The 72,089-nt window shown below is 36.9% G+C and overlaps 1 protein-coding gene across 1 annotated transcript; it reads right to left on the bottom strand.

Annotated features, from left to right (window-relative positions):
- Positions 1 to 19,831: 19,831 nt before the first annotated feature.
- Positions 19,832 to 49,989, bottom strand: LOC134744728 (uncharacterized). The gene is made up of 7 exons (XM_063678648.1): positions 48,885 to 49,989; positions 47,513 to 47,616; positions 39,476 to 39,659; positions 38,050 to 38,109; positions 29,138 to 29,327; positions 21,740 to 21,920; positions 19,832 to 20,745 (listed from the first exon to the last, which is right to left on the bottom strand). The coding sequence occupies exons 1-7, from the start codon at positions 49,714 to 49,716 to the stop codon at positions 20,704 to 20,706; spliced, it is 1,593 nt and encodes a 530-aa protein (XP_063534718.1). The 5' UTR covers positions 49,717 to 49,989; the 3' UTR covers positions 19,832 to 20,703.
- Between the last annotated feature and the right edge of the window lie 22,100 nt (positions 49,990 to 72,089).

Genomic DNA, 72,089 nt, shown 5'->3' with positions numbered 1-72,089 from the left:
AAACACTATCCTAAATGCAACACAGTTACATGTTTTCTCTCGAATATTTTTTTCTCCAAGATAATTCAAAATAAAAAATAATTACCACAAAATAACAAATTACTAGAAAAGCAAATTATATATATGACACAAAACAAAATGTAAGATTTACATCTTAACAAAGTATTCATAAGCGAAAACAGAATTGACTTTAATATTTTTATAACCTAGGGGTCAAAATATAGCCAGCGGTACAGGTCTATCTAGCGCGACTTCAAGTATGGACTCGCGCGCGAGAACGCTACTCATGCTAAACGGTCAGCGGGCGCAGAATCAGAATCAGAAATAATTTATTACCTATTAGTGTTTACATCTTTCGGTTCCCGCAGGATTGTGTCAGCTAACTTGTGTCTAGAAAAGATCTGTGTAAGCTGAAGGTGTTGTGTCACACTGATGAGTTGAAGATGTTAGTATTAGTGCCTATTTGTGTTTCATATGTTACACTTTTACATTTTATTTTATTCTAAGAGGACGTCTTCAACGTCAACGTCTCATGTCTTTATTAATAGTATACTCTATTTCACCGATTCTTTTATTTTTCAGTAATGGGTTAAATTCTCCGTGCGCCATGTAAGCGTCCCCAGGTGTGTTCAGGTCTTCTATTCCCAGCGATGCGAACTTTATGCGATGCCAGCATTTTGTAATTCAGGTCGGCAGCTCGGAGGTGCCATGCTTCTAGATCTGTCATTTCCCAGAGCGCAGCCTGGTTCCATGTTTATAGCCTGTCTCTATGCCACTTACATACTTGTTAGAACGTGACAGGCATGGTGACAAGCGATAAAAATGCGACCGTGCTACCGCCGCAGATCTAGAATATACACGATTGCCTGACAAATATCAAAAGTGTCATTGCTTTCAGAAATAATATGTGACTGCGCAAATTATTTGCTTTACGGTTCCAAGATATAATTACTATCGTGCATGCCAGTGTAGCTGCAATTTGCAAGTGCGTTGCCGGAATTTAAGATAGGGGTACGCTCTTTTCTTGGTTTGAAGGTCGTATCGGTCTGGAAATACCGCGGGGTGTTCAATCTCACAATACTGCCAACCATAATTACAGTAAGCCAACTAACACAAACAAGCCACCTCGGAATTTGATCACAATAATGACTCTCCCTTGATGCGAGCTTGCTCTAATTCCGTTTGTCTTGAGAACTGTCTGTGAACGCAAATCACAGCACTAACAAAACTTGGATTTAATGAGATTTGATAACTGTTAATATATTGTACACACACTATTCAGCGTGCGCTGTACACACACTACGGTTGTACCTTGTTTTGCAGAAAATAGTTCCATAGAACCTAATGTTTCGCAGAATTTTCATTCTATGAAACAATTTTCTGTGAAAGAAGCGGACACCGTCCACTTTTGATCCATAGTCTGTAACGCAACTTTTGACGCTAACTATCATAATTATAAACCTATAACTCAGATCAGGGGCCCACTTCTCGAACGGTATTAGTCTAATATTATTAGTGTGTTGCCATGGTAACCCATACGATCTGACAGGTCGTGGACTAATAATATCAGCCCCAGGGGCCCATTTCTCGAACGGTATTAGACTAATCAATTAATCATATTAGTCCACGAACTATCAAATCGTATGGGTTACCATGGCAACACATTAATAATATTAGTCTAATACCGTTATTAGACTAATCAATTTTATTTTTTTATTATAAACTGATCGGCGATTGGCCCTAGTCACACCTGATGGAAAGTGAAGACAGGGCCTATGATGGAGCTCACCGGTTCAGTAACAGCCTATTAACTCTAATAATCATATTAGTCCACGAACGATCATATCGTATGGGTTGCCATGGCAACACACTAATAATTTATTAGACTAATATCGTTCGAGAAATGGGCCCCTGAGCACACCATTTGTCTTTATAATAAATCAGTTTTATAATAAATTAAGAAATGTTCGAAAGAGGCCGTTGTTCATAAAATATGAACATTTATTTCGAAGTTTCTGAGAACAAACTTTAAATTGTAATTTATAGAGAACTAGGCTAATGGAGTTTTCTACTTTTATTCAGTACTTTTAGCCTTTTAGTATACCTATCTAGGTATTGATTAGGGAAATATTTTCACAAACACAAACAGGTAATTTAAAAAATAGAGGGAAAGTATTTAAGAATAATAAAGCAGTTAATAAAAGACATTTATTTATTTTCTCCATCACAATAATGACATCGTAATATTTTTAAATAATTATACTATGATAATGTTTTTACTTATAAATAAAATTGTCTATAAATCATATAGTTACTAATACTTACTTACTATACTACGGATATAAGGTTACGGTGAATAAAATTCAGATGTAATATAAAAAGATTAAGGTTAAAGCATATAAATTTTTAATAAGCTACCTAACCATGTTAAAAATGAGCTAAATGATAATAAGTTTCTAAAGAATTTAAAGGCATTCCTCGTAGACAAAGCATTCTACTCTGCATAGAGTAACTTATACTAGAGCGGTACTGTCATAATTAATTTTGTAACCCCAGTAAATTCCCTGCCATCTGTCGACACACTTTAAAACTAAAAATAAATATTTATAAAAATACGATAAAATGTATTTAAATATGGATAAATGATTTTTTAATTTGCATTAATTATTTTTATATGATTTTGACCCATGTTCTCTCACTGGTATGCGTTAAAATTATAAATAACAAACGAAACAGTCAACGCCCTCTATACGAGTGTAGGCCAAAACCAGTGTATACGGCAGGCCATTACATGTAAACATAAGTATTTAATAATTTAAGTAGTTGATTAGTTTGTAATTTTATTGCAGTGCCCTTACAGGGTTGTGTTGAAACATAATAATAATCTTAAGATATTTTTGTACACACAAAGCAATGATTAAATGAGTATGAATATGAGTAAATCAATCAATCAACGTAATAGGTAAATGTCATTGTCATGGGTTACAAATATGATAATGTATATTTTCTAAGAGTATGTATATCGTCGCCTATTAGATGTAGTACCTTAGATTGTCTCCAATATAATTATTAATTTATTGTTAAATGGATATAAACTACATCAAAAGAGCCATTATTAAATGCCACGCCTTGAGAACAATTAACCCTTTGAAAGCTTTAAGTCATAAATAAAAACGTCACTTACACGCCAAGGACACGGGCGCAAGCGAGCTAACCATGGAGACTATATAAAGGAGCCAAATCTCTATGTATGAAAAGTGTCCATCAAAAAACAGTAATTAGGCGGCGCCACCATACACCGAAATACTACCAAAAACAACCTACGTAATTTGGTCGGGTTATTTGTTGGTTCATGTTATACTCATGTCCCAGAGCCTAACTAGCGCCACCGGAGAAATTAGGAACCATTATTTAAAGCTGAAAGCGGTCACTTTTGCAACAATTCTGCCATAAGAGATTGTCATCCTTTCTATACCATCCATAGAGCTAACGTAAAATTTACTTGAAAGTGCCACTTGCTTGCACTTTGCACGTGCTTGTACTTTAACAGCGTCCGCCATAACACTTATAGGTATGTGCGCTGCACGCTGTGGACACGATTCGGTACGACGCCTTTGTGTTTTTGGCGTTCATAACGTTAATAATCACTTGTTTAGGCATACGAGCAGACGAATCGCCTGCTGGTAAGTTATTACCGCCGCCCATGGGCACCCGCAACATCAGAGGGGTTGAACGTGCGCATTGTCGGCCTTTTTAGACGGGAGTACGCTCATTTCTTGAAGGTACCCCATGTCATAAGTGTAAGGCCTGAGTGGACGCTCGAAGCGGAGCGTGCAGCGTGGCGTCGAGCGTCAAACAGGTTTGAGCAGCGTGCACGGAGGCCGCTCGCATACGATAGCATTTGTTTAACATGCACGCCGCACGCTCCGCTCCGCTGCACGCCTCTCGAGCGTCCACTCAGGCCTTACACTAACGCAAAGGATATGTCATGTAATGGCGTCCGCTAGCTAGCGCGGGTGCACGGAGCTGACGCGGACGCGTGCGGCGGTTTTTTTTTTTTATACTACGTCGGTGGCAAACAAGCATACGGCCCGCCTGATGTTAAGCAGTCTCCGTAGCCTATGTACGCCTGCAACTCCAGAGGAGTTACATGCGCGTTGCCGACCTTAACCTCTCCCTCGAGCTCTGGCAACCTACACATTTTACCTACAACGGCACCCGCGTGCGTGCGCACCCGCGGCACCTAGCGGACGCCATTACTCATTTTAATACATATTTTCTAAAGATATCAGCACTTAATAAAGCCCTACTTACTGTTACTGTTGGTTCTGCAATTGTGAACATGTAAATAAATAATATGCAACACTTAAGTTATAAATTATATCAACTTAGTTATAAGATATTGACGTGTAAACTGTATTTAATGTATGTTTATAAATAAATAATCTGAATCTGAATCTGACTTCAACAGTCTCCCTTAAAATAGTTTTCATTAAAAATACACAACAAAACTTTAGAACAAAACTGAAAGACAAAAGAAAACGACTTTTTAATTATCCATGAAGACAGTGAAGTTAGTCCTCGATATCTCGATCTGACCTTTAGCCGCCGATGTCCTTTACGAAGGGTCAAGTTTTTTGAAGGTATCAGATGTCAGTTGAAGATTAGGGTTGAAAGATAAGATAAGTTATGGTAATACCTAAATCCTAAATATACATATAAAGCATAGGGCTGTTCTTAAGTCTTATATATGTTGTGGTCAGATTATAGAATCTGATCATTTTATGAAATGCCATTTTTAGACCTGTACCAATAACTTCTGAGGTTATAAGAATGTTAATGTTGCTTATTTTTTATATATAGTTTCCAGACCATATACTAAACCTAAAAATAATATTTTGTGTCATCCTAGGTATTTGCTTAGGTAGAAATTTAGGTATTTCTTTTTTCAATCAGCATTCTGTAAAAAAAATATTCGAGACGAAATTCTTTGTTTCCCTGTAAAGGCAAAGTGGCTTCCGACGTACACACGCATTTTGTGTCATTTTCATCCACGGCTATAATGGCATTTAATAAATACCTAATATTGATCCTAAAACGCCTAAAAAAATATTAGAGTCGATAAGTGAAGTGTTGTACTTTACAGAACATTGTTATATGTTATTCAAACAAATCTGTGTCAAATTCATCCACCGCTTTTATTTAAAAAAATTTTTTTTCTAATTAACACCCCGTATCTGCCACAAAAAAAAATTCATATTATTAAGTTTACGTCTACAATATTATAATACCACATTGAGACATCATTCATAATTTGGGTCATTTTGATCCACGGTTTTTTTACTATCTGGCAAAATAAAACTCAATTGAGCAAGAAGGGCGTGCGCGGGGAAGGGTACCTACGCGGGTGGGGTGCTCATTATACTTGCCGCAATATTAGCTGGCGACTGAGATCTTAATACTATCTCCTTTACCCTTGTTAAGACCAACCAAGAGTGAAAGAGATGGCATTATGAGCTGTCTCGCCACTTAGTTTTGCGATACAGTGTATTTATTTCATTCGGAGGCATAATTACATTGTCTTATCAATCTTACCGTAGTAGGTATATAAATATAATTAAAAATAAACTGTAGGCTGCACTCCTCATACTGACCAACATTTGTGACGTTCCTAATCAAAAGGTACCAATTTCTCTGACAGGTTATTTGTATAAAGATATAATCAAATTTCGTCTTTATGGTAAACGACAAAGTGGTACCTACCTTTTGATTGAGAATGTCAAATCAGCGACTTAAAAAATACTTTTGTTTCGATTTTTAGTAGACTTTTTAAGTTTATTTTAAGACGCAATTTATTGCGATTTTTGTTATGTTTAAGCGTGGCAAGCAACATTAATTACAATGATGATGATGTTCATTAAATACAATATTTTTTCATACTATACTGAACTGTCACCCTATACATGAGAATGAACAGCGCCCTCTTGACAAGGATCATATATTACTGGTCAGGCTTTAATATGTGTCATAATTTAGTAGTCCCCTTTGTGGATTGTAAGTTTCCGAGTTACAGCAGTTTAGTGAAAGCGTTTTTTTTTTAAATATAAATTAAGGGTTGAATAAAGAGGAAAGAAAATTTGATTATTTTTGCGCTACGACGTACGGTTTAGTAGATACAGCCCTATAAAGTTTTTTTTATTGTTTTTTTTTTCTTTTTTTCTTTTTTACATTGTGTTTTTTGTATATTACTTTGGGGTTATATAAAGGGGACCGAAAAGTTGATTATTTTTGCGCTACGACGCACGGTTTAGGAGATACAGCCCTATATAGATTTTTTTCTTTTTCTTTTTTAGGTTTTTAAATCTTAATTAAGGGCTTCTTAAGGGGAACGAAAATTTGATTATTTTTGCGCTACGATGCACGGTTTAGGAGATACAGCCCTATAAAGTTTTTTTGTTATTATTTTTTTCTTTTTTTTTCTTGTGTTTTTGTATATTATTTTGGGGCTTCATAAAGGGGAACGAAAATTTTATTATTTTTGCGCTACGACGCATGGTTTAGGAGATACAGCCCTATAAAGATTTTTTTTTTAAATTTTGCGTTTTTTTAAATATAAATTATGGGTTGCATAAAGGGGAACGAAAATTTTATTGTTTTTGCGGTACCACGCACGGTTTAGGAGATACAGCTCTATAAAGTTTTTTTTCCTGGTTTTTTTTGTTTTTTTTTTTTAAGTATTAATTACGGGTTTCTTAAAAGGGTTTTTTTAATTATTTTTGCGCTACGACGCATGGTTTAAGAGATACAGCCCTATAATGTTTTTTTTTTAATTTTGCGTTTTTTTTAAATATAAATTATGGGTTGCATAAAGGGGAACGAAAATTTTATTTTTTTTGCGCTACAAGGCATGGTTTAGGAGATACAGCCCTATAGATTTTTTTTTAAATTTTGCGTTTTTTTAAATATAAATTATGGGTTGCATAAAGGGGAACGAAAATTTTATTGTTTTTGCGGTAGCACGCACGGTTTAGGAGATACAGCTCTATAAAGTTTTTTTTCCTGTTTTTTTTTTGTTTTTTTTTTTTAAGTATTAATTACGGGTTTCTTAAAGGGTTTTTTTTAATTATTTTTGCGCTACGACGCATGGTTTAAGAGATACAGCCCTATAATGTTTTTTTTTTAATTTTGCGTTTTTTTTAAATATAAATTATGGGTTGCATAAAGGGGAACAAAAATTTTATTATTTTTGCGCTACGACGCATGGTTTAGGAGATACAGCCCTATAAAGATTTTTTTTTTAAATTTTGCGTTTTTTTTTAAATATAAATTATGGGTTGCATAAAGGAGAACGAAAATTTTATTGTTTTTGCGGTACCACGCACGGTTTAGGAGATACAGCTCTATAAAGTTTTTTTTTCCTGTTTTTTTTTGTTTTTTTTTAAGTATTAATTACGGGTTTCTTAAAGGGTTTTTTTTTATTATTATTGCGCTACGATGCACGGTTTAGGAGATGCAACCCTATAAAGATTTTTTTGTTGTTTTTTTTCATTGTGTTTTTTGTATATTATTTTGGGGTTCCGTAAAGGGGAACAAAAATTTTGTTATTTTTGCGCTACCCCGCACGGTTTAGGAGATATAGCTCTATAAAGATTTTTTCCTGTTTTTTTTTTGTTTTTTTTTTAAGTATTAATTAAGGGTTTCTTAAAGGGGAACGAAAAATTGATTATTTTTGCGCTACGATGCACGATTTAGGAGATGCAGCCCTATAAAGATTTTTTTTTTGTTTTTTTTTTTCATTGTGTTTTTTGTATATTAGTTTGGGGTTCCACAAAGGGGAACGAAAATGTGATTATTTTTGCGCTACGACTTTTAGGAGATACAGCCCTATAAAGTTTTTTTTGTTTTTTTTTTTTTTTTTTCATTGTGTTTTTTGTATATTACTTTGGGGTTCCGTAAAGGGGAACGAAAATTTTATTATTTTTGCGCTACGACGCACGGTTTAGGAGATACAGCCCTAAAATGATTTTTTCCCTCTTTTTCTTTTTTGCGTTTTTCAATCTTAATTAGGGGTTTCTTAAAGGGGTTTTTTTAATTATTTTTGAGCTACGACGCATGGTTTAAGAGATACAGCCCTATAATGTTTTTTTTTAAAATTTTGCGTTTTTTTTTTAAATATAAATTATGGGTTGCATAAAGGGGAACAAAAATTTTATTATTTTTGCGCTACGACGCATGGGTTAGGAAATACAGCCCTATAAAGATTTTGTTTTTAAATTTTGCGTTTTTTTTTAAATATAAATTATGGGTTGCATAAAGGAGAACGAAAATTTTATTGTTTTTGCGGTACCACGCACGGTTTAGGAGATACAGCTCTATAAAGTTTTTTTTCCTGGTTTTTTTTGTTTTTTTTTTTTAAGTATTAATTACGGGTTTCTTAAAGGGTTTTTTTTTTATTATTTTTGCGCTACGATGCACGGTTTAGGAGATGCAACCCTATAAAGATTTTTTTTGTTGTTTTTTTTTTTTCATTGTGTTTTTTGTATATTATTTTGGGGTTCCGTAAAGGGGAACGAAAATTTTGTTATTTTTGCGCTACCACGCACGGTTTAGGAGATATAGCTCTATAAAGATTTTTTCCTGTTTTTTTTTTGTTTTTTTTTTTTTAAGTATTAATTAAGGGTTTCTTAAAGGGGAACGAAAAATTGATTATTTTTGCGCTACGATGCACGATTTAGGAGATGCAGCCCTATAAATTTTTTTTTTTTTTTTTCATTGTGTTTTTTGTATATTAGTTTGGGGTTCCACAAAGGGGAACGAAAATGTGATTATTTTTGCGCTACGACTTTTAGGAGATACAGCCCTATAAAGTTTTTTTTGTTTTTTTTTTTTTTTTTTCATTGTGTTTTTTGTATATTACTTTGGGGTTCCGTAAAGGGGAACGAAAATTTTATTATTTTTGCGCTACGACGCACGGTTTAGGAGATACAGCCCTAAAATGATTTTTTCCCTCTTTTTCTTTTTTGCGTTTTTCAATCTTAATTAGGGGTTTCTTAAAGGGTTTTTTTTTTATTTATTTTTTGCGCTATGATGCACGGTGTAGGAGATACAGCCCGATAAAGTTTTTTTATTTTTTTTCTTTTTTTTCATTGTGTTTTTAGTATATTACTTTGGGGCTTCATAAAGGGGAACGAAATTTTTATTATTTTTGCGCTACGACGCATGGTTTAAGAGATACAGCCCTATAATGATTTTTTTTTGCGTTTTTTTTTAAATATAAATTATGGGTTGCATAAAGGGGAACGAAACTTGTATTATTTTTGCGCCACCACGCACGGTTTAGGAGATATTATATCTATATATATAGCTATAATAGCTCTATAAAGTTTTTTTCCTGATTTTTTTTTTAAGTTTCAATTAAGGGTTTCTTAAGGGGAACGAAAATTTGATTATTTTTGTGCTACGATGCACGGTTTAGGAGATGCAGCCCTATAAAGATTTTTTTGTTGTTTTTTTTTCATTGTGTTTTTTGTATATTACTTTGGGGTTCCGTATAGGGGAACGAAAGTTTTGTTATTTTTGCGCTACCACGCACGGTTTAGGAGATATAGCTCTATAAAGATTTTTTCCTGTTTTTTTTTTAGTATTAATTAAGGGTTTCTTAAAGGGGAACGAAAAATTGATTATTTTTGCGCTACGATGCACGATTTAGATGTAGCCCTATAAAGATTTTTTTTTGTTTTTTTTTTTTTTTTCATTGTGTTTTTTGTATATTAGTTTGGGGTTCCATAAAGGGGAACGAAAATTTGATTATTTTTGCGCTACGATGGTTTAGGAGATACAGCCCTATAAAGTTTTTTTTTTGTTTTTTTTGTTGCGTTGTTTTTAAATATAAATTAATGGTTACATAAACGGGACCGAAACGTTTATTTTTGCGCTACGACGCACGGTTTAGGAGATACAGCCCTATAAAGATTTTTTCCTCTTTTTTTCTTTTTTGCGTTTTTAAATCTTAATTAGGGGCTTCTTAAAGGGGAGCGAAAATTTTATTATTTTTGCGCTACGACGCATGGTTTAGGAGATACAGTCCTATATTTTTTTTTACAATGCATGTGCTCGAAAAGTGCGTTTCCTACGGAGCCATATCGTGCGGAAAGTACTGCTTTTCCGCACTAGTGCTTTTTGTTTTAAATTTTTTTTACAGTACATATGGTGCTACTTTCTCGCACTAGTGCGGAAAAGAGCACTTACCGTGCATATGTCGAAAGTTTAAAGGGCCATATGTACTGTAAAACGTACGATACACGTGCGAATAGGTAATTCGCAACTCGTGTCGATTTAAAACACTCCTTATAATAATTAAACTTATTTGCCATGATATGTTTTTTTATTTACTCGCACAATGCATAGTAAAACATTGTATGATACACGTGCGTAAAGATGATTTCCGCACTTGTTGCATAAATAGCAATTTTTTTTATCAAAGAATGAAAGAAAGTCACGGTATTAATAACCAAATTTTACTTTAGTGGTACCTTTTCCCTATCACTGTCACAAATGTATGTGGCGTTCACGTAAACGCGATATTTTTAAGATTTCCCTGCGCAATGTTGCCAGCTCGCTCGCAAATCAAACATGTACTTACAGTTCTTTTGCATAATGGTGACATTGTACAATATCTATAAGTTTTAAATAGGTAAAAGATAATTCGACGCATTCTTTGCTTGCTTGTTGCTTGTTGTTGTGTTGTTTGCGTAACTTCTTTGAATAAGTTGCGTTAATTTGGCGCACAGGCGAAGTAAACATGCGTTGCGTACGGCAAGGTCACGCCGCAGCCCCACCCTGCACGGCCTCCGTTGCCCATTCAGACCGCCCGCTAGCTTCGTTCGAACGCAAATAATATTTTTGTAATATTTGTTTAAGCAGTGGATGCAAGTGACACAAATTCATACATCTTATTTATCCCGCATTTCAAATTAATAAGATGTAAACTCTAATATCTTTAATATTCTTTTGTAACGGTGACAGCCTGTTACATAAAAATCATCAAATATCTTATAAAGCTATGCCTTAATAAGACACAAAATCATTTAATGGACCTATTTAAACGATTAAATTCGACCTAAGTAATTTTTTTTAACTCTAATTTTTTTTTGTGTCATTTAGAATATTATGACATAGTATCAGATTGCAGTGGACGTAATTGACACAAACTATGTTTTCACACTAAAAACACTATCCTAAATGCAACACAGTTACATGTTTTCTCTCGAATATTTTTTTCTCCAAAATAATTCAAAATAAAAAATAATTACCACAAAATAACAAATTACTAGAAAAGCAAATTATATATATGACACAAAACAAAATGTAAGATTTACATCTTAACAAAGTATTCATAAGCGAAAACAGAATTGACTTTAATATTTTTATAACCTAGGGGTCAAAATATAGCCAGCGGTACAGGTCTATTTAGAATTGATCATTTCATGATATGGTTAGGTTAAGTGACTTTTTCATGATGTGGCCAATCGATCATTTCATGATATGATTCCCACAGATCTGGCCACACCATAACCATGGCCATGTATAACCTTAAATAAAAAAGGTTATACAAATTAAAAAAGGAAATTCCTCAAAAGTTAAATCAATTTTTCAAAAGTTGAATCATTTAATGTATTCAAAAGGACGATATTACTTAAGAGTTTAAAGGTGAATTAGCGTCCTAATTCCATGAATATGGATTAGTTTGTAACCTTGATTAATTAGGTTCAGTGATTAATGATAATTGTTGTGACGTCGCACTTTTAGCTCGTTGCTCGCTCAACACGACAGTACTGTTCTTACGAAAACAACTTTGTTTTATTTAGCGAAAACAAACAGTAATCTAGGGAAAAAATATTGTATTTGGTTCTTTCACACTGTCCTGCTTTCGCCCGTAAGATCATACGCAACTTGAAATACCTTTAACGTCATTGTTAGGGTTCCGTACCCAAAGGGTAAAAACGGGACCCTATTACTAAGACTCCGCTGTCCGTCTGTCTGTCCGTCTGTCACCAGGCTGTATCTTGTGATCTGTGATAGCTAGACAGCTGAAATTTTCACAGATGTATTTCGGTTGCCGCTATAACAACAAATACTAAAAACAGAATAAAATAGAGATTTAAGTGGGGCTCCCATACAACAAACATGATTTTTGACCGAAGTTAAGCAACGTCGGGCGGGCTCAGTACTTGGATGGGTGACCGTTTTTATAGTTAATGGTACGGAACCCTTCGTGTGTGAGTCCGACTCGCACTTGGGCGGTTTTTTACCATTACCACCGATGCAAAAAGAGGGGTTATTAGTTTGACCGCTGTGTGTATGTCTGTGTCTGTCTGAAGCACCGTAGCTTATAAACGTGTAAAGTGGTTTTTATTACTTGACAGCATGTTTTATTAAAATCGATTCATTGCGTTATTTTTTTTTAAATTAAAAAATGCTTTCTTAATGTAGTCTTTCTCTAAGGTGAAACGAAAGCCCACAGACTTCGCTGGTTCGGTTACCCACTGAGAATCATTCTTTCCATCCTCTCCCATTGTGCGAGAGGATTGGGCTATCAAAATACAAATACAAATAATTTATTAATAACACCAAAGATAGATATAACTCCGTAATAGATGGATACAATCTAAGGAAAAAACGTGCCTCGAAAATCACGAAAATTTGATTTTCGATCAGATGGCGCCACTAGTTTTGGCCTACACTCGTATAGAGGGCGTTGACTGTTTCGTTTGTTATTTATAATTTTAACGCATACCAGTGAAAGAACATGGGTCAAAATCATATAAAAATAATTAATGCAAATAAAAAAATCATTTATCCATATTTAAATACATTTTATCGTATTTTTATAAATATTTATTTTTAGTTTTAAAGTGTGTCGACAGATGGCAGTGAATTTACTGGGGTTACAAAATTTATTATGACAGTACCGCAGCGCTCTAGTATAAGTTACTCTATGATAACACCAAGTTACATGTCAGGTACGTACATTTCAAGTACGTACGTATCAAGAGAGCGTTTTTGGTACGACCGACTGGTAGCCGTCCGGTGGGTCGGCCCAGGTATCGCTGGGAAGACAGGTGTGCGCAGGATCAGGACAGGTGGCATGCTCTCGTTTCGGAGGTCAAGATTCTTTTTGGATCACTGAACCATAACAGTTACTCGTACACAACATTTGATGGATGTGTTTAAAAAACTTAGGCTAGTCTTCAATTATTTGGGTTGTGGGTTTTCTAAAGGGGCCCACTGGCTATCAGGGCGCCGGACGATATCGGCCTGTCGGTTGTTTAGAACTGTCAAATTTTTGTTCTAACTGACAGGCCGATATCGTCCGGCGGACTGATAGTCAGTGGGCCCCTTTAGTAACGGAAGATTTATTCACAATTTATAGACTTTTATAGTCTTCAATATAGCGCTTGAAAAGTCGAAATATTTCAAGTGTATCATGAGCAACCAAGGCTTGTTACGGTTAAAAATAATTTAATGTTATTTTCTTAGAATTGAATTACCCAAATATTATTTTCGGACGCCCATAAAACGCCCACAGACCCAATTAAGTTTAAATTCCGTACTAAGAAAAGCCGGCTGCTGACAAAATTAGAATAAATTAAATATGGAGAGATATCATCGACTTATTAAATTTAAATATACAAATACTCAGTGGAAAAATAAATTCCATTTCTTTAAATTGAAACACATTTTTTAGAAAATGAAAAATTGTTTGTTTTCTATTATTGAATCAGATCTGTCGAAAATTTAAAAAGCTAGTCAATCGTGAAAACAAGATAAGAACGAGCCTGAGAGGGATCAGAAAAGTATAAATGTATTTTTCTGATAAATACTTTACTCTATAAAGAGGTCCTTGATAAAAATGTTATTATTATTTATGTTATTTATTTATTCACTTAAATCACAATATAATTGTAAATCAAATTATTATCAAGGAAATAAAGAGGCTTAATTATTATACCTATAGTGCTGGTAGTCAAGCGGTAAGAGCGTGCGACTTACAATCTGGAGGTTGCGGGTTTAAAACACGCTCGTACCAATGACTTTTTCGATGTATATATGTGATATTTACCAGTCGCTTTTCGGTGAAGGAAAACATCGCGATGAAACCGGACTAATCCCAAGAAGGCCTAGTTTCCCCTCTGGGTTGGATAATATCTTATAATAGGTCTATTATTTTCCATATCACTGAAAATTTTTCAACAAATCAAGTTGTTGACAGTTCAAAAAACCGGCGACGTGATTGTCGTGAATCTGAATTAAATACGTTTTTATGTAAATGTATTATTTTAAACAGTTTTCACCGTGTAATTCGGGTAAAACAACTATGTAATATACTCCTTCGTGTGCCGAATTCCCGCAGCGGGAGGGAAATAAAATGGTCACGTCTGCCGGCCTCCATTTTGCACAATATATAAAATGTTATGTTTTAACCATAGCAGGGAATATTAGAATGCTGAAAATCATATTTTGTAAGTGTAAATATGCGTAATAATTTATTAAAAATAATTAAAATGCCCAGGATCACGTGACTGCAAACACAAATCGAAGCGCGTGACGTCACGGTGTGAGAAACACGCACAGACAAGTTGTCAAACCTGGCGGTCCTCTGGCACTGACAGCAGTTTGTTTATCGTTACGTCATCAAGATCACGTGACAGCTTGGAGCTATTTGCGCAAAATTTAAACACTAAACTAATTAACGTCGATGTTTTATTAAAAATTAATGAATTAATGTTTTTTTTTGCAATAATTACGTGTCTATCTATAAAATGAAAACAGTTCTAAAACATTGTCAACATCCCTATTTGCCGCGTCTGTCAGGGGTTGGGCGGGGTTATGAAGTTTTTATAAGCTTAAAAGTTTGTTGACGATAGTGACCAACTGTAGCCTATCCTTGTCTAACGATCTCGCATTGCTATATGTATGTGGGGTGCATGAAAAGAGCCTCCTCGCACGACGAACTCGAAGGTCTCGAAGTTACGGTATTACCACTGAGCGGCGAATCCTTTCGACACGATGGTTCCTCCAAGAAATACATGCCACTGTTTAGGGGAACCTCGACACGAGAGAAGATGAAGAATTGTTATATGTTAGAGCAGAGCAACTATTTTTGGCACTCAATTTTCTGTCAAGAGAGAGTACTTAAATATGTCCCGCAGCGGGACACCGGCAGAGGAGCTGATATTACTTCCTGGCAGCAGCGGGAGAACGGCATAAGTCCAGATATATATACGGCATATGTGCAAAATGGCGTCTGACACACGAAGGGGTATTTATGTACTAATTTCTAATAAAATTCTATTTGAAATGATCGTTTGGACAGTTCTTTTGATTTTCTTTTGAGTCCTTTAGATGGTCTAGATTAAATGTATACAAAAAAACTCGTTACAGTCACTTAAAAAAAAAGACAGGATAAAGTGGGGCTATTTCGAACCTCAGGGATAGTTAGGTCCAAGATTAAATATTATCCATACCCTTGCGGTGTTTAAGAACAAAGTTAAATGCCGAGAGACCCGGGTTACTACAGTTTCAAATGTAGGTATAGTTATAAAAAAACATTGCGAATGTAAAAAATATCTACATACTCGAAGCTTACGATTTTCGTAATTCCAAAGAAATCTCGCACATCAATTTTATTTATTACTTAATACTACTTATTGTAACTTTCGAAGTCATTAAGATTTGAAGATTACATCAATCTGTGAATATGATATGATATTAAAGATTTCTACAAATATGTAAGGATATGAATAAGATACAGTTATATGCCTTTTGAGGCCTCTAATATATCTTGTTAGTCTTTCTTAGTCTAGAGAGTTACATGTTAAATAGTTTCTATAAAAATACTACTTATAGGAATACCTATGTTCCCGAATCCAGTGTTCCGTAAATTTCTAAAATGCTATTATTTTTCTAGATCTAATACAGCCATTAGCTATATAATCAGATATTGTTGTCAATTAATTTTAATTCTTAAAACTATTTGATCCGTTTACGTCTACATTGCATCTGAAAAGAAACCGATTCATAAATTTTAAATGGTAAATGGTTATCCATATCAACTTCTGACAAAATTGTAAAAAATAAAATCCCCATAGTTACATTAATTTTAGTGCTTTAAGAGAACTGTGAACTCTGTGTTTAATCTGACTCCATCTGACCATAAAAAAATATGTTTAATATACTTATCTTCCAAATAAAACAAAAAAAAATAGGTAGGTATATAAACGTAACTGCTATCTCCCTTGTATATTCATAAACGCTACAAGCCTCCATTAGGTAATATATGTTGTATCACTTTCTTACATATACCTACATAAGTCCCAAATGACAGATTTAGACAAATAATAATGGCTAACTGAGGCTTGTATCGCGTTATTGAATAATTAGGGGGTTATTGACCCTATGCGTAAATCGCGATATTTTGCTAGTTACAATTTTTAAACAATATTGTAGACATAAACGGATCTTTTGCTCCTTTATGCCATGCTCCTCTGTTTGAAACACGACTGTCAGTTAAAACAGCAGATGAGTAGGCACGTCATATACGAGCTGATTTATTTCAGATATTCAGTGCCTGAATCTATATTATGCAAGTATACATTGGCTGAGTAAGATGTAAAGTCTAAGAGTTCTAAGACAGTTTCGTACTTTGAATTTAACTGCTATAAACGAGATGGCGCTGTACAGCTCCGTACATTCTGCGGTAACTCTGTTTGTCAAAAGTTTACGTTTGACAATTAAGGGTCGGTTGCACCAAACCGTCTGTCACCGTTAAAGCGTTCGCAAAATTTTATTGTATGGTTTCATAGATCTCTGCTGCGTGACGTTGATCAGTCTGTTAACCGTGGCAAGTGATTTCAAAAAATAAGACTGTAAAGCGCCACAGCGCCATCTGTTTCGATTATCAAACTAAAGGCTATGTTCTTGTATTAGACTATAGGTACCTCTCTATTACATTAATTAATTTATACCTATCGAAAAATATAGGCATGTTTCAGGCTCCGGAATATGAGGAATATCTAAATTTATTAGGTGGTCATAAAGATCCAGGCTCTGAATTTCAAAAAAAAATCTGTTCGTGTGTGAAATGCCGTAGACTAGTTTTCATTCATAAAATCCTGCCACCATAAACGTCTTTTGGTAACTAAGTATAGGTTTTAGGTTTAAAATGGCACGTCCACACATTTAAGCTGGAAAATATCCAATATTTACTTTTTTCGCAAGAGCATCGACATAAAGGAGCAGCCAGGTTATTTAATTTCTAAATAACAAAACTTCCGTGAGACACAGACATATTAAACATATTAATAACGGGTCACTCACGTGACAAAAATGTCGTAAACGAGGGTAGTTTCTCGCCCCCCCTGCCGCCACCGGCGCCCGCGCCGAGTCATCGGGCGCGGAGGGCTGCGGCGCGCAGTCTGCGCCGGTCCGTCACCGTCGACGCAAGCTCCTGATGACGCATCTCGGTACGGAGTGAAACATGTCGAGCGTTTTCGACTTAAAATACGTGAGTGACCCGTTATTAATATGTTTAATTTCTAAATACACGCATATAACTATTATTCTAATTTCTATGATAGAAAATTAAAGCAGCACCCATAAAAGCCAAAAGTCCCTGAGAGATTTGGTTCTGTACGCCTAAACGCGTTAAGTATACAGGTTATAAAAAGCTTTGATTCGAAAATTGGTCTTTTTAGGACGATCTGAATGGAGGATGAGTTGTGCTTAAAGTTCTATGCAGTGTTCATGAAGAAATCGCTTATTACAGAGAATCTCGCACATTGACCTTTACATTCTCTCACTTACTCGCATACAATAATATCCATAAACTCGCATTATTTGGTGACACGCCTAATTCGGTGATATAAGTTTTGAAATACACCCAGGAAACCTATTGAACTAGGGCCTTTTAAATGGGACCTCACGGCTTCACGGCGGCTTTGCCGTAATGATCATTTAAGAAGATTCATACTATACCTACACGGTTCAAGTTCGATAACGATATATTATTCAGTGTTAGTAATAAAGACAGTACGTTCCAGAGGTCAATGTACGAAATTCCACTTAGAGATGGTTCTTTAGCTAAGAAAATGTGTTAAAAATAAACATATATATATGGGCTTAATTAGTTTCATTTATTACACTATAAATATTCAATGTATATGCCATATTAGGGTCAAAATTATTTTCTTAGTCTTGTTTTTGTCCCCAAAAAATGTGACGGAGTGGAGTTTTTTGTGTGACATAAAAAGTCCTTAATTTTTCCCGTTTAAAATATAATCTACAGCTAGAAAGATGCGATAGCACTCGATTTTTTTATTTATTTGATGGAAGACGGAAATACAAGCGTGACAGAGTGGTCAGAAATAACACAACGAAAAGAATTTTGACCCAAAATATTTATCAGTACGGTTTTTACTCACTATTGTTTTTAGTCGCTTTTGGCGACATGTTTCGGATTGTTTGGATTGTTTCGGGCAGTGCACGACGTACAACCGCCGCGGACACTCGTGCCTGAGGATGGATTCCCAAAGAATCCGAAACATGTCGCCAAAAGCGACTAAAAATAATAGTGAGTAAAAACCGTACTGATAAATATTTTGAAATATGTCTCACGATAGTTTAAGTGCGAATTTTGACCCATTTAGTAGAGATTTTGTGCTCAATTTATTTAAAATGAAATTTTACTAATAAGCACACCAACGCTTTACATGATATAATATATTTTTCTATAAAAATATGTAGTCATATTCACGAAATCTCTATTAAAGCCTGTTTCCATGCAGTTTTTTGCGATTTTTGATCAATCTCGAGATACTAATTTCTACGAAAAGTATTAAATATGACTAAAATTATAACCTAAGTGACATTTATGATTTAAATTGTTTTAACTTTAATCAGTCAATGAATATTAAGGGGCCCACTAACTATCAGTCCGCCGGACGATATCGGCCTGTCAGTTGTTCGGAACTGTCAAATTTTTATTCTAACTGACAGGCCGATATCGTCCGGCGGTCTGATAGTCAGTAGGCCCCTTTAAATCTAAATCATGTTAAAATATTCTTGATTACGAACGTTTTCAGATAAAATTAATTACAATTACAAATATGTTTATTTTCCAAATTGACATGTCATGAAACCTTAGAAATTAAATTGAAATTAACTACATAATATGTAAATACAAGGTCGAACCTGTGTCGTGAACCTTGGGGCATTACGCATAAGACATTTCATTGTAAAAAATAGGTATTAGACAATCACTCACGGCCCAATTCGAACAATGCTTATAAGATGTCACATCGATTCGATACCGATCTGTCGGTGTCAAAAGTGACGTTTTTGGTTGATATGTCACTTTTGATAGGTACTGAGAAATCAGTATCGTATCGCTGTGTCATCTTATAAGTATTGTTAGAATTGGGCCGTCAGACGGTGGAGATAAAAGTATCTCGAGTAATCTTCATCACTACCTACGATAACTCGGACAACATTAAGATAAAGACAAACACGCATTCAAAAATATCGACACAAGGCCGATTCTAATGTAACAATTTGTTGTGATTTTGAACTGGTTTTGATAAAACTGGTCTTGGTGATTGGCGCGCATCTCACGCACGACTTTTACTTCATTTTGCATCCCGCATGGATTAGCGTGAGCGATATAAATAAATAAAATTATAAAAATAAAAAGCTTTTATTTCAGGCATTTACCCATATTGCTTACAAAATTAAATACTACTACTGCTACTACATTTAAGGTCGTATCAAAATGAGATCAAAACCGTAACAAGTTGTTAAATTGGAATCGAACTCAAGGTGGGTATACAAATATTGGTGCACACAAAATAATCTATACAAAACTATATAGAATTTATAAATAATACTCTATATATGTTTTTAATACCGATAATCCAAATTTACATCGCTGGTTTAATCCAGATACTATTTACAACAAAACTAACGCTATTCAATATTCGTTGTACATAAAAACTACGTTAGATACCAACTTACAAAATAACTAGAAGTTACACGAAACAATTGAAGCAAGGAAATACGACCTTGAATTATAACACTCATAATTTTTCTTTTCTTTCTTCCTTAGATATACATAAAATTTTACAAGCCTCAATTAATTTCAATTCAATTTCAGTCAAATTAGTAAATTTATGTTTTATCCCTTTCTTCCAAACGACTAATAGCTAATTGAGGCTTGTTACGCGTTTATGAACGACGCCATTTGTCCTTCCTTTTGTTCTTTAACTTAACAGTTACTTTAAAGGGAAACTCCAAGCAGACCTTTATATTCCTCGTGCAACCTCCAGTAGCTTTTAAACTCAAACCACGCAAATAAACTTGAGTAATGAGTAAGCATTCTCAGAAGTAAAAAATCTGATCGCGCGTCTCAAAATGCACGTGCTTCGACACGACCAGCAACCATCAGGCCTGCTTATTCACTCTCTCACTCTCAGGTTCATTGATCTGTGGGATCACTTTAGCGTCTCTGTCGGCTTGGGTAAGCACCTCCTGGACGTGGATTGTGAGCTCGGGCCGAGCTAGCTGGGTGAAGGGCAGTAACGCGCCGGCCACGTCCATGGTGTTGTTAATGTTGCGGTGCCAGAGCTCCAGCACAACGCTCCGCCGTTGCTACTTGTACCGAGGCGGTCCGAGCCAGCCGCAACCGAATACCTGAACAACATAAAATTGTTGATAAAGTCACAGGGCGAACACGCTATACATCAAAAATCACTTGCGTTTCTATGTGTGAACGGCACGTCTGGCAGCAGTCCGCCAGATTTCTGTCGCGAGGCGAGGTAATTTGAGTCGGGCGGGGCGGTGCGTGGCCGTTCTGTATGATAATACTATTACTTATTCTGTGATAAACATGGGAGTGGTCATCAAAAATAAAATATGGGAATTGTTGAGATATTTTTTTGCTGACGAAAATCAAGAGCTTAAAACCACACAACACAGTGACCACACAAGTGAAACTTAAGGATGACTTACGTTAGACCGGGCCGTGTCTGGGCCGGAGCTTCCGTCGCTTCGTTTTCTATGGAAAGTATCACGTGATTACCTGTCATGTCATAGAAAAGAAAGCGCCGGAGGCTCCGGCCCGGACACGTCCCGGTGTAACGTGAGTCATCCTTTAAGAGATATCGGTTGCGATCTACGTTCCCGATCGTACCTGGTTCAATAGATTCAGCCAGCCACGGTCCAGAATAGTATTGTTAATCAGTTATAATTTTGACGAAGCCTGGATTGATAAAATATATTTTGTCATTTTTCAGTTGCACCGTACAGACAACATGTGAAAACCTGGCTACTTCCATAATATTCCATTATTTGTGCGGAGGCCAAAACATTTATAAAAACTTTGGGGCGGCGTTTGAGGGATAGGGGCTGCGACCCCCGTTCCGGCTCTTACCTGGTCCAGCAAATAACGCTGGCCGTGCAACGCGGCATTGCGGCTAGTATTTTTGGTACGTTTGGACCAGGTGACAGTCGGAACGGGACAAAGGCCTTTTATATACCTACCTATACATTGCCTGTTAGTTTGCTAAAATTATAATTAATTTTATTTTAGGTTTACTTCTAGTTTTATTTTTATAATATTTGATCCTTAATGTCCTTTAGTAGTTTTGATTAATAATATTTCCTAATTTATTTAGGTTACAATTACCTGGCAGACAACCAGCGCCATAAATAGCAGTACCATCAACGCGAGCACCCCCCACACCACGCCCAGTTGCGTCAGCGCGAACACGTAAAGGGTCGGGTGGCACCACTTGTTGGGCTCGAAGAGAGTCGGCGCGAAGTCCGGCCACATGATGTCCAGCGTCCAGAGGTTGCCGAAACCGAACCTGGGGAGGAAGAGGTCAGTTAAAGTTTTCGTTATCTTGTACATTTTGAATTTATAGGGAAAATGGAAAAAATCATACTCGCGACCTCTCTCTTCACTAATAATATAAGTATATTAAATATATTAATAACGGGTCACTCACGTATTTTAAGTCGAAAAACACGACATATTTCACTCTGTACCGAGGAGTGTTATCAGGAGCTTGCGTTGACGGTGACGGACCGGCGCCCTGATACGCCGCGCGGATACGTGAGTGACCCGTTATTAATATATTTCATATGTCTGTCTCACGGAAGTTTTGTTATTAAAATAATATACATAAGTATAAAGCCTTATCTAGAAAACGTATCAGTGGAATAAGGCTGCGTTGTCAGCAGAGATGTCCGAGGATGTGTAGCGATACGTTTATGAACCAATAGAAACACTTTATTTAGCTATCCTCGCTTAGCGCAGCTCTAGTGGAAACAGCTCAGCGAAGTTATCACGTACACGTAACACTGGTATGAGGTTGTGATATAATTTTCATATAGGTACCTATAATAACTATTGGAGCACAATTGCCCAGTGGGGAGCAAAGTAGGCACATTTTAATATGGCACATAGAATGTGGACAAAAACGTAGCCCGGTCAAAAACACAACCTGAGCTTCGCAGAGCGCAGCTGGGCAGGAATAACAATTTATTCTACAAAGTAAACAAATTAAGGACTTGAAAAATGTAAAGGTTCATTAAGTTAGACCCACAGGGCCGAGCAAATAAAAGGATTCAGCAATTTGCGCTGAGATTCCGTCAATTCATCATGAACTTGCAGTTTGAGCGGTTCAAGCTCCGTTGCTTTTAATTTAAATTAAAGCTTTCAGTATAGCATGATAATTGATAAGTAAACTCTGCCTTAGAACGTGACATTTTGTATTTACTCTTTTGTATAAGAATTTACCAAAGTCCTTTGCATTCATTCATTTATTTCTTTATAAAAACATAGTTTACATGTCACATCTGCGTCATGCCTGCCTGCTTTTGAAGTTATTTACTTCAACTAACTTTTAACGTATACGGGACAACACCGATTGTCGTATGTGTGGCGAAGGGGAAGAGACAATAGAGCACCTTATGTGTGAATGTCACGCCCTCGCCAGACAAAGAACAGGCTACCTGGAACCAAAGGAATTCAAAACGCTACCCATAAGGTCCATCATCCGGCATATGGAGATGGTGGGGAAAGCTCTTGAGTAGCGGACGGATCTTTCCTAGGGGGTAACTGCACAAAAGATCCCTATGGGTCGAAGTGTATCCGCAAGGGCCCCCGAAATTATAAGATAAGATAAGATAACGTATACGGGAAAATGATTCCAAGCATTTTACGAAAAAAAAAAACTGTCTTGTACTTTAACACTGTGTGGGTTTCTCTGATGCTTCGCAATAAATTTGTCGTGCTCCTTAACAAGACGGTAAAAGGTGCAACTAAATTGCATTTGGCGTTCGAATATTCGAGCTGCATAATCGCTACTCTTGCATGTAGTACCCAAGGGCAATGTAAAAATGTACAAGAAGGACATTAAGTTCACTTTGATAAATACTTATTAGTGTTTCTTAATCCTTACTAGAGTCTTTTGAATCAAAATTTAAAGAATTCGACTCGTTTTTACGAGAGTCTGCGCTTTAAAAACTTTCAAGTCCTTTAAGTCCCGAGTCAAGTCTTTTGTCGAGTCTTTTTAAAGCTCAACTCAAAGAGACTCTAGCCTCCGAATAAGTTTACCCTAGTTAGACCTAGTTTTCCATATCGCCTCAGTGAAAACGCATTTTCTCTTTATGGAAGTTAATCCTGAAGCATAATTCGAATACATATTTCTACCTAGCATGTTACTTTGCATACTAACACTTAATCCTGTCTTATGGAATTGTATTGCGGGGAAACTTACTCAACTTTAAAGTGTTCTCTGCATGCAAACTTGACATTTCGCTCAGCTAATCTTGTCTTACGGAATTATATTATGGAGAAATATCGCTGGCTTGAAAGGGGTTTGTACCACTTGAACTATAATTATTTAATCTTAGGTGAATCTAAGAAGACGTTATAAGCTTATTTATTCACGAGATTTTGTTATTCTTGATATGAATGAAAAACGGATTACTTGAAGTACTTTTATGAATGAACTGTAGGCTGCGTGTAATGCGTGTATTAGCATTTTCCTGCTCTTGGGCGTGAAGTGGGAAATTTTCGTGGAACCTCCAACGCGGTCCTCTATATGATTGTTTTTAACAGAACTAAGAAAGAAAGAAGAAAGAAGATATATTTATTGCCACAACAGCGAATACAGAAAACACAATATAAAAAAAGTTACTTAACCTATAAACATTATTATTATGTGAACCTAGAAACAAAATTGTAGATTGTAGTATTACAACGTGTTAACACACTATATATTATCGAATTGAATTTTAAATTCAAACTGATTTTATAAGAAGTTAAATATTACGGGCATATAAATACCTACTAAACAGAACGTAAAATATAGATTTAAGGATGACTCACGTTAGACCGGGCCGTGTCCGGACCGGAGCTTCCGGCGCTTCGTTTTCTATGGAAAGCATCACGTGATCACCTGTCATGTCATAGAAAAGTTAGCGCCGGAAGCTCCGGCCCGGTCACGGCCCGGTCTAATGTGAATCATCCTTTCTGCTTGTACAGCAGCAATCTCATGTGTCTAGTAATTTTATATATTTCTGCATATAAATGAATTTAATTTCAAGCAGTTAGGACGCTCAAGTTTTAAAGTCAATAATTGCAAGAAAACTTGCACTAGATGAATCTATTAGCATGAACGATGTACTAACAACACAAACATTGGAAGTCAAAGCAAAATTAGTGAATCACGGTCTGGCAACTTCTTAAAGTAATATATAACTTCTATGGAAATAGTTACGTAGCGAGTTTAATTTGAGATTGACTTAATATTAATACTCGTAGTTATTCATGAAATAGGTAACACAATTTAAACTGATTATATCGCTACTTACAACATCCGTGGCAGCCTCGGAATCCGTGACGTACCGGATAAGCTGCAGGAAAGTCGCCTACGGTGTTATGGTCATATAAGCCGCAAACCGGTGGACTACGTCGGAAACAGATGCTTCAACCTCACTGTCCAAAGCCCTAGATCACGCGGCTGCGGTAGCCCTAAGAAGCGTTGGCTGAACGTCGTTATAGCGGACATGCAAGAGAACAATCTCACACCTGAGGATGCCGAAGACCGGGCAAAGTCGAGAAGATTGAGTAGGAAAGCGGACGCTGGCGCTAGGCCAGAAAAACGCTAGGTCGATGAAGATATCGCTAATTATGAATTTAAAACTACATCCTAATGTTTCGAGCTCTATTATCGCTCGTGGTCAGCGAATATTAGACGGGTATTACAAAAACATCAAAGGAGAATAGTCTCTCTCAAAATTACATAGTGAAAAACTTCCCACATACAAATAAAGATTACAAAATTAAGTTTCGTTACACATGCTAGATGAGCTGATAAAGCTAGATGCACATTACAACTATTTACCCAGTCTTGTGTGTTCGTTTATCAGATCGACCACTGGATCTAAAGCTGGTGGTAAAGAAAAGCCATTCTCAATGTTGGAGTTTAGATTTATCCCTTCATTGGAGTTTGGTTAGATATTTACTTTCCAAACGTTACCGTTTCAATATCCGTTTCGCGGCAATAGTCCTACAGTTTTAGGTTGAGTTTATAATCTAATAAAGCAATATGTTCATTACTTATAGAAAACAAAGCCATAAACCTAGTTTGAATTTGGAATTTATCGCATGTAAATACGGTAAATTGAACAACTTTTCTGTTACGGATGTTGATGTTGTGAGCAACAATTTTGGTAGATTAAGTAATTGGAAATAGGGATCGGTCGGAATGCTCTGTATGTTCGAACATAAGGTTTGGAGAGTAATTTGGGTCGTTATAGATCTACATATATAATTATACGAACGGGTATACCGCCATTTAATTTCATTGTTGTTACCTTAAATTCCGGACCGTAAAACCCGTTCTCCCGACCCGATCCCCGATCGAATATGTATTCAAAACTCGAGTTTAAAGCGTTATAGGTCTAGTGGGAATAAATGGGAATATTGGGTCGAGATATCTCCGGTTACAAACAACTTCTTCAAATTAATCTAAGATTAAAGCCCTAAACTTAATTGAAAAGTGTTCGACAGTAAATAGGTTGGTAAAAAAATATTTAAATTTCCTCATGTTTTTTCACGTTGCCTCTGTGTCACTTTGAGGAATATTATGTTGTGTATTAATACAAATAGGAATTGAATAAGACAAATTCCCGGGACGGAATTATTAATTAGGTTTGATTCAGCAGGTATGCCGTCGACAACTGATATTATTATTTCCATATTCCATTATTATAAGTAAGTGATCTCTGATTTAATCAGAATTATTACATTATCTATATACGAACTATTCTCTTTTATTTATTGAATAAATTACAATTACATTACTATAAATTGATTACACAAAAATTAAAACCAAATCTAAATACCTACTAAATATAAAATACCTCTCCCAAACTACCCGCCTCTGGAATGGAACCTAGAATGCTGGCGGCGTTGCCCCTTTGCACCGCCAGACTTAATATCTGTGCAAAGAAGGAGCCCGCCCTGTGGTCGCCCGAGACACCTATTAGTCTGACCGACACTTCCTTTGTAAACTGTTTTGTGTCGGTCGACCATGGGCCCAGTGTTTCTATCTATATACTAGTTATCTACTAGTATTAGAGTTCAGCAGAAAGGGTCTTGAGTAGCGACTACGTATAGGAATACATAAGCGTGGTGGGAAATAACCTAAAATAAACGACTGCCTGACCAAAATCATAGAAAGCCTGTACCAACGTATCTGGGTCGTCAAGGAGATACTGATACCCAATGTGTGAAGCTCTTTAGGAAAGCGTTTATTCAGAAGAAGACATCTTTCAACTTTTACGTGAAGTACCTATACTTTTTCTAATCAACCAATTAGTCGATCATGAAAGTCTAGGTCCCGCCGAAATGAAGTGCACAAGTAAAATGGTTCGGCATTTGTTTATTTCTTTTATGCTTTATTCTGTCTCTCTGTTTTCCTGTCTACTACCTCTGGTAAAATCGGTATGGAGATAGCTAGAGGCCCGGGAAAGGACAAGGGATAGTTTTTATTAATCATTATCATCGTTCCACGCAGACCAAGTCCCGGGCAGAAGCTAGTTAGGTAAACAATAAATATGTTTATTAATTTTTAACAAGCAGAAACGTCTGCGATCGATGCTATTAAGCTTAGAATAAATTTAAAAGTGGAAAAATTACTGCCTTGGGTGAGACTTGAACTCACGGCCTCTGGATATGAATATGTTTATTAAAAAAAAAACAACCAAGAATTCTATGAACCCACGTTCCAAAAATTTTATCAAGGTAACCTTTCTCAACAAAAGAATCCAAGAACCTGGCTTATCATTATAATATCCTATTATCGGGACCGATTTTATTTAACGGAAAAATCCTAAGACTCACCCGGCCAATCCTGTTTGTATACACAATTCCGATGTCAAAGGCCGGGTATTGTAGACATAAGCCTTATATTCGGTGTTTTTAACAGGCTTCTACGAAAATTCTCGGTCAAGCCTACACACCTGATATGAGGAAAATAATAATATCCAAATAAAATAATATTTACGTATTATGTAGACGGGAGATCGATCTGTTTAGACAACTTGATATATAGGTAGTTTTCATCATTTTGACCGTGAGTATCGATAAATTATGTATGTGGAAAGAGTTTCGGCCAGAATACCTTCATGATTACCATCTTTCTCGCGTTGTTCCGGTATTTTGCCTCGGCTCATAGGAGCCTGGGGTCCGCTAGGCAACTAATCGCAAGTATTGCCATAGGCACTAGTTTTTACGAAAGCGACTGCCATCTGACCTTTCAACCCAGAGAAACTAGGCTTTATTGGGATTAGTCCGGTTTCCTCGCATTTCGAAAAGCGACTGAGCGATCAAACGATATTTCGTATTAGTTGCCAAGCGGTCCCCAGGCTCCCATGAACCGTGGCAAAATGCCGTGACAACGCGAGGAAGAAGTTATCAATATAATGTTAGAGAAATTCATATTTATGGTAGAATAAAAACTTTTTTATTTTATTTTATTATGTGTGTAATTCAATATAGGTTTGACTAGACTTATATTGACCGGGATATAGACCGTGATTACCTTTTGCAGAGGGGTTTCACTGCGCAGTTTAGGTATATTTGGCCGGCGCACCGCCCGGGAAGGAGTATGGCAGTGGGCTGCCGCTCGGCTCGCACGATAGTCGTGTCACGTGGCGCTCGCGCAAAATTGTAAATACGCAATGGCTTCGAAACCTAAATCGCGATCTAATCTGTATAAAAGATAATGTTCTGTTTACGGATGTCTGAATAAACGGAAGAACAAAGAAGCAGAAAAAACTTTTTTTTTAATTCCGGACTATATTGACCGACATATTTTCAAACTACACATACTTCTGTGGCATACCTACTTCCGTGAAAATCAGACATACTATCTCCGGCTAAAAATTGTATGTTTACAGAATCAACGTTTGTAATTCCTACATATTTATCTTAAAAATAATAAATCAGTAGGTATAGGTACAAAAACTTGTCAAGTGACAACCCTGTGCCGACACTCGCAGCTCGGTCATAAAACTGCGGCGCGCTAAGAAGATTCACGGTTCGTGCGCGGTTATAAGTTACGGTATACGGTAGTACTATTAGTTATTCTGTGCCTTTTGTATTATTTATGAGCTTTTGTATTTTTTGGTCTATATCCCGGTCTATATAAGTCTAGTGAAACTAACCGTGAATCATTCAAAACTCCAATATAGGTTTGATACCGAACTTTTGCAATTAATTTCATCTTTGTATCAAATACGACCTACTTACTAGCAAGCTGACTCATTAATCAGTAATCCTACCCTACAGTTTCTCCCATGAGAAATAATCAAGGTATCCTTACGCCAGTATTCTTCGGCACACTGGCATTAGAAGTAGAAGATCTGCTAGCAAGCCGTGCCCACAGTAACCAACCTTCACATCAAGGCAATATCTTTTTCTGGGCACTAGCTATATTTTTCACGTCACCATTGGACCTACTGGCGACCTGACATGTCAGTCAGTAAATCAGAAATAGGTACTTACCATCCCATGAGGAATATTGTCAGGGTATACGCCAGTATTTTCTCCGGCACACTGGCATCAGAAGTTGAAGATCTACTAGCCAGCTGTGCCCATAGCAACCAGCAGATGCCGGCGCCGCCCGCCGCGCCGCCGACCACCATGTACACGGGGATTCTGGGCTCGGCGGGGCAGTCGCGGATGTATTGAACTCCTGCGGAATAACATAAAACTTGATAAGTATAGTTTGTCAAAGGACTGTCTCATTTCAAACTTAGACAGAGATTATCACCTTCGTCTTACACTGGTTCTAGCACCCGAACGAAAAGGATGTAGTTTTTTTGGTTCTTATTTACTTCCAATCTGGTTTGACTATATGTAGAGTTTTAATTTCATGTGAATATACATGAAATTAAAGGGTTTGACGACCGGTCTGGCTTAGTGGATAGTGAACCTATCTATGAAGCCGATGGTCCCGGGTTTAAATCGTGGTAATGGCATTCATCACAAATATTTGTTCATGTGTAAGATATGGATGTTTTCTATGTATTAAAGTATTTATCTATATCTATCTACCTATTATTGTATCGTCGTCTAATACCTACAACATAAGCCTTTTTGAGCTTGTTGTGGGGTTAGTTCGATTTGTGTAAGATTGTGTTTTTTTAGGCGCCTTTCTCCTATTACTACACAATAACATACAAAGGTTAAGAACTAAGAATTTACTGGTAAATATTTTAAAGATAATTGAGACCAAAGCACCCAAACCGTTTAAATAGGTATTTCACTGTTGATTGTAGCTCTACATAATAGATCGCGCCGGAATTACGGTTTCAAGATTTCGCGTCCGGAATACGTTATTAGCCTGAGACTGTTATTCCAGTGCAATGGATTACGCCCTTTGCTGAAAATACGGACGCTTTTGAAATTGCATGAATAGTGAGATTTGTAATCAAATATGATACGAGTAGTACGTTAAAATTTAAATTTAAATTATTATTGAACATGCCATTCCTTAATATAATTAATGACTATAAACAAGTGGGGGGGATATAAAAAACTTATCCAATACGAAAAATAAAACTCTGTCAAATGACTAGACGATATCGTATTAATAAATATTTAGATAATTAAATGATTTGGCAAAATAAGTCTTCCTATTCACAATATTGTATATCATAATAATAATTTACTTAACAATGATTCTACCAAGTAAAACGTTATCATAATGAAAATTAGTGTTGTGTTCCTGCCGGTGAGTAAGGTTGCCAGAGCTCGAGGGAGAGGAGTGTTAGGGTCGGCAACGCGCATGTAACTCCTCTGGAGTTGCAGGCGTACATAGGCTACGGAGACTGCTTAACATCAGGCGGGGCGTATGCTTGTTTGCCACCGACGTAGTATAAAAAAAAATTGCTTAATGTTAATCGACAATCTGCGAAAAGATGATTGGCAAGTGAAATTTGGACAATAAAACTTCTGCGAAAAAGCAGAACACCGTCTGTCTCTGTATAGATGATTGATCATTGACGTAGTATATACAAGTAGTTATAGACGCGCTCCGAGCGACCGGGGGTAAGAGAAAGAATATTCATGTACAATTTGGGCAGCATAGGATTTTTTCTCTTTCACTCTTATAAATTTTGGTATTTCGCCATCGCCTACCTATGATGCCACCCGGTCGATGATAAGGACAAAACGGGACTATTGTCTATTTCCTCTTGTAGGAATCGCAATAAGACTATCTTTCCCTATCAAAGAGTGTCAGGCCCTTGCTGCTGATTGATTAACGGAACTGCTCCTTTTTAGGGTTCCGTACCCAAAGGATAAAAACGGGACCCTATTACTAAGACTCCGCTGTCCGTCTGTCTGTCCGTCTGTCTGTCACCAGGCTGTATCTCATGAACCGTGATAGCTAGACAGTTGAAATTTTCACAGATGATGTATTCCTGTTGCCGCTATAAAAACAAATACTAAACAGTACGGAACCCTCGGTGCGCGAGTCCGACTCGCACTTGGCCGGTTTTTAAATCACCACCCTCTGTAGTTGTACAACAAACGTAACACTAAATTAGAACGGAGCAAATGTTTTGCTTCCAGTCGATTTGTTGAGAGCAAATGTTTGCGATACAAGCCCCCGGCAATCAGGCCAGCTCGACGCAGTGTTGTCTTACTAATAACAAAATTTACATTGTTTTATAAGGTTTTATTTAACTTGCAATGTATGTATGTAAGATAGTAACACATTGGTATCCTAGAGACGGTAAAAGGAATAGAGGAAGACAGTACAAGAGGTGGGAAGACGAACTCAAACTGACAGCTGGACCAAACTGGAGAAGAGTAGCGAATGATAGAAAGCAATGAAAGGAGTTAGAGGAGGCCTTTGCCAGGAGGCACACTGAACTTAGAGACATATTATAATAAAAATAGAAAAAATGTATCAAAAATATATATGATAAGGTAAAACAAAGCAAAAACTACTAAAGAAAGGAAGAAAAATTTGAGTTCAGGATAAAGGGCTTATATAGATAGATAGATAGTATGTATATAATACGTATGTAAGTTCAGGTCAAATGTTGCAAGCTACACCCACATCTTTAGCTGAAATTTCACATATATGTAAGTTGGGTGACAATGAAATATTATGGTACCATCGAGCTACTCTGATGATGGAGACAGGTGGCCATAGGAATTCTGTAATGAAGATGAAACAACGCAACCTAATTGTGTTTGGGTTTAATATAATTGTCTCGATAAGTACTTATTAGTTGCCTGTTGAAAGAAAAGAACAGTCAGCGATAAAAGCTTGTATAAATGAATTTTTTGTCAAAAAACTTATTAAATATAAGACAAACAACAGATACGAAACTGACACTTTTCTTAAAAAAAACCGTAATGGACCGAGTGAGCGCGAAGCGCAAGCTAAGCGTCTGTGTTTCACAAATTACTCAATTACAATTATACAATTACAAATTATAAATATATGTAATCGACTTGCTTAAATTTCTAATTTTTTCACCAATAGGTAAGTAGGTACTATTAAATACTGGTGGTTCCGGAGCTGCAGACCTTGCAAATGCAAATCCTCAAGACTGCCATTTTAGAAAATTTCTATAAACTCAATAGACAAAAAAATCTTCAAATTAACGCAATACCTACCTCACAAAATTTCACGAGAATCTATAAAAAAAAATTTTTACAAAGTTATAGAGGAAATCAACGGGAAAAACAGGCAGACAGACATGCTGCGAAAGCGTTGTTGTCCAAGCAGAAACGGAAACTTTCACGTCGCTCGGTCAATTGATGAACTCCTAAAAAGGAAAATCTGTACTCTCTACGGGATTTATTATCGTATAATAATAATTATACGATAATTAATGATAAGGGAAATGTGTGGACTGAACTTTGGACTGAACGAAGATGTAGTGACAAAAATTGAGAAAGGTACGTTGAGATGGTTTGGACACGAGGAAAGAATGAGTGAAAGAAGGCTAACAAAGAGAGTGTATAAGGGAGAGGTAGAAACGGGAGTTGGAAGACTTGGAAGGGGCAGACCTCGGCGGAATTTCTCTGATTAGATCGGGGAAATCCTGAAGAAAGGCTAGTTCAAGAGCACCCTAAACCGGCGAGAGTGTATGAGGAATGTTATGAAAGTGAAGGAAGCGAAAGTGGTATGCCAGGATCGTAGCAAGTGGAAATCCGTGGTCTCTGCCTACCCTCCGGGAAATAGGCGTGATTATATGTATGTATGTATGTATTAATAATTTTGCGTATGTAACTAATGAGCTATGTTGTTTAAGTTTGTTAGAGTATATAATGTATATAAGCTTATATACATGTTATATACATATATGTATTTTAATAAATTCTCTTCGAATTTCGCACCATGCATTGCTTCAACATCATTGACAGAGTAATCCGTCAAAGCCCGGAGATGAAAATATGTCAACATTAACGTTTTGACACTTTTGACGTTACGTTGACGTGGCGTGTGAGTGGCAGCTATTGTTTTTGACGGAGCGCCCATAACGAGAAGCATTTTCACAGTTTTCACGTGTAATGTGTAAAAAATGCAGTTCATCAACATCTTTACAAGCCAACGTTTACAAAAAACATATTGACACGACTTTAAGAACAAATTAAATTATTTTCTGCGACCGGATAGCCGAGCGGTTCAGGCACCTAGAACCCATAGAAAATGAGCAATTTATCGCAATAAAATTGGAAATATAAAAAATATATGGGAATAATAAATAAATACAATACTTCAGTTAAAAAAAAAATTACTTCAAAATACGAAAAAAAAAACCCAAATTCGATTCCTTACATTTTATTTAAAAAATATATCGTACGGCAACAATATACATAAACGCAATATTTCACCGACAAAATCGCAATTTCCTTGTTTTCTACGGCTTCTAAGCATAGCGAAGTTACCTGGTTCCGTACCCAAAGGGTGAAAACGGGACCTTATTGCTAGAGACGACATATTTAAGAGTTGCAATGTATATAATGTTGAAAGATACTATAAGGAAAAAGTTTTTGAGGTATGTTGTCTGACAGTTCAACTTCGAAACATGCCCAAAATACATCTTAGTACAGTTTACCGAAGTCCAAATAGTGACATTAAAACATTTTTGACACAGTTAGAGTTATTTCTAAGTAACAATAAAAATAATTGCTCCATCCTGTGTGGGGATTTCAACATCGATTTAAAAGGCAAAACAAATGTAACTAAAGATTTTTTGCAAGTTCTTCTAGAGCATAATATGAGGCCTACGATAAGAAACTACACTCGCGTTACAGAGACATCTCAAACTTTAGTGGACAATATCTTTACAGATATGGGTGATAACGATAGGTATAAAGGCCAAGTAGTCCCTTGCAGTTTTTCAGATCATGACGCTCAAACCGTAGTTTTCCACGATCAATTAATACTGCCAGTCCAGCAAATAAGGGTTCAAGTTAAACGAATATACTCCCAAAGTGCTTTAAAGAATTTCAAAACAGACTTAGAAATAACTTCTTGGAGTGACTTGTACAATGAAAATACATGTGATGGAAAAGTTAAAGCGTTCTATGATATAATGTATAACTTAATTGATAAGCACTTTCCTCTTAGACAAGTAAAACTACGGAATCACCAAAAGTCCTGGATAACACGAGGAATTAAAGTATCATGCAGAAGGAAAAGGTCATTACTATTAGCAATGCGTAAATTTAGGAACGACAGTAATCTTAGACAGATATACAAATCTTACAACGGTATCTTAAAGAAACTGATTTTTACAGCAAAAAACATACACATTAAAACTGCAATAAAAAGGGCAAAGTCAAAAAGTAAGGCCATATGGAGAATAGTGAATGAAAATACTGCCAAGAAATCAATTTCTGACAAAAGTACAATCAAACTCCGGGTTAATAATGATATAATTGATGATCCTACAAGAGTAAGCAACATTTTTAATGAATACTTTGTTAACGTGGGTAAAGTCTTCAAAATCAATTCAGATCATGGTAGTGAACATATGAATCTTTTACGAAACAGTCACATAAATAATACTAAATCTGCTTTTATGTCACCCGTTGATGATTTTGAAATCATAAGAATCGTCAAGCTACTGAAAAACACAAGTTCATGCGGTCCGGATGATATAAGTACGACTCTGATCAAACATAACATAGAAGCTATTTGCGCACCGCTGTGTGACATTTTCAATACGTGTATTTGTGATGGGATTTTTCCAATCCAATTTAAAACTGCAAAAGTGATTCCTTTGCATAAAAAGGATAGTAAAGAGGAGATATCGAATTATCGTCCTATTTCTTTGCTGACTGTATTTTCCAAAATTTTTGAAAAGGCAATTGCAAATAGAATTATTAATCACTTTGAAAAATGCAATTACTTTTGTTCTCAACAATTTGGCTTTAGACAGAATCGAAATACAGTAGCAGCTATTACTGAATTGGTCCTAGACGTTATGAACAATCTTAACCAAAATTATAAATGTGCGGGTATCTTTTGCGATCTAAGTAAAGCTTTTGACTGTGTCAACCACAAAATATTAATTGATAAGTTGCAATATTACGGAATCCGTGGACCAACTCTAAAATTACTGATATCTTACTTAACGGATAGAACCCAGTTTGTTCAAATAGTTAATGTAGATAATTCCGGTTGTGTTAGTTATGTTAATTCTACTAAGACAGCAATTGACTGTGGAGTCCCCCAAGGATCTGTCTTAGGGCCTTTACTATTTATTATTTTTATCAATGACTTGCAATCCAATATAACTCATGGTACACCTTATCTTTACGCAGATGACACAAGTATAATAATAGGTAATGAAAATATGAATTTACTTGAAACTCAAATAGGCGAAACTTGGGAGGAATTATCCTACTGGTTTGATTGTAATGGTCTTAAAATAAATTTAGACAAAACGGTATATTTTCCTTTTCTTAGACACACAAATAGCATACCGTATGATCTGCCTCTACTAGTAGCAAAAGCCGCTAATGTTAAGTTCTTAGGTATACATTTAGACACACAATTGCGCTGGTCCACTCATATAGAACTTCTAAGAAAAAAATTAGCCTCCGCCTGTTACACCCTGAAAAGCCTCTCTAAAATTTTTAGCTCATCTGCACTTAAAACAGTTTATTTTGCATATTTTGAAAGCCTAATGCGATATGGCCTTGAGGTCTGGGGTAACAGTGTCCATGTGAAACCTGTTTTGATTTTACAAAAAAAGGTTGTGAGATATGTTGATAAGGCGAAGCCACTTGAACATTGCCGTCCTCTATTTGTGAAGCATAAAATATTGACAGTGATATCGCTTTACATATACTTAGTCTGTATTTTTGTTTATAAAAATAAGACCCGACTTGCATGTAAAAACAAAAATAGACACCCTAGATTAAGACATAAATTTGACATACAATTACCAGAATCTAAAAATTATTCACATTTCAAAAGTAGTCTGGAATACATAGGAATTAAAATTTATAATTTTTTAAATGAGGACATTAGGCAATGTGATAATATTATTGACTTTTCCAAGAAATTAAAATCATTTCTACTAATAAGACCATTTTATAATCTGAATGAATATTTTGATAACCTGACATTTTAATTGTAATATTTAAGGAATTTTTATTGAAATACAATTTAAAATTAAATAAATAACTACCTAAACATAGAGTATAAAAATTAAACTAACCTAAAACATTGTAATTAGATTATTTAGATTATTATTTTAAGTTAGTCTAAGATTTTGCATGCCATATTGTGGTAGACCATACATGCATGTAACACTTAATAGCTACACTATGTACCTATAACATCCCAATGACATGTAACCATAACAACTGTGTATGTTCAAGCGAAATAAATAAATTGAATTGAATTGAATTGAATAAACACCTATCTTTTAATATTTTTATTACAGGTAATTTAACCAATAAAATAAAGAAATTAAAATCTCTAAAAATAAAATGAGAAAGTTAACAGACAATAAAAGTCCGCGGATAAACTTAATGAGACTTTTGGTAGATTACTTGTCTTAATTAATTAAGATTCATAATTATCATAATTATTTTATTTTAATCATCTTTCAGCTTTCTCTGTGAAACAGCGTTTCTAGGCAAATTGCAAGTTGTTTTTATTAAAATAATGTTTTATAGTATATTTGGTTGTCCAAAGGGTTTTGCTTTATCTCTGTGCCCGACGATTTGTAAATGCCCTCGAAAAATTAACCCCTCGCCTGCCTTAAGCCCCGAACCCGAAAGGGTAGGGTTTTTTCGAACCCGTATGAAAAGGATCAAGTTTTGTAGGGTTTTAATTAACGCTGGATTACTTTTGGCCAAAAGTTGTAGGAATTAGCTTAACGAATATACAGGGATTTTTAAATGGGTCACAATTATCTCTTTCAGTGGTAGCTTAACGTGTATTTATTAATATCATGTTGTTTTGTTCTTAGTATTTTACAGTAGGTAGGTATAATAAATCGTTTCGCAAAAACTGTGTGTATTAATTTTTAGTACCTATGTATAAGTAAAATAAACTTATAGGTCGACCAATTTCAATATCATCCTTCTTTTTCCTTAGAATAGGTACATTTGTTAGGAAAATTTGTTTTTTTTTTAAAGTGTTCATCTCAAAGATATTTAAAAAATATAAAGTGATATGCCTATTAACTTTTCAATTATTTCAATTTGACATTTTATATTAAATTTTTGTTTTGGCCTTTTATTGCATGCTAGCTAATTGAAACACAATGTATTATAACATCCCTATACTGTATCATCATGTCAGCCGATAGACGTCCACTGCTGGACATAGGCCTCCCCCAAGGCTCGCCACTCCGACCGATCCTGTGCCGCTCGCAACCACCGAATTCCCGCGACCTTCACCAGGTCGTCGCTCCATCTCGTTGGAGGCCTACCGGCAGTTCGTCTTCCGGTACGCAGACGCCACTCCAGAACCCTCCGGCCCCACCGGCCATCAGTTCTGCGAGCAATGTGCCCCGCCCACTGCCACTTAAGGTTTGCAATTCTGCGAGATATGTCGGTGACCCTAGTTCTACTGCGGATATCATCATTTCTGACTCTATCACGCAGAGAAACCTCGAGCATAGCTCTCTCCTTTGCGTGACCTTGAGCCTTCTTATAAGGCCCATCGTTAGCGCCCACGTCTCAGATCCGTATGTCATCACTGGCAACACACACTGGTCAAAGCCTTTTGACTTAAGACACTGCGGCAATTTGGACGAAAAGATACTGTGGAGCTTCCCGAACGCTGCCCAACCGAGTCGGATTCGACGAGTGACCTCTTTCTCGAAGTTGGACCTACCTAACTGGACTGTTTGTCCTAGGTATACATAATCGTCAACAATACTGTATCAATGCAAATAAATACTTTTTGATTTCTGACTCACCCATGATCATCATGATGACAGGCAACGTCGAGAGACAAGCCAGGAAAACAGTCATGAGAACTGAAACAAAGATACAGAAAATATATTAAAGCACTAGAGTTTGACCAACGATTTTGACAGCACAGACTGTGCAAGTGTTTTTATACGTCATAATTTCATAGAAGTTTGACGTTTAAAATAAACGGACCCGGGTATGTCCATAAACTACGTCCGGACTCGGGTATGTCCTTAAACTATGTCCAAAAGAGAGGTATGGGCACTGCGAATGACATCTCGCTTTGTGTGGTAGGGCACAGGACAGCGGATGTCATTCCAGATCTAGAGCAGAGCCCAACTGGGGAAGTACCTCCACCTTACAGAAAACGGCAGTCAAATAACACTACCTATAGACCCTACTCATAGTGTTGTGTTCCTGCCGGTGAGTAAGGTTGCCAGAGCTCAACGAGGGAGAGGAGTGTTAGGGTCGGCAACGCGCATGTAACTCCTCTGGAGTTGCAGGCGTACATAGGCTACGGAGACTGCTTAACATCAGGCGGGCCGTATGCTTGTTTGCCACCGACGTAGTATATAACAAAAAAACACTTGCACGCTTTGGGCTATCAAAATCACTTTAGGCTTATCTTGGTCTAACTCTGTCATTCCATCATACCATGGTGCACTGATAGAAACATATTATGAAAAGAACTACTCCGAAGACTACTCTGTAAAGACTACAGAATAGATGTGCAAGTTCAGTTTAAAGAAACTTTATTGTCTAAGAAATTACAGAAATTTCACTTACAAGACAACTTATAAGTAGCTAACTTAAAGTTGCAGAAAGTTTCCGAAAAGCTGCAAAAGTTCTCAAAAATTTTAGGAAAATTTTACAGGAAACAAAGTACACTTTATTTGGAAATAGAAAATTTCTTTTCATATTAGGTACAAAAACGTGAGTAGTATCCGAAATTTTTCTATGTGGAATGTGCAATTTGCAATTTACTTTCTTATAGAAAATGTTAGGTATCACGGAATCGAGACCGCTGGAACGCTCGACGCAAATAAATTAATGCGGAAAGATTTTCTTAGCACACTTGACTTGTCTCGTCCATAATTCTACAGTCACTCAGTACAAAGTCCATATTTCATGGCACTTTTCAAGTGGGTCAAAATCTTTTCGTTGTCTTGTTATTTGTCCCAAAAAATGTGACGGAGTGCAGCTTTTCGTATAAGATGAAATTTCGTTTTTAATTTTTCTCATTTAAAATATAATATCTATATACAGCTAGAAAGACATGCAATAGCACTCGCCTTATTTATTTGATAAAAGACGGAAATACAAGCGTGACAGAGTCGTCAGAAACAAGACAACGAAAATAAAATTTTGACCGATCTATGTCTCTGTAGGTACCTGCAGGGGAGGAAGAAAAACAGCAATAATATTACTTACTTGTCCTGTTCATAATTTTAGCAGCGCGGCACACGAAGTCCATAGTCCCCGACGCCTCCATATTGGCGTCCTTCAGCTGGTACGCCACGGAGCCGTACGTGGTCAAGCCGACGCCAAGTCCGAGGCTGCGTTCGTTGTACTTGGCCTGTTCTCCACAGAGGCGACGCTGCTCGTCGCCTGACACCTGGGAAACAAAACAATGGTAAATACTCAAGTTCAGATCACATGAGAAATAAGTTTATTTTGACAATAACTTGTTAAATACAAGTTTAATTGTCTGTATTTCTTAAAACCTAACTCAATGAGGTTGCGTTGTTTTGCAACTTTGGTCTACATAATCGGATCATAATATTGTTTGCGCTAAATTTCTGCCTAGTCAGACATCGACAACTGGTTTACTTTTAATGTAATGTAATGTAATGTAATGTAATATAATCGTTTATTGCAGACAAATAGTAGTTTAATCATGCTCCCAAAATTTAACAAAGCAAAGGAGAAATATTTAAAGTCCATCAAAATATATACGTACGATACGATAAGGGCAGAGTATATATTTATGTACAAAAGGCCCAGATGAGTCAACCGGCATTAGGCCCGACGTGAGCTTTTCAACACACTTTTACTATTGGGTCTGCACACTACTGCGGCCTTTAAGTGTTGAGTATTTTATGGTCACTTTTATATTTCACTTATTTTTATTATTTATTTATTTTATTCAGGAACAATTTCCTACCTATCGCTCTCAACATAGTCTGCAACATTTTTACGTCACTTTCACCCCTAGTTTAAATGTAACGTGATCTGGGTTCCGGCAGAAAATCAGTGCCTGGCTCGTAAGATTGAAGCGTATAGCTGAGTCGGCACCCTTTTGTTTTTGCTGCAATGCACACAGTGTACCTTCTGCAAGACTCATGTTGTCTCTATTATGTATAATTTGTTATCTTTTTATATTTTGCCTACTGATTGTGTATTTTGTTAACTGTGTATATTTCTTCTGTTTGTCAACTGATTTCTAAAATTGTGTTTGTTTGCAGTGGTTTGCAGCAATCAAATAAATGTCTTATCTATAATATATTATCTACCTTACTAAAATGGCGATTGCATTTTACATTTTTTTACGATATAGGAAGCAAACGAGCAGACGACCATACGGTAAGCGACCATTGCCCATGGACACCCGCAACATCAGAGAGGTTGTGAGTGTGAGGGGTGTATTATTTTACACAACCTATTATTTAAGTGGTATAATCTAATAACCGTTCTAACATTTTATTACTTACAAGTGAGAGCCGTTTTTTCAAGCATCCTAACATTTCTTACCAAATGGCAACCGTATTTATCAATTATTTTAGAGTACCCCATCAATTCTGCACCACGAATTACAGCCCTAACGGCCATTGGAAAACACTTCCATTTGTTTTCCGTATTCTCGGGCCAAATTCCAAATTCAAACTCGTTTATCAATAGCTGCTACAATGAGGGCTATCGTTTTTTTGCTCACCAGTTGGCGCCTCTGTTGATGGTGGTCCAAAAGACTAAAGAACAGCTGTCAGTCATTGAAGTGACAAGTGACATTTGACATTTCGAACTATGGAAAAGACCACACTAGCGCCCCTAGCGGCGAATTCATACGCGTTAGCCCTCATTGTAATTTAATGCGTGCTGCGCTGTCAGCATGGTTCCATTTTTATCGCCTGCCACTTTCGCACTTACATACTTGTTAGACGTGGTGTCTGGTGATATAAATGCGACCATGCTACGGCCGCTGGACCTATTAAAAACCGATAATTTGAGCATCGTTCGTAATTTGTGACCACTTCACCAATATCTCTGAGTGTACTCTGACCCGTGAAATCATTAATTAAACGCCCACAGGCGTTAATACCTGATTCGATCACATTAATGTGTTACCGGCGGCCGGTCATTGCATCGATAATTGTAGTGGAGGGAATGTAGGGCGGGGAAATGTCAGGAGGAAAATGGCAGGTTTTAAGAGTAGTTCTCAACATAGGGACTATACTTATAGTTAAGTAATTGATTTAGGTTCTTAACTACGTTATTTTAATGAACTAGAATAACTATAAGTTTGAATAAAACTCAAAAATGACCCTACGTGTACCGCGAGAGGTAAGTCAAATATTGTGACGCCGCGCAAGAGATTTGACATAGAATTTTATTTTAACCCAAAGACCTGACACTGTGATAGAGAAAGATAGTCTTATTGCGATTCCTATATAAGAGGAAAGAGAAAATAGTGCCATGCTTTGTCCTTATCACCGACTGGGTGGCATCATAGGTAGGAGGCGATGGCGAAATACCAAAATTTACAAGATTGAAAGAGAAAAAATTCTATTATGCTGCCCAAATTTTATATGAATGTTCTTTCTCTTACCCCCGGTCGCTCGGTGGCGCGTCTATAACTACTTGTTTATGTCTAATATGTTTTAACCATTCAAATTTTATTTCGTATTTATTAGTTTCATAAAAGTTCACCGTAGATTTCTATCTCGTAGAAAATCAAATACATGCACATTGTAAAGCTTTTAGTTTATAAACAGAAAAGGTTAAATAAAGCTGCCATTCTTCCCAGGTGTTCCATTATTATAAAGTTCACGTCATAAGGGCAGAGTACCTTGCTCCCCGGCATTCCAACTTCTGACTGGAGCTGGGAACTCAGCGGCACAGGAAAAGGTATCTATACCTTTTCCTGTGCCTGTGTGTTTTTTACCTATAGGTAAAAAACTTGATCAGGCCCTTATTGCTTTGTGTAGATACGGCAAATTTGTTATGGAGCGTTTTACGACGGAACAACGTGTTTTCTCAAAAATGGACGGCAAAGTCGACGTTGCCGGTTAAAAAATAAGTCGCGAAGTGCGTAGTTTATGGTCAGTCAAAAAATTAAAAAGTTAAAAACATTGCAGTCTCGATTTCAGGACTGCAATGTTGCATACAAATTCCATTATTTGTCGAGTTCCAAACTTTTTAAAAGTTGAAGTGGCCATATCAAATGAAGGCATGGGTCCATTAAACAGCCAAACAGATGATCAGTACTTATTATTATAATGTTGGTACCGCGACTATTTAGGTGTCTCAAATAGGTTGGCGTATTTTCAGCAGAAAAATACACTTCTATTTTTAATTTAAAAAATAAAAAGGCGGCAAAGCAAATCTTTTTACTTTTTTCTGTGAAAATATATACATAAGAACGTTGCTTCTGTAAAATATTTCTATTATATTTGTATTTATTGCGCCATTTTTGAGAAAAGCACTATATATGACTCGGCTGGAAGGCTACTTGCTGGCTTCGGATTCCATTAAACGGACTCCCAAGGTCGTCCGTTTAAAACGAATCCTCAGCCAGCAAGTAGCTACTTCCGAGCCTCGACAATAATGTACTATTTAATTATTGAAACGTTTTACTCAACCCAATCATGTATTGCGGAAACTAAGAAAATTGCTGCCATTTTTTGGTAGAAATTTTTGATTGGTCCCCAAGATCGCCTCATTTAACAGCTCCTGAGTTTTTTCTGTGGGGCTATCTAAAGGGATGTGTCTATGCTAACAGGCCAATGAACTTTCAGCAATAAAAACAAAATATTCGAGACACAGTCACTGAGATAACGCAGGAAATGTGATGAAAAGGGTTCACATCTGCCATGCTGCTAGAGGTGGACATTTGTCGGATATTGTTTTCCATATTTAACTGCCGGCCCGGCCCTAAATACTATAGATATATTTTACAAGGAATACTTAAAAAATTTCAATTCTCATGCTCTGAAAGTGGGTCGTTGTTGTTCTAAAAGGTGTGCAGAAAATGATACGTGTCTGCACTAGAGCATTTTGCGTACGAAATACGATTTTTTTTATTTTTTTTTACGATAAGCAATTGAAATTTGAGTTTAAATAGATTTGTTATACAATTTCTATCTCTTCTATTCTCCATTCCATAAATAAAGATACTTTTGCCTAAATTGTTAATTGAATGTACTCTCAAGAAATACTATAAAAATGTAAAATGTATTTCAAAAAATACATTCGTTTTACTTTCCTTGTATTCGAAATGAAAAGCAGTATTTAACTCGGATGAAAGTCATCATTTGAGCCTCGGACTGTTAGCGTTCTCACTGCGTTCGTGCACCAAAATACCTCGGCAGAAATGAGTGCCTTACATCCCTTGGATAACAATCTACTATTTTTATATTTCATACAATAAAATTACAAAATTAAAGTGTATACCTATACCTGTTATTTGGCCACCCTGTATTAATCACGAACCTTTTGTGTCGTCGGACTTCATATCCTATTGTGTGGTCGCAAAAGCTATTCATCATTCCTGTTCCTGTTCCTGTCCCTAAGATTTTGCATTGTCACCTTTTTCGAGCTACGGGTACTATAAATATAATATTGCTACTAAGTCTTGCTTTACTATAAGAACAAATTAAATTACTTTCTCACGAAAAGAGTCTCGCTTTTGTTGTTCGGGAATTGTTCATCACATTGTCAACTGTTTTATTTAGGAATTTAGTTTCTGTGTCGAAATGTTATTGTGTCATTCAATTTGGTAAAATAATTATCATCATCATCATAATTTAAGAGCATGGCTCTTGTCGGTGGAGTATGCGCCAGTTTTCTCGGTCCTCGGCCAGGTTCTTTAGGTCCCTGTAAGACACGACATTTGCTTTCGCTTTCAGTTGTTGTGTGTAGCTTGCTCGTGGTTTTCCGCGGCCTCTTCTCGCTTCTATCTTGCCTTCTAATATAGTGTTAAAGAAAGTGTCGTGTCTTATCAAGTGACCTATCATTCTGCCTCGTCTATTTTCTATGGTTCTCAGCAAAATAAATATAATATAACTAAATTGTGTTGCTCTGAAAGAGGACATCTAATTAAGTACAAACAATGATATTAAAATAATACTTAATACAAACTGAAATAATAATAACTAACTCTGCCCTGCCGGTCTGAAGTGCCGGCACTTCTATTTGAAGGGTACACGGAAAGAACATGTCTAGTCACTTTTTCGGAAAATGAGATTTTCATTTCAAAATGTAGAGCTCTTAATGAACTATTAGTTATATCTTTTGCTACCACTGTGTAATGTGGTAGTGGTAGAGTGGTAGTGGTCATGCATTTATTCAAGAGGATAGGGAAGGTTTCAAAATGTAAACTTACCTTAACGTTAAAAATAATTTTTCCTCGGCATTGATTGCTCTCTGGTATTTTGGTTGAATTTCGTCAATTATTTGGCCTAACACAAAGTTAAATTGCTGTTTATTTAGACGGCAATATTGGCGAAATAAATAATCGTCGCTTAACAGCTGGTTTTTTATTAATATTGTGTACGCTCCCTCGGTGGGACGGCACCTGTAAAATGGACGTACTGGGTTTCTTTTGCGTCTCGCACGAAGCATCACTAGATCATCAGACGCTTCTTCATTTAGAAGATATAACAAAAATTTATTATTGTATATATCCGACATGATGATGACAAGCAATTGACGAACGTTGGTTATGTCAACTGCACGCTGCAACAGCAGCAGTCACCGCGGCTTTCGCCGCAGCAGTAATGTCGCACCAGTAACGTCGCGACGCTAGTGCAGCTGCGGTTGGAAATGGACAGTCACCTTTACACAACTTTTTTTTAGTTAAAAAAGACCTGGTCACGGAATTACCATACATTTTGACATGGTACCAAATTTATAAACCGCGATTACTCAAAATGTTACTCAAGGAACTAGACATGCTCTCTCCAGTCTCCGTGTACCATTCATTTGTTCTCGATAGCCTACGTATTTTACGACAATATGACCGAATACGGAACTCCGAAACTAAAAGCCGCAACAACGCATTTCCAGTTTGGCGGGATTTGAGGTGGGAAGTACGGTCTTTGTCATGTCAGGTGTTAGTGAAAGTGACAGCTGAATCTGTCGAACAACATTTTGGTATTCTTATAGCCTAGGAGAGTCGGTCACGACATTCAGCCAGTGGTTATGCAAAAAGTTTTATCTATAAAAAGATCTACCTATATTTTTCTGACATAATATATTTACAGACTTATTAAACATAAACCTAAACATAACCATAACCATAAAACATAAACATAAACATAATCATAATCATAAACATAAACATAAACATAAACATAAACATAAACATAAACATAAACATAAACATAAACATAAACATAAACATAAACATAAACATAAATATAAACATAAACATAAACATAAACATAAACATAAACAAACATTTTTTATTTTAATTTATAGCCTTTTATCAGAATATGTGATATCGTTTGTTTAATTATCTTCCATTGCTAATTCTGTGTGCCCTTTGGCAAAGGCCTCCAACAACATTTTCCATTCTTCTCTCTTCTGTGCCAGTCTATTCCAGATTTTGCCAGCTGTCTTTACCAGATCATCCTGCCATCTTCTGAAAGGTTTTCCTCTCTTTCTCTTGCCTTCTCTTGGGTACTATAGTGTTGCTGATTTCTTCCATTTGTCTTCTCCTCTAATTACATAGCCAGCCCATTTCCATTTGGAAACATAAACATAAACAAACGTAATTTATTCAAAAACACGTATTTCATACATTCATAAAAACAAAGACAATACAATCTAGGTATCGACAGCAGAGTTTAGGAGTCCGATCCTGGTTTTAATTTCTTGTTATGAAACGGTTACGGACATGACCTGTCAGATGTCAACAGTGCTGGTCCAGAAATTTCAGGGTGCCAGGTCACGTTGGGGGGGGGGGGGGTTGTTATCTCTGCAGCTTACTGTATACAACATTTAAAACTTTCGCGTTTTGAACACATATTAATCACATTTAAAATGGGATCTACCGCGTTATCGGGTATATTGTGGGGACAGCCGCGACCACCTGTGTCGGAACGTCGGTAAATAAAGGTAACAAAATAAATTCGCGATTTTATTGCATATTGTATGTTATGTTGGACTCGTGTGTAAGAAATTGACTACAACATCTGTGGGTGGCCTGAGGCGACATACATCTTGTTACAGTTTGCCTAACTTTCCGACTAGTTGGCTAACACCTGGGGGGTGGCATTCGAGCTTCAAAAATTGTGTTGATTTCATAATCATATTTTATTATTCGCACCACTTATTAATTGCTTCAATAATTATCCGAAGGAGGATTATAACTCCGTATAATAAAGTCTACACTATACACTACACACTATGACTATACACTATGTTGACGAGTATATTTACTTGGGCCAGTTAGTCTCTTTCAGCAACAGGCAAGACAAAGAAAACGAGCGCCGTGTTGAAAACGCCTGGAAGAGCTACTGGTCCATGAAAGAGCTGATGAAGGGTAGCCTTCCACTGTCACTGAAGCGAAAACTCGTCGACATGTGTATCCTGCCCGTCCTAACCTACGGTGCTCAAACATGGTCACTCACAGAGAGTCAGAAGTCCAAGTTGAAGGTATGCCAACGGGCTATTGAGCGCAGCATTTTAGGTGTGAAGAGGACCGATCGTATCCGGAACACCACGCTGCGCGCAAAAACCCGCATTGCTGACGTCGGTGAGAAGACTGCTAGGCTCAAATGGGACTGGGCCGGTCACGTCTGCCGCATGCATCCAGACAGATGGGCTAGCATAGCCACCAAATGGATGCCAGAAGAGGGGCGCGGACCCGGCAGGCCCAGACGGAGATGGCGGGACGACCTAGACACCTTTCTCAACAACTGGCCGGAGGAGGCACTATATCGGGAGTCGTGGAAGACAAGGGGAGAGGCCTTTGCCCAGCAGTGGGACACCATAATGGGCTAGTAAAATAAATAAATAATGAAGTCTAAGGTAAAAACGTGCCTCGGAAATCAAGAAAATTTGATTCTCGCACAGATGGCGCTACCACCAATTCCAACCGTTGGCCTATTCTAGTTTAGATGGCGTTGACGGTTTCGTTTGTTATTTAGCAATATGAAAAATATACCGGTATTCGGTGCCCGCTTTTGTTCAATATTGAGAATACTGTACGTAAAATTCATATTTAGTGCTATAAGCGAACCGTCTTACCTGACTGACCGAGCTGGAGGCCCTCCTAGAGCCTGACTCGGAGACTCCGCCCTGCCGGCCCGCCAGTGAAGCCTTGTAGGGGGACACGCTGCGGCCTCGCGACCCTGCACACATTAATATTGGATTAAAACCTTTTATCGATTTGTAAAACTATAACCCGATTATTGATTAACAGTTCCTTTCGGAGCGCGTTTGTCGCATGAATCAACCGCGCGCGAAGTTAAAAGCGTTGTAGTCTCTATTTCGGTGTTACTGTTATTTTCGACAATAATGATAAATTTACAATCACAAAAAATTACGAAAATAAAGATACAGTAAGAATGTGAGTCTTCGTTTTTAGGGTTCCGTACCCAAAGGGTAAATATGGGACTCTATTACTAAGACTCCGCTGTCCGTCCGTCCGTCTGTCACCAGGATGTATCTCATGAACCGTGATAGCTAGACAGTTGAAATTGTTTTATAACCGATTATTTCGGTTATGGCTATAACCTATTTGCATTCCCTAGTTCCAACCCTAACACTTTGTTGATGACTTATTTCTCTTGCTGCAGCCGACCTGCGTTGTCAGAACACGTTCAAATCCTTCTGTTCTTATACTTGCATTCACAAACGCGTGGGCATAATGCACCAAGAAAGCAATGTATACGCGCTTAACATGTGAAAGAGCCTTTATTATATGTTATTACTTACTAGCTTTACTTTACACCGATTTAGGGCATAAAAACCACGTGCAAATCGATAGTGGATAAAGGAATTTCACAATAACTTAAAGTTGTAATAGGGTATTTATAATTTTCACAAGCCAAACCCCCGGTATCAAAACTAGTTCAAACTTGTTATTAGTTTGATTGTTTCCGCAAAACTCGACTGCCCAGCCCTCGTAAAAGATGTAACTGTAACTGCCATTGCAAAACACATTCAATTTTATACCGTATTCCTGAGTAATAGAATCTAAATTCAAACAGATTTTTCAATGGCTGTTACAGCTTTATTTCCTATTGGGGCAGAATTATAAGTAGGGGCAGTATTGTTTACAGTTTTGTTCCTGCATTTTCCTGGGAGGAAGGAAAAATGAATGGAAAGTTAAAAGGAAAATAATATCATGTCAGCAAGAATTGGTAGCGGAACGGTGGGAGCCACATGCTTCTAAACTCTGGTACGTACTAATGAGTCTCATATATCAGTGGATTTTTATTGAAGGAAAACACCAAGAGGATATTCTGAAAAAAAAAAACCAAAAATTCTAAGATAGTCTATCCGAAAAAGTGTCGTTATGTTTTATCTATGTGTGGAAGAAGGCCTGTATACGTCTTTCTGATGATATATTAATGATGTTTCTCGCTTACAAAGGTTCTTAAGATAATGTACTTACCAGCTGCTTGGCTATCCTCGCTCGCCCTTCTCTCCCTTGATACCAACGGCTCTTGGAACGTCAACGTGAGGCTGCCTCTCGGACTGATCCTGGCTGCATCCAGCTCTCCAGCCACCAGACTCCCCCTTGCACTCCTTTCTGAAGGCGCAATACTTCCCCTTGGACTCCTCTGAGGATCTGGCACTAAGGAACCTCTATGTGTCCTATTTGGTCTTTCCTCTTTCTCTTTAACTTCAGCTATACTCCCCCTGGGACTCGTTCTTGGACTCGGACCTAGCTCTTTCTGACTCCGCGCTGGATCTATTTGTATGCTCGCGACGGAATGCCGTGGACTTCTTCCAACATCAGGCACTAGTGAATTCCTTGGCTGGTTCCAACCAGTTCCTTCTGGCACGAGACTCCGTCGAGGACTTCTTGCGCTCATGTCTGGAGTTAAACTGTTTCGTGGACTCCTGTTGAAGTCTTGAGGGTTTAAGCTTAGTCTGGATCCATAAGGGATGTCGACGCCGAGGTTATTTCTGGTAGGCGCTAGACTGTTTCTCGGTTGGAGAGCTGATTCTGGTATTATTGAGCCTCTTGGAGATCTGGCAGCGTCAGGGACTAAGGAATATCTGGGGCTTCTATGGTAGATTTCCGCAGCGTCTGGAGCTAAGCTGGCGCGAGGGCTTCTAGGTGGAGGGGGGGTGTCTAGTTCATCGTCAGTCTCTGTGGTCGCTAGTGAGGCTCTTCTTGAAGGTTGAGCTGATGATCTAGGGGATCTAGCTTGTGGGGATGTCGCTGCGCTTCGGGACGCGCGGCGGCGCCGTGAAGAAGAGGAAGTTCTGTGCAACATTTTGTCTTACATAGTCCGGGTAGATTAAAATTCTTGATCCTTTAAATGTATCTGAAACAAACAAAAAACTTATTGGTCTCATTTTTCAATTTAAAAATTCGATAGGTAAACTAAGGCACCAATTTAAACTTTCCCGTGCTTCCGTTGTAAATCAAAACATTACTTGAGTAAGCTCAAACTTGCGGTAATCAAGTCTAATTTATCTCGGCGTCTGCTGGGAAAACATAAAATATTGCGGAGACATTTTCATTCAGTATCGGGAAATTAATACTAAGTAAGTTAATTAAGGTTCAGTTGAAAAGTTTCAGTATAACATTTATAATATTCTTATTTTGAAGATTATTCTGAAGATGCATAATTATGAATATTATAGTGTTAATCAGATTGCGACTGCAAACGTTGCCACAGTGGAAAATGGATGATGGTAATGTCAATTTCCTCAATAAATTGCGTTGTTATTGTTACGATTATCAGTTCTATAGTAATGTCTTCATACAGTATTATGGTCCTTAAACGTAACAGGGCGGAGATAGACAACTGTGAATAAAATTTCACGTTTTCTCCATCGTAAATGTATGGAAAAAGTTTTTTTTTTAATTTCTGGCTTTTTAGTATATTACCTTAAGTTGACCCCTAGAAAACTATTGATACTGGATAGGAATGGAATTGATTGGCATAAAAAAATAGAATGTGAAAAATAAAAGTTAATATTTATACAAATTGTATGGGAAAAGTTTTCCTCGATTTGTGGCTTTTCTAGATTTTATTTATTTTCGATCCCATACAAGCTTTTGATCCTGGATAGGAATAAGATCGATTGGCATAAAAAAAAGTCGCACCCTATATGTTTTTTCCAAAATCTGTAAACGCCAATATATAGGTACATTCATTTGAAATCGAGGGAAGGTCTTCTAATACCGTTTTCGCGTAGCAGCAGCACGGGATCTGGTAGCTGCCCTCACTGACCCATTTAGAAATTCCACTATCTAAATTACGTAATTTTGGAAGCGCTTGTTAGCGCAAATCGGCTTTTTGTAGCGGTACATAACTAATCTCCCTGTTGACAGTCGACTAAACGAAACAGTTAACAATCAGCCCTAAGCGCTACTCTACACAACAATAACGCTACAACAGTAAGGCAATTAGTAGTCTTTATTACGCGGCCTAATTGCTTGGGCGCGTATCGTTTGCGGGGCTTGTTAACAAAGACTGAGCTTTAAGGACCCTGTGTTTATTGTGAGTTCATACATTGGCTATTTATTTGCGTTTAGTGGCAATTGTAACTCGCAATACAATAATTAATCAGTGTGTAAACAGGCCTCGTAGACAACATGACAACCGCTAACGCTCCGAATCGAACGAAACGCAACTGTCACTGTCACACTAATATGGAAGAGAGACACAAAGCGATTCGATGGCGAAGCGATAGCGTTTGTCACCTTGGCTAGGCCGGGCCCCAATGTGAAGGCCTACACACCCGTATTGACCTATGTTCACTGTAGGCCTCTCGTATGCTCGTATGATTCTCGTTGGTTTATTCGATGTTTATTGTTTCTTCCTATTCGCGATTCTGCACAATATGAATTCCACACAGCCGAATTTTATCACAGGCATGAGGAATAATATATAATATATTATGTGCCTGTATGTGTTGCAAAACTAATTATTTTTAGGATTACCCAAAGGGTAAAAACGGGACCCTATTACTAAGACTTCGCTGTCTGTCTGTCCGTCTGTCACCAGGCTGTATCTCATGAACCGTGATTTCTAGACAGTTGAAATTTTCACAGATAATGTATTTCTGTTGCCGCTATAACAACAAATACTAAAAACAAAATAAAATAACTATTTAAGGCGTGCTCCTATACAACAAACGTGATTTTTTGCCGTTTTTATTGATAAGGGTACGGAACCCTTCGTGCGCGAGCGACTCGCACTTGGCCGGTTTTTTTACAGATAAACTAGACGAAATAATCATTAAAATCCAGCCCTCACTGCTATTATTCGTCTGTCAGGCAATTAGCGGTTATTTTGTGGCCTCATTGCCGCTCAAAGGCTTCCGGGGGATGTAAACAAGTCGGAGTCAAGATCAAAGCTTCGCAACAATGAAGTGAATTATGCTTTCTTTCATATTTTGGTGATTCGTAAAAGAGTAATGATGTGAATTTTTACTTCAAGTGTTTTGTTGAACGTGAGAGGAAACCGCACGAAGGAAGGCGGAAGGAGGAAGGCGCTCCGAGGGTTACGTACTTTTTAGTATTTGTTGATATAGCGGCAACAGGAATACATCATCTGTGAAAATTTCAACTGTCTAGCTATCACGGTTCATGAGATACAGCCTGGTGACGGACAGACAGACGGACAGACGGACAGCGGAGTCTTTAATAGGGTCCCGTTTTTACCCTTTGGGTACGGAACCCTAAAGACAAGTGTAACATTTTTAAAGAGACGAGTAATAAATAAGATGTTTCGTAGGTAAGTAGGTATCATTGAATAGGTTTGAATTATTAAAATTTAAACTTAAATTAAGTAGATTAAACGAGTAAAAGACTATCGGTTTACGAAATAGCTAACCTGATTATTATTTAAGGGCTTAATTGGTATCGTATTCTGATATTTTATCAATTTTCTTATGTTTTTTTATGGAGGATTGGTCTACTTGGACGACTCCATACAATTTTTTTCCTAAGAAAAAATAATTAATTTTATATGACTTTAAATAACAAAAAATTAATCTACAAAACTAACATTTATCAAAAAATCTAGGCACATATCAAAGTTACGCGCCAACTATAAATTAATCATGAAAACCAACAGTCACAAAGTTCAGATTTTACGCTAATATTTGTACGAACAAGCGAGGCCTGAAACTTGGAGATTGCCTGCCTTAGGTCGCTAACACCACATTCTATTCATGTAGGTCTTAATAGAAGGTTGTTAGATGCTAACTACTTTTGAGAATGCTAAGCCCCGGGACACATTCTGCTTGCATTAGTACAATTGTGTACGATTTTAGTTTCAGTTACAATTTGACATACTAAATACTAATTGTGCATAGTTCGTCACTACATAGTATAAAACAATCGCTTCCTGCTGTCTGGATGCATGTCTGTCCCTATGCACTTAAAATGTTATCATCTCTCAAACGTTAAAATATTAATTTACTTACTTTTCTCAAGGAAATATAAATTTTCTTTAAAACTTTTTGTATCAGTTTAACTTTAAATATTATTTTAATTGTCTTTTTTCTCAAAAAATCGTCATCTTCAAAACATTTACTCTTCCACTTTAAAATATTTACTTGAGATGCATGTAACTGCGTCGAAATATCGGGAGCTCCAAATCACGGACCATATCCCAGCCAATATAAGTCTAGTGAAACTAACCGTGAATCATTCAAAACTATTATAAGTAGACAATTCATCATATGAAAACCCTCTATTGTTTCTGCTGGAAACTATTTAATGCTAACTAAACCCGCGGGATTTATGCTGAAATGGATACTTTAGGAGCTTAATATTGTTAACTTTAAACAATAGTGCGTTTTAAGGCCGTTCCCTTAGCGAGAAACCGAAAAATCTCCTTATATGGGGCATTTTTTATGAAAAGGGACCTTATTGTCGATGGCGCTTACGCCGCACAGCGTCGCGCGGCATTGTATTTATATCGGAGCATCGTTAATAATGGCGTAAGCGCCATCGACAATAAGGTCCCTTTTTATAGAAAATACCACATATTATGATCATATTTTTCTAAGAGACTTTGATATTCGTAGACGTGGCAATATATGTAGTACTTGATTATAATTATTAAGTATCTTTATACAATTAATTCCCAAAGTAACCTCTAACTCGGACTTTTAATCAAACTTTACTCGGTTATTTATTATGTGACACTATAAACAAAAAGAACAAAAAAACAATCTTAAGTTATATAGTAATTTGACAGCTTTCGAATATCGATATTGTAAGGCAACGTTTTTAAAATAAATAAAAATTGACAAAATTCGATCAAAATTGACACTTGGCGCGCATGGTCTTTTCCGTTCTTTCTTGCAAAATGTGACAGTGATAGCGGCAAAACGATGGAACGGCCTTAATGAGCGCTTAGGCTGAAATATAAGTCTCTGTAATTAGTGTTGATTATATTAGAAACAAAATATAAACAGAACAAATACAGGTAATGGATTATATAAATATAATATAGAATTTTCCACGTTTGTGATTCGGCATTATTTAACGCGATATTGTTTAGAGATGTGACTTTTCTTGAAGGTTAATCAAAAATTCTTAATGGTATTTTATTCAAATCAAATATAATTTATTTTCAGGCAATTAATTCCCATACATACCTTTCAAACTAGCATACAATAATAATAATCTTAAAAGCTAATAATCATTTTAGCGACGCAGTTTTTTGATACGTCGATCTGTTAAGGGGCCCACTGACTATCAGTCCGCCGGACGATATCGGCCTGTCAGTTGTTCGGAACTGTAAAATTTTTGTTTTAACTGACAGGCCGATATCGTTCGGCGGACATAGTCAGTGGGCCCCTTTAGCAGATTCAAACGGGACCGCCGAAATACTACACCCTTTGGCCAGAAATGCGCACTACGAATGAGCCGAAGTACATATAATGACGTGATAGCAAGTAAATATTATTTGCTAGCTCTTGCCCGCGACTTCGTCTGCGTGAACTTAGTAACAGCAGCAAAAGTAAGTATAGCGCCTGGATAAAGTCTCATGGCAATCATTCAATTTGAGCATGCTCACAAATTATCAGGCAAGTCATTAATTATCTCAATTCCATCTCGCTTTTCACCCTCTTAAGGAATGATTTTCGGGATAAAAACTATCCTATGTCCTTCTCGGGAACTCAAACTATCTTTATGCTAAATTTAAACCAAATCGGTTCAGCGGTTAAAACGTGAAGAGGTAACACACAGACAGACAGACTTTCGCATTTATAATATTAGTATGGATTACTCATTATTCTTTTTTAAGGTGCCGTAGGTTCAGAGAGCGGAGTTTTTTAAAGATTGTACCGCTTATTTAGGTCACAACACGGTTGCCAAAAATTTAATTAGCAATCTTGAGAATTTTATCTAGTGACTTCATTTGTTAGAATTCAGTTTTTTTTTAATTTCGCTCGATAGAAAATAAACACGAATATTGGTCTAAAACGCACTTTAAAAATGTGTAACAAATTAACAATTTATGCACAAAAGCTAAAAATATGAAAATTGCTTCTATAAATGCGTCATTTTATTTTTAAGGAACTCATCGATTCTTTTTTTAATTAAAACTTACAACAAATTAAAATTCAAAAACAGGATATCCGCGGCCCCGAGCACGCGCATCCATCTTGCTCACGCTTAAGGGGTCCACTGACTATCAGTCCGCCGGACGATATCGGCCTGTCAGTTAGAACAAAAATTTGGCAGTTCCGAACAACTGACAGGCCGATATCGTCCGGCGGACTGATAGTCTGTGGGCCCCTTTACGCTGAGTGAGAGTAAGAAAAGAACACGAACCTTGTGAAATACAAATGAATGAAGGAACAAAATGAATGAATGATTGTGGTTATTTTTAAGTAATAGGTATTTTTATGGATGGTATTTTTTAGAGTTCCGTACCCAAAGGGTAAAAACGGGACCCTATTACTAAGACTCCGCTGTCCGTCTGTCCGTCTGTCACCAGGCTGTATCTCATGAACCGTGATAGCTGGAGAGTTGAAATTTTCACAGTTGATGTATTTCTGTTGCCGCTACAACAACAAATACTAAAAAGTACGGAACCCTCTGTGCGCGAGTCCGACTCGCACTTGGCCGGTTTTTTATTGTAATTTTGTTGTATTGTGATGAAGGAATGGGAATAACCATCTATAGGGTTCTATTCTATAGACTGCAATTGGGTCTTTGAGTAGCATTGTACAGTCGCCATCATATATATCGGAGCGGCCGAGGTGTTCTCAATATCTGAACACGCACTTTAACGCCCTGACAATAAAGGCGTGTTCAGATATTTGTGAGCGCCTTAGCCGCTCCGATATATCTGATGGCGACTGTACAATGGCCGGCTGGCCGACGATCCTATTACTGAGACAATTGCTGTCTTCGTACATCATAAAGCAGCTGTCTGACCAGCGGTGATAACAGAGTCCTTTACTGAGAGTACCTACCTAGCGATTTACTACAGGCTGGCCCAAGGTATAAGAATATTATTTTTACTTTTTTTTTTCATACAAAACAGATTTATTTACATACAAGATATATACAGTGGTACTACGTAAACGAAATTAATAACTAGCTTAAATCTAAAATAGGCCCTTGAGGCATTGTACCAAGAATGCTGGCGGCATTTCCTCGCTGTATCGCAATGCTGATACGAAATATTTTTACTTAGGTATACATCTTTTACAAAAAATCATTAAAAATTATAATCATCTTAAATGCATGATTTTTTATTTTTGGTTGGGAAAAATGTTTAGCTTCAGAAACTTAAGCTTTTCTCTGTTGAATCTGTGAGCTGTCTAATGCTTTGTATACATTTGGCAACAATATGCATTTAAGGGTTAATTGAAACTAGTGTTATCTTCAAAATGTCTTTCATTAGATTTTATACAAAAACACGAAGATTTGTTACAATTATGTGTCAACAAAATGCCGTAATTAGTAAAAATCTTCGTCAACGAATATTTAGGCCATCGTTATCTCGCACAATTATCGTAGTGTACCTAGATGTATATATGTGTCAATAAAAGAGGAATGTAGGTATTTTTCGCTCCTCACTGCTGTTCACTGTACACATTATCATTTTGTAACAAAAAATTGACGCCTTTTGTTACGTGTCGTTTTTTTCGAGAGGGGGAGCTTCGGCTCCAGGGCCTTCGAGTCCAAGGAGGGGACAGCTTCGGCTGCCTAGGCGGTGGAATGCTTACGCGTCCGTGTCACCGCCACCATTGCTGCGGGACGGGCATACCGTAGAGTGTTTAGTCGGTATTTGGCCCCTTGGCCACGAGTCCGACATATCCGTCCGCTAGGCGAAAAAAAAACCTTCGCCTGCGTTGGAAATTGCTACTTGCCACCGATCGCCGCTGGACGGACACCTGTCTCAAAGCCATTCATAAATACGACTAGGTGTACATAGAAGATTGTTAACCAATGGATGAACGGCACTCATTCAGTCGAGATTTGGCGCTCGAACGGAGTAAGAGCGCCGATAGCACAAAATAAGTAATAGTATCATACAGAACGGCCATGCACCGCCCCGCCCCGACTCGAATTACCTCGCCCCGCGATAGCAGATGGACGGCCGTTTGCCGGCCCTTCAGTACTATTTTTAAGCAACTTACTCACACTATGACGCATGCCGCGTGTACAGACGTGCCGTTCACACATAGAAACGCAAGTGATTTTTGATGTATAGCGTGTCCGTCCTGTGCCTGTGCCTGTGTCTGAGAATTCGAATATGAGGAAAGTAAAAGTACATGAGTAAGTAAACCTACATAGTACTTCTTGAGGGTACTGTCATAAACAATTCAGGTAAAACTATCGTTATTTACGGAATGGGGAGCTATAAATATCAGAACGAAAATTGTCGAATAAATACCAAATTTTAATTAATTATCATCAAAAAATGTTTAAAAACGTACATGGAGTGTAAAATCCTCTAGAGCAAAGACGTATTACTTTTTGCACACTTCATAGAACAACAATGACCCCTTTCAGAGCATGAGAAATAAAAATTCAATTTCCTTTTTCTTGTGTTGGACACAATTAGATAATGTTAAATTAGAATTTGAGACATTCGATTGTCATTTTAAGCTGTATGTATTTTGTCTGACCGGAAAAGGGTTAGAGTTGGTCTAGTTATTCATCCCCACTCTGTTGTACTTGCGACCCGATCGAACAATTCTCATAATACGGTCGTAGAATATGGAAATGCATTGTACCGTGTATATTGAATAGATGTCCAAATGAACTAATAAGCTCACTAGAAGGTAAAACATGTGGGCAAGCTAGATTATAAAGGAACATATGATTAAAATGAGAGAATAATTATTCCCTATGTTGTTACAACATATTAAAAAAAAAAATAATAGTATTGTATAATTAAACATGTTCTGTAAATATTGCATGTCTTTTAATGAAATAAACAGTTTTTTTTAATAAGATGTCACACCGATACGATCAGAACATTTTTTCAACCAAATGCTTCACTTTTAACACTGATAAGTAGACCGATATCGTATCGCTGTGACATCTTATAAGCATTGTTCGAATCGGACGTTAAAGTTTTGTCAAATACAGGACACTGACAGACGGCGGAAATTGCGAAACTCCTGCAAACTCATATTCCAATAGACGCTGTTTGCACAAAGCCGTCTAAAAATATGTTCACAATTTTGAACTTTCTTCCATTGTAGTAGAGTTCAAAATGTACATAGCCCGGAGCAATACAAGACCATAGCGACCGTTTGACGACCGGTCTGGCCTAGTGGGTAGTGACCCTGCCTGTGAAGCCGATGGTCCTGGGTTCGAATCCCGGTAAGGGCATTCATTTGTGTGATGAGCACAGATATTTGTTCCTGAGTCATGGATGTTTTCTATGTATTTGAGTATTTATATATTATATATATCGTTGTCTGAGTACCCATAACACAAGCCTCCTTGGGCTTACCGTGGGACTTAGTCAATCTGTGTAAGAATGTCCTATAAAAAATAAAAATAGCTGTAGCCGCCGTGCAGGTCTCGACGACAAATAAAAGGACTTCGATTTGAAGTAAACTTATAATACTGTGGTACTTTACAAGGTTCAGTTGACGTAAACGGTTAAAAGTGTAGAAGTGGTGGTAATAGTATGGAGGCTGATGCGAAAGTGGTTAAGCTAATTTTGAATGTTAGAATGGTAGTCTAAATTTAGGTGCCTCTAATTAGCCGCGATACAGGTTATGTGGAGCGCTCCTATTGGTGCATTTAAATAAGCCTCCGCATAGTAAGCGAGCCCGACGGCTGCGTTTTGCTACTGCATTATACACATAAAAGGTTGCGTTCGCAACAATAGCAATGCACATTTCGGAGGCAAAAATGTACCATTGCTAATAGTTAAATTAATATCGACTCAAGTGTTATCGATATCGATAAATATCATAATAACAAATGAGTCGCTTAACTTCAAACTCAGGTAAATCTATCTGTCAGAGTATGCGGTTTTGGTATTAAGAAAAGGTAATAATTTGCAGTGTCAAATGGATTTATCCGAGTTTGAAGGTAAGCGATACAAATGTGCCCCAACCTTCAAGTAACTTTATTAATTAATAATGAGAACTTCAAGGATGAGTTACATTAGTTACTAAGCTTTTCGGTCAAGGAAACCTGCATACATCAGCGAAGAAATTTATAAAGGCAAAGATAGATATAACTCCGTAATAGATGGATACAGTCTAAGGAAAAAACGTGCCTCGAAAATCACGAAAATTTGATTCTCGATCAGATGGCGCCACTAGTTTTGGCCTACACTCGTATAGAGGGCGTTGACTGTTTCGTTTGTTATTTATAATTTTAACGCATGCCAGTGAAAGAACATGGGTCAAAATCATATAAAAATAATTAATGCAAATAAAAAAATCATTTATCCATATTTAAATACATTTTATCGTATTTTTATAAATATTTATTTTTAGTTTTAAAGTGTGTCGACAGATGGCAGTGAATTTACTGGGGTTACAAAATTTACTATGACAGTACCGCTCTAGTATAAGTTACTCTATGATAAAGGTGTATGTGAAATCCCCAACCCACATTGAGCCAGCGCAGCGTGGGGACTATATAGGGAGCATGCATAAACTTTAGGGGGCAGCACAGGAGACGTCAGATTTTTGGCGCGAGGCGTAAATGTGTTATGCTTCCAAAGAAGCCCACAAGATGGCAGCACTTGCTTTGGCGTGAAGTGTACATGTTTATGGTTCCGATTCAGGCCACAAGATGGCAGACCCTCCAACGCGCACGGTCCCTATAACCACAATAACCGAAGCGAAACTGAAATTAACTTTATTTAAAACCAGGGCTCGGAACCGGTATTTTTTAAAAACCCCGAAATAGCCCAATATTTTGAATTTTTTTATGCTCATTACGTAGGACTGAATCATGTATTTAGGAAACCTTTTTGCATTATTAAAACGTCCCATTAAAAATGAAATTATAAACAAAAGAACGAAAAAGAACGTAATAATACCGGTATTTTTGTATGGAGCAAATACCGGTTTCCGACCCCTGTTTAAAACAGAAACAGAAGTTAAAATGATTTTCGTTTTTAAATGAGAGCTTAACCTCGATTGATTGTATGGTGGCGTTAGCGGCTAGTGTTGTGTAACTTTTAATAAATAAACAAAAACTGCAGCGAAACAAAATTCAAACTGAAAATTTTATTAGAAATTTGCCCTGAGGCCCTGACATTTAAAATAGAATATCAAGAATAAAATTGAACAGGTAGAAATTGAAAACGATTGAAGTACAAATATTGAAGGTTCTGGAGTGGCGTCCGCGTACCGGAAGACGAACTGCCGGTAGGCCTCCAACAAGATGGAGCGACGACCTGGTGAAGGTCGCGGGAATTCGGTGGTTGCGAGCGGCACAGGATCGGTCGGAGTGGCGAGCCTTTTGGGAGGCCTATGTCCAGCAGTGGACGTCTATCGGCTGACATGATGATGATGATGATGAAGTACAAATACTCGTAAAATAATTCTGACGACCCAACTTTTCTAGGCCAAAGTTTACCTAACTTTCTGAATTTTTAAAATGATGTAACGCTTATCCCATTTTAATAATAAAACGGCAGATTTAAGTGTAAAATCTCTGTCTGTTATACCGTTTTGTAGTTTGAAAGTGTGGAACTAATGAAAACGCTTATTACGGAGATGAGAAAGTTAGTAAATTTAATGTAGCAAGCATATTTTTAGTTTATGTCTTATGAATTTAAAGCGAGGGCATATTTACAGAGATATTTTATTTCGTTTTATCTTAATATTTATTTACAAATAAGCTTACAGTCTATAACCAAGGCGCTTATATGTTATTATATCATACATGGTATATTACACTTACACTATAAAATTACATGTCAAAGTTACAAAAAAAAAAAAACAATTATATAATATTATGTCAGTAAAGTAAATAAATATTAATCAATTAAATTAAATTCAAAAATTCATAAATGCCTTTAATAAATTGGTAAGACGCATGATAAAAAATGTTAACGTGTGATACCCGAGTAAGCGAAAGAGTCCAAAATCACCGAAATAAAGAAATGCAGTTGCATTTAGTTGGGACTTTGACACAGAGTTCTGTCCCAGTTCAAAATGGTTTAAATTACGTTGAAATAATTACCACGGATAAGACCGTAGGCCTTACGAGAATGTATATGAACGAAACGCCTTTCAGCAGACTTAAGGGTCCCAGCTCGGTTGGATTGAAAATGAGAGCGGAACTATGTTTATATGGGAAGATGCAATTCGGCCGAGCTTGCAGGGGACTCTTAAAAAATACAGATTTTACGGATTCAACCACCCGTGATCCTCGGAGGGAATGAAATCCGAACAAAGAAGCAATAAAATAATATCATACTCCTGTGGACACACTCAAAGTTAAGGGCCAGGTAACCTAATTTTCTTATCTTTAGCTTCTTTAGCCATGTCTACAACATTTGTTTTAAAAACGATTGAATATCATACTCCTGTGGACACACTCAAAGTTAAGGGTCAGGTAGTCTGATTTTCATATCTTTAGCTTCTTTAGCCATGTCTACAACATTTGTTTTATAAACGATTGACGAAAATAGAAGAATAACGAGAAATACATTTATTCCATAAAGCACACGTACACAGGACAATAAGATGAAAGAAATAAGATACTTAAAAAACCGGCCAAGTACGAGTCGGAAACGCGCGCGAAGGGTTCCGTACCATTACGGAAAAAACAGCAAATAAATCACGTTTGTTGTATGGGAGCCCCATTTAAATATTTATATTATTCTGTTTTTAGTATTTGTTGTTATAGCGGATAACAGAAATACGTATTATAGTATGTACATCATCTGTGAAAATTTCAACTGTCTAGCTATCACGGTTCATGAGATACAGCCTGGTGACAGACAGACAGACGGACAGACGGACAGCGGAGTCTTAGTAATATGGTCCCGTTTTTACCCTTTGGGTACGGAACCCTAAAAAAGGAAAATAAAACAAAGATAAAATTATTTACACATATAAATAGCATAATAAAACAACCGTTAAAAGAAGTCACCGTACAGCTTATACAATTTCTCGAGTCCACAATTACCCTTATCTAATATTTCGCCGCCATATTTGTTCGTAACTAGATATGAACGGTAACGGAAGTTAGGCCACCGAGAGCCGTTGGGGACGCTTCTGATATTGTTAGATCAAACGATGAGTTTTTACGACAAAAAAACCGGGCATATACGTGTGGGACCATCCCTACTAATATAATAAACGCGAAAAACTGTCTGTCACGCTTAAACCACTGAACCAATTTAAACGAAATTTGTTGGGTATTGAGTTGTTTGAGGCCCAGGGAAGAAGGTAGGATAGTTTTTAGGGTTCTGTACCTAAATGGTAAAAACGGGACCCTATTACTAAGACTCTGCTGTCTGTCTGTCCGTCTATCACCAGGCTGTATCTCACGAACCGTGATAGCTAGACAGTTAAAATTTTCACAGATGATGTATTTCTGTTGCCGCTATAACAAAAAATACTAAAAACAGAATAAAATAAATATTAAAGTGAGGCTCCCATACAACAGACGTGATTTTTTTGCCGTTTTTTTGGGTAATAGTACGGAACCCTTCGTGCGCGAGCCCGACTCGCACTTGGTCGGTTTTTATTTAACGGGCAGATTAGTTAATATAATAAAGAGAAAAGTAACTCTGTCTGTCTGTCTCTTACCACTGCACGTTTAAACCGCTGGACCGATTTAGATGAAATTTAAAATGGAGATAGTTTGAGTCCCGGGAGTTGAAGCAAAGAGAAAGAAAACTAAGGAGAGCGTACATGAATCAGATAAAGGAAAAACATAACCCTCTAATTCGCAACGTCGTTAAAAAACTACATCCATCAGACTGTCAAGGAGAAGGCAGAGGGCCGACATACATGGAAATTGTTCCACCGACAAGAGTCAAACACTTAAATTCGATTACCTATTTTTTTTTTTAAAATACTCTTTATTTACATACAAGATATATACAGTGGTTCTACGTAAACAAAATTAATAACTAGCTTAAATCTAAAATAGGCCCTTGAGGCATTATACCAAGGATGCTGGCGGCATTACTTCGCTGTATCGCAACGCTGATACGTTGTGCGAGGAAGCCGCCAGCTCTTCGCGGTCACCATACGTTACAGTTAACTCTTAAATATATGATGATGATGATGTTGAAGGGACCCTTCCCTCAACTTAGAATAGTTTTTATCCCGGATATCATCCCTTAAATGTCGCGCCGCATTATCTTATCTTATGGTTTCGGGGGCCCTTGCGGATACACTTCGACCCATAGGGATATTTTGTGCAGTTACCCCCTAGAAAAGATCCGTCCGCTACTCAAGAGCTTTTCCCACCATCTCCATATGCCAATATGATGGATCTCATGGGTAGCGTTTTGAATTCCTATGGTTCCAGATAACCCGTTCCAAAGTCTTTCATTCTTTGTCTGGCGAGGGCGTGACATTCACACATAAGGTCTTCTATTGTCTCTTCCTCTTCGCCACACATACGACAATCGGTGTTGTCAGTGTGCCCCATCTTTTCCAGGATTCCCTTGACCCCGTAATCATTACTGCGCCGCATTACTGCAGCTTAAATGCTGGTAAAGCCGCATCTAAACGGTACTGTTTTATCTTCGGCGAGGTTATCGCTCCTTATATTCCTTCAATAATAAACGGCGTATGAAATTATTATATTGTTAGCTAAAGTTTCGATCCCTTTTCAAGGTGTCTCCAACAACTGGGGTAGAAGGGTCGAACCGTTTCACTTATTTAAGCACGAACTTTAACTTAATATTCGCTTCTACACGACTTTTCTGACTTGGAAAATGGGAAAGGTTCGTCTTTTATTATTCGTGGTGTTAAATCCGGAAGGGATTCAACTAACTTTGTCTATGGGAGAGCTGTAAACCTATTATGCCTAACTCCTACTGCCCTAGTCAACCCTAAATAAGGCTAATTCCCTAGCCCTACCGTAGATTCAGTAATATATAAATAAATATAATTAATAGGGATATCTGCCCCTTTGCGACCTACGGGTACAGACGGAAGGTTGGAAGGATATGGGTAAATGGGTTTTTGGATAGTCACTGCTAGACACAGACTCATGCAACTAATTGAGGCGTGAAGGTGTCTTATGCCACAGTGACGGAGTAACCTGGTTGATGAAGTACACACGGTGTCCAAATGTGAAAAGAGGATTTATTTACAATAATTATTCTATTTATACAAAATTTCTGCGTGTGCGTTTTCCTAGTCAGCGGTTTTGTTGTCCCAATTTGCTCTGCTGCTGATGTAGTCGTATGTTCAATGCACGTGAACATACAAGTTTTTACCTGCAACGTTTGTTTGTAGTTAATATGTATTTTGCTAGCTAAATTAGATTCATTTTCCAATATTCGATTGAGCTGAAACTTCACCAAACATTTCTAAGTCGGGTGTCAATACAATATCATGGTACCAGCGAGCTGATCTGATGATGAACACAGGAAGGCCATATTTCTATAGCCTCTAAAGTCCAGAGTGACTTTTGTTGGCTTGCTGAATAATAACTAATAACCGAATGCCATCAAACACTAACTAGTGTCACTACTCGCATTCCTATAGAAATGTGTGAAAGGAACTAATGATCAAGTATTCTAGTAATGTTCAAGTATAACCCTGTTTTTTCTTCAACATTTATTAATTGTAATTTTCCATAAGTGTACAATATTAAACCCAACTTGTTTCCACACAAAAATCTATGAAAACTAGTTTTAAAACACAATAATAACTGCTCTATAGGTATTTTATCTTAATATATGTCTGGATATCACAGCTGCGAAGTTAGAAGACAAATTGCTCCCAAATACAATGTCAATAAATGTAATTATTAGCCGTTATATTATTGAGCGAGCTCCAATTTGAAATTACGAACACGGATTTCAAACAGGCTGCTACAAATTTTCCACTTTGCCTAATAACACTTGGATATTAATCGACAATTCGGAAAGTAATATTACCACTCGTAAGATGTCCCCTGGGGCTTGAAATCAGGTTTCGGTCAGGTTTCGGTATCGAGTTGGAGAAATTCGGGGAGACAATGAATTTATTTCGACAAGCCAAATTACGTGCTTGTGGATATTGCTTTGAGAAGATACTTTGTGGTTTAGAAAAAATAGAATATTTTATTAATGAAGTACCTTAAGGTTGACAAAGATAATTTATTCCATATCTTTTTGTAAATTCCGTGAAAGTTGTTTGCAAGTATTGTAAAATTATACTAAGTACTTTTCCTTTTGCACTATATTTTATTGGTAGATAATGCCAAAGGACATTATTTAAATCCCCAATTTATTTTTTTTAGTGTTTGCAATATTATTTCAATAAATAACGGTACACCTCAATATGTATTACAGTAGCATTAAAAGCAGAGGCAGATATCTATTGATCTTATGGATAAAAACCGATATCTTCAAACATCTTCAAAACAAAATTTGGGTAACGGAAAAATACTCAAAAACTAACAACTATAAAAAGTCATCCAAGAAGCAAATAAATTACCTGTCGTCCATTTTCCTTCGTTTCCACTGACATGCTGTGGCGGAAAAACAAACTTTCATTATTTCCCAATGGTATTTGGCATTTGTTTTACATTTACACACGCTTATTGCCCATTTAATTGAAACTGAATATATATAGGTATGAAGGGTACAAGGAATAGTTATTTGTTATACAAGGGTGCAAAGTTGTATTTTACCCGCGAGTGTGGAATTGAAACACGAGCAAGCGAAAGGATTCTATAGTTGAGTCACGAGCGAAGCGAGTGGTTCTAAAATAGAATACTGAGCGTAGCAAGTTTTTCAACACACGAGAAGTAAAATACATTTGCACCCGTGTATAACACAAAACTTTTCACCTCACTATAGCGAGGAAAGTGCAACATCCACAGGCGTTAGATCATCTTCATTACTGAAATCACCTCATTTTTTTACGATATTATAACAAAAACTCTGGAAATTTTGTATTTTTACGTAAGAAGTTTTTAAGTAAAAATTTTGTTGACAATGTTGACATTTCTGACGTATGAAATGTCAATGATGCGTTTTGAAAGTGCATCGACTCAACTTGTGCGTTTAGAATTATATTTAACATCATTATTAAAAAACAAACGTTTCTTATGGAACTTTAAGGTTAACTCCAAGGTCAAATTACTTTCCCCACTAGTGGATAAAATGCGTTTTTCCCCGCTTGTTTTAAAGACAACTTTCCGAGCTAGTGAGGGGAAAAGAACATGTCTAGTCACTTTAGTAATCGCGATTATTAAATTTGGAACAATGTCAAATTGTATGTTAATTCCTTGACCAGGTTTTTATAACAAAAAAAGTTGTCGAATTTAAACTATCGTGAGACATATTAACTTAACTAACAGAGCGGTTTCACTCACGTGTTTGTGTGTAACATGTCGCGCGAGTGACTAACAACACGTAAGTGAAACCGCTATGTTAGTTAAAAAAAGTTGTGTTACATATGTTATACAGTGGTAGCAAAAAATATAACTAGTAGTTCATTTTGGGATAAAAATGTCATTTTCCGAAAAAGTGACTAAACATGTTCTTTCCGTGTACCCTTCATATATTGCATTAACCTTTATCTATGTTTGAGCATGACATTTTTTTTTAAATGTTTTTTTTTTCTTTTTTTTAATATATTTTTGCTGTTTTAAAATAATATTGTATTTGTTATAATTTAGTTTTACTTTTTTGCATTAATTACCTTTAGCTTTAAAATATAGCACGTCATTACATAATTTAATATATATTATAGTCCTCCACATCAATTTCGATGACAGCGACCTAAGCAAGTGAGCAATCAAGGGTTTTCCTCTCATGAGCTCTTATGTAGCTGGCCAGGCCAAACTTGCTCTTAAAAACTCTTTTACATTCACAGCAATAGATTCGACGGGCCGTGTTGTACGTATACGTAGGAGGGCTTGAGAATGACATTACAGAACGGTAACAAAAACTATATTCCTATCTGAATATTCCCGATACCCGCCTCCCAGCCCTCTTTACAGATGACTTCCATCTATTCCCAATTAGTCCCAACCAATAACCGGAATCGTCCGACAAAGTCACTGTAAAGCTATAAGCTGATTTTAGAACGGTTCTTAAATTGAATCCTTATTGGGGGCATTTTCTATGAAAAGGGACCTTATTGTCGACGGCGCTTACGCCGCACAGCGTCGCGCGGCATTGTATTTATATCGGAACATCGTTTATAATGGCGTAAGCGCCATCGACAATAAGGTCCCTTTTTACAGAAAATATCATTTTTCAGTTGTTTTAGGGATTGGTTCTTATTATTTTGATAGGATATTTTGTGTATGTTAACGGAATACCTGAAAGCGGCTGCATTCATTAATAAAAAAAATATTTTTATTAATCCGCGAAATAATAGCGTGCTAGTATTAACTTGGGTATTTTCCCAATTATTGTTATCAACCTCCCACTGCGAAAATTAATAATTCAGTTGCCAAATAAATAATAGGTATCTGCCTAAAAATAAACAAAAGCTGTAACGGCATTAAAATACAACTTTTTTTTTTTTATAAACTGATCGGCGATTGGCCCTAGTCACACCTGATGGAAAGTGAAGACAGGGCCTAAGATGGAGCTCACCGGTTCAGTAACAGCCTATTTACTCTCGTTTTAAAGAGACCGAGGTCATATTGATCAGGGAATACAGATGGCGGGAGCGCATTCCATTCCTTAGCCGTAACTCATAATGATATATGTTAAGGCTCCGTTTTTGTTGCCACTCTATTAATTAGTTGACCGGTTAAATACGTGCCATTTATATATAAGCAGCCACATCGACATAGTGGTAAACATATCAAACGGAGCGCCAAATAATTGACTCGTCACAAAATGGGGCAAACCAAATCTTTAGCCTTACCATTTTTAGCAGTGCACGAATAAACTTGGTAGCTCTCAATTTTTTTTATATTTATAAAAAGAAACCGATAACTTTATTATTCAAATTACCTAGATGAGAAAATTCACGTCACTGCTCTTACATTTTTCGAATCTTACAAAAAAGTATCAGATCTTGGACCCTTTTACGGTTCACTCCGTCCGTTCACTCTCCTGATTTATCATTCATTCATTCGTTCATCCGACCCCTGTCACATCGTTACAAAATTCTCAAAAGGTAAGTAAAATCACTGAACAGCAATTGAATTATTCGGATTCCATTTCACTTTGAGATGGGAAAGTTAAAATTCAATTAAAAGTAGAATACAAAGTGGCCGATTCGATTATAAAAATTTGATTTGTTGTTCATCTTGTTTGGATGGATATAACAAAATCCCGTTAAAACAAACCACTTGTGAAGTGACGAATGAAATAGGAAACTTTAATCTAAACTGGCGTCTAAACTGTCAAACTTGAACTTGAGTGAGATACGAGCTTTCAAAAGTAACCAGACTAATGACAGTGATGAAATGGTGATGACTGATGACTTAATTTGACACAGAATATCGGTAGTTTAGTACTTATTCTAATGAGGGTTATCGTTTTTTTGCTCGCCCAGTTGGCGCCTCTGTTGATGGTGGTCCAAAAGACTAAAGAACAGCTGCCAGTCATTAAAGTGACAAGTGACATTTGACATTTCGAACTTTGCGAAGACCACCATCTACACTAGCGCCCCTAGCGGCGAATTCATACGCGTTAGCCCTCATTGTAGGGCGACCATGCGTCGTAAATAAATTAATAGCTTTGTTTTCAACACGACTAGAAAATTAACGTTAATCTCACTAATACTGATACGAAACAATTGCTTGTAATATACGAAATGTGCAGTGTTGATCCTGATCACGTCTTCTGAATCATCCTGTATATTAACATTAACAAAAATAAACAATTGGTTCGCTGGCTCAATCTTGTCTGTCCAATTACATAAATCTAATATTTGGATTAGAACTAAAAGACTTTCAAATAAAAGTCACACCTGAGTGGAAGCATAATATTAAACACTAGCTTCTGCCCGCGACTTCGTCTGCGTGGAATGATGATGATGATGATTGATAAAAACTGTCCTATGTCCTTTCTCGGTGCCCAAACTATCTCCATACTCCATACCAAATTTTGTCCAAATCGGTTCAGCGGTTTAAGCGTGAAGAGGTAACAGACAAACATACTCGCATTTATAATATTAGCCTGGAAGTATAGATTTGTAAAAAAACATGGATTAAGTAGGTATTCATAATATATCTTGTATACTCGTATGTATAGGATAGGTATACAAAAGCGCAGACTTATCTTTTTGATCCCGTTCAAAATTAATTTGTGTTGGTGGATTTAAAGAAATCTGGCACGGTCCACAATAGAAACCGTAGGCCGAGACCACAGAATAAGTCATAGTATTATCATACAGAACGGCCACGCACAGCCCCGCCCCGACTCGAATTACCTCGCCCCGCGACAGCAGATTGACGGCCGTTTGCCGGCCGCTCAGTACTATTTTTAAGCAACTTACTGACACTATGACGGAGGACGTGTGTACAGACGTGCCGTTCACACATAGAAACGCAAGTGATTTTTGATGTAAAGCGTGTCCGCCCTGTGCCAAGACGTAGAAAATAACCTTAAACTAACACCGTAACACCTTTTTTTGTCAATCGGAAAAAAATACAGAAAAACTCGAGCCAATCTGGTGCACTTATCTGCTGACTCGGGTAGGCATGTCGGCGAACGACGAACATGGCCATTCAATTTCTCGACGACATACAACCTCGCTAGGTATAGAGAGTAGGTATGCTTTGGGTTCAGTGAAGGTTCGAGGGGGTAGATTTACTACTTACCAGAAATTTCAATGTTGACAGCTGATAAATAAATAAATATTATAGGGACATTCTTACACAAATTGACTAAGTCCCACGGTAAGCTTAAGAAGGCTTGTGTTGTGTGTGGTGTTGTTGTGATAAAGATAAGATAAGGAGAGATAAATAGTTATTTGTTATGCAAGGGTGCAAAGTTGTATTTTACCCGCGAGTGTGGAATTGAAACACGAGCAAGCGAAAGGATTATATAGTTGAACCACGAGCGAAGCGAGTGGTTCTGAAAAAGAATCCTGAGCGTAGCGAGTGTTTCAACACACGAGAAGTAAAATACATTTGCACCCGTGTGTAACACAAAACTTTTCGCCTCACTATAGCGAGGAAAGTGCAACATCCACAGGCGTTAGATCATCTTCATCACTGGAATCACTCATATTTTTACGATATTACTTATAACAGAAAACTGAAGAAAAGTTTTAATGTAAAAAAATTGTTGACAATGTTGACAGTTCTGACGTATGAAATGTCAACGATGCGTTTTGAAATTGCATCGACTCAACTTGTGCGTTCAGAATTATATTTAACATCATTATAAAAAACAAACGTTTCTTATGGAATTTTAAGGTTTATGACTTAAAATCATTAAATAAAGCTAAATTTGGTATTTTTATTAGATTCTCAAACCATTTATTTCATGATAATTGATATCTAACGAACCATTATCATGAGCGTTTTACGTTTTGTTATCTGTCAAGCTACTTAAACACGCTCCATCCAAGGTCAAATTACTTTCTCCACTAGTGGATAAAACGCGTTTTTCCCCGCTTGTTTTGAAGGATAAAAGACAACTTTCCGAGCTAGTGAGGGGAAAAATAGTTTATTATTCAAGTAGGCATATTACAATGCGCTTATGAACGTTAAAAAAAGCTACGCCGGCTCTAACCCTATACTATACCTCTGCATCGAGAAGATTTAAATTAGATCTGTATCTACTAAAAAAAAAAAAAAAAACTGGATAGGCTTGATAACTGCGTATTGTAAATTCTTAACATTTCATTCTAAGACATCCCTGCAACGACAATTGCGATTGCCTATGAGATGTAAGTATAAGGTACCTTATCCCATCAAAATCATAAATGCGAAATGAGAGCCAAGTTCAATATTAAGAATATGCGTCGTTGTTGGCTTCACCGGAAAAATAATTGAGATCTATATATGGGTGCCAAGTTCTAGTTCGCTTGGGATGTAATAAAAGTTCGGGATTTGACTTGGCTAGTTTTTACGTACACGCTGTATTATATTTGTCTATATTACTTTTCTAAAATTTATTTTGTTGGTATTAAAACTTAGCCAAGACACATCCTGAACTTTAATTACATCTCAAATTTCACATGTTAATGTTAAATAGATTTGAGTTCCGTAGGTCAAAGTGGCTTCAAATGGTTCGTGCAATATAACACACGGCCGCTGCGTCACCTTCTCTTCTTTTTAATTTAGCTTGACACGTGTCTAGATAATCCTTTAAACGTTAAATCGTGATTGTTTTTTAATGCCTCCATTCTAAGAAATGGAGGCTAGATGAAAACAAAGGCATGAGAAGGGGTTCTTAACCGAATCGCAAAAAGGTCAATCGGTTGCTTCAATGGCCGTTAAACAATATTACTTTCAATCTTTAATTACACTGCACTGTGTAAACACTGTGTGTGTGTGTGTGTGTGTGTGTGTGTGTGTGTGTGTGTGTGTGTGTGTGTGTGTGTGTGCAGCACTGTGGTAAACACATTGAGAAATAGATGAAGGGTGTCAATGTGTTTACCACGGTTATCTAGTTTAATGTAATTTTTGTACTTTTTTTTGTTTAATGTTCTCGTGTTAATGTTTGTTTTTGTTTAATGTTTGTATTATGTATTATGTACTTATGAGGCACAGATACTCGAAATAAATGAATTTTAATTTAATTTAATTACGTAATTGCGATAAATAACGTCAATGGTCATTGAAAATGTAAAGCCAGCTTAACAAAAATTTGTCTTTACTGAAGACTCTTGACACTTCATTAATCAAAATTGGACCAGTTTCAATACAGTATACGTAACGTAATAGGGATAAAAGGATATAATTAAGAGTCCGGTGTCGATTTTAGTCGCAAAAATGTAAAATTGATAGATTTCGTCGATGAAATTGTACACCTTTTGTTACCAAATTGAAATAACAAGTACTGGTTTCTATTAGCACGTCTTCTTATCTTGCCTTTTATCAGATCAATTTTTTTGAAAACAG

This window comes from Cydia strobilella, chromosome 10, assembly GCF_947568885.1.
Source record: "Cydia strobilella chromosome 10, ilCydStro3.1, whole genome shotgun sequence".
NCBI lineage: Eukaryota > Metazoa > Arthropoda > Insecta > Lepidoptera > Tortricidae > Cydia > Cydia strobilella.
The sequence above is the reverse complement of the archived record's forward strand: the minus strand, read 5'-3'. Positions and strand labels throughout refer to the sequence as shown.

Excerpts from the sequence above, each read along its gene's own strand:
- LOC134744728 (XM_063678648.1), bottom strand. The coding sequence starts at position 49,716 with ATGTTGCACAGAACTTCCTCTTCTTCACGGCGCCGCCGCGCGTCCCGA. Across the intron at positions 47,617-48,884 it reads CGAGGATAGCCAAGCAGCTG|GGTCGCGAGGCCGCAGCGTG; the intron begins GTAAGTACATTA and ends TAATGTGTGCAG. Across the intron at positions 39,660-47,512 it reads CCTCCAGCTCGGTCAGTCAG|GTGTCAGGCGACGAGCAGCG; the intron begins GTAAGACGGTTC and ends TTTGTTTCCCAG.